Below are 72,089 nucleotides of genomic sequence, written 5' to 3' on the forward strand. Positions count from 1 at the left end.
CTTCACAAAATAGGTTTTTAAAACATAAAAATCATTAAAAAGGGTACTCAGGACTGTAAAAGTATATTTTCTTTAATCAAAAAAAATGTTAGGGTTGTCCAGAAGTGACAGCTGTCTAGCTTGTCACTTCTACTTTAAATCTCTGCACACAGAATTATATCTGTCAACATATGGCCTAGTAACTAGATCTTTTAAGGTCCTTTTGCCATTCTCCAGTCTCTTTAGTAACATGAAGGATTTAGTGCTATTAGTTAACTTTGTTATCTCGGGCACTTTCTTGCTACAGACTTGGGATAACTGGAGGTTCCTAGATCTCCTTTGAAAGCTTAATAAATATTTAAAAAAAAAAAAATCATCTTCTCTAGTACAGGTGAAGTATAAAGCGAGGATTAACATATTGAAATTACTAATGCAACTATAACGTCCTTGAGCTTCTTTCGGACTCTTGGCTGTATGTCATCTGCTCTTGGTGGTTTGCTAATTTTTGAGTTGTCCATTTGCTCCATACTTTTTTGCTAGCAGTGCTTTGCTGTGAAACATATCCTCTAACGCATCTTCCATAAAGAAGCCTTTTGCTGGGAGAATATCTTTAAATTCCTCCATAGTCAACATGAAGATGCAAAAAAATAAATCTGGTGTTTCTGCTGCGATCTCAGCTTGTTTGAGCATTTTTAATGCATCTATTTGTTTACTTTAGCCTTACTGATCCTGACAGGCTACTTGCCATTGCTCCTTATGTGCCTTGAAAAAGGATTTAGTTGTAGTTTTTATACTTTTTCCCCCCCCTCACTTTCTGAAATTATTTGTGAGACTGTCTCATTGTATTTTTTTCTCTCTCTCTGTTTTTAGCTTGCTGTTGTTTGAGCCCCATTTGGACAAGTTCTACAAGATTCTTCTAATGTTTACTCTAATATGCTATTTAGCCATCTCCTTCCCTTGCCTGTCATGTTGTTATTCACCCCCACTTAAGTACTACTTGTGATTTTTACATTTGCTCTAAGGCTCACATACAATGTCTTAAATCTCATTGCCTACAGACATTTAATTTTTGATGATTCTCTTTGTTTCTTCCTATTTGTCTAATTCCTTTCTTTAAATTCCTAGGTGTTTGTTCCTCCTGCGGAAATTTAGGTCACTACTAAATTCTGCAGGGTTTGCACTAATATTTTGAACCAAATTCTGCACGGTGCTTAGGATCAAGAGATACCTTTTCTTTTGTTAGTATCAGGGCGACTCGTTCCATGAAGCAGTCACTCCTGATGTTCAGTATTTTGTCTTGGCGTGCTGTGACATTTACAGAATCACAGAATCATTAAGGTTGGAAAAGACCTTTAAGGTCATCAAGTCCAACCATAAACCTAACACTAAGTCCACCACTAAACCATGTCCCTATTTAGTGGATAACAGAAACCTCCCACTGTTTTTGTCTTTGCTTTTGTAACATTTGTGACTGCCTTCAGCTTGGTCACTCAACATCTGCGTGTTTAAATGTGACAGCTCATGCATTTCTTGCTATCACTGTCTTGAATGTAAAGAAGGTAAATGTACTCCTTTAATGGATAGGTAATGTTTTTGGATAAACCTGTCTTTTTTGAATTTTCTCAAAAAAAAAAAAAATTTTTTTTTGAGCTGCAGGTACCAATTTCATTCTAAACTTACTGGTTTCTTTGTTCTTGAATGCATATGCATGCCAATAGCCAGTGGACCTCCAGTACTAGAGGATTTCTTTTGGTGAAGACGACTTTCCTTAAATCAAAAGACTTTTTCTTTTTTCCACTTTTCGGAAAGTTGCTGAATAAAAATAAGGAACTTGTTCCACATCAGCATGTATGTTCCCATGATTTTGGATCTGAGATGTCTGACTTGCATGTGAGGGTTTTTTTGTAAATGCCTACTCTTGAAAGTTAGCATAGGGTATGTAAGTGAAGCTGTGTGGTTTCTTACTTGTATCTTCTCTAGCAACGATTTGAAGATTGTGTTTTATCCTCTACTTTGCGTTTGAAAAAATCTGGCTGAAGACAACAGCTTTGCTATAATCTCACTGGCTCTGTAAACCGAGCAGTTGGTAATCCTGTGGATGTGTAAAACTGAAGGATGCTTCTTTGTACTGGAGGAGGCTCCAGCTTGAGTTCCTGGTTTGGTAGCAGGGTAGAAATACTTTCTGAACTATTTTAATGCCCCCCCCAAGATGTGGGGGTTCCTGTGTTAAACAGGCTGGGTTTTACTGCAGCCTTTAGAATAGTCTTAGAAATATTAATATCAGGCAATAATAGGTAGAAAACTGGAGAGCAAGAAGAGGTTAGCAAAAATATGTGAAAGGTGGAACAGAGGCATGAGGTAGATTATATCTGAAATTCAAGAGGTAAACCAGTGCTCAAGAAGAGGGAAAATAAAAGAATAAAATAATTGACTTGCTTTATATCCCTTCTCCCATTTTTCTTAAAATCAAATGTCTTTTCTTCAAGTCACTGTGATCTAGGGCTCTTCATTGTCACTGACTTGAATTTGTATGCTGTTTTTACTCTTGTTTTAGTGTCCTCAAATAATGCTGTATGAAAACACTCGGGGCTTGTGAAAGGCACTTCACTGATACCTAGTGTAGTCTCTGTAACACTTGTGGAGAAACAAGGTATAGAAGAGATCTCTGAGAGGTTTCCGTATGAATTATAACCTGGGGCAGGAGGAAGGCTTCTGCAGCAGAATAGCTGAATGCCATTTGGAGGCTTGCTGTGGAAGAGTCTTCCTTGGTTAACACTGCATATTTTTCTGAGCAGTATTGTATTCAACTTTCAAAAGGCAAGAACCGTTGGTTATTGTCTCAATTCACAATAGAAGTTCAAAAGCTAAATGCAAACAATCAAATACAGAAGGAAAAATGTCACTTTGCTTATGACTTTTCTTTTTTCCTGTATCAATTCTTTCACCTCAGAGTTGCATTGCTAATAAAACAGCTATAGTGAAAAAGTTTAAAATACATAAATTGTTAACTTTTGCATCTGTACAACTTTTATTACAAAAGAAAAGGGATTTTCCACCTTTACAGACAAACAATCCTTTAAGTTTCAAAAGCTGTTTTATCAGCCTTCAGATGCAGAGGAAGGGTTTGTTGTTGAATTTTCTAATGCTCTTTTTAGCATTAAACTCAACTATTGTAACCAATGTACTATTATTTTTTTCTAGGTTTCGCTAAATGGTACACAGTTTACAGATAGTTCTGTTGGATCAGAATTCACAGGTGTTTCTCAGGTATGTGCAGCCAAATTTTGTGGGTATGTGTGACAGCAGAATTATTTATTAAGCAGTATTAAATGTACAAGAGAAAACTCTTAAAAGATCTGCATCTCCGTTTGAGGTTGGCACTTGGCGAACTGAAGTCAGTTTCTGATGACTTCACTACTCAAGCTTTAAAAAGCAGTGAAAGCTACTATTTCTAAAGTAAAACTGTATTGTTACAATAAGCTTGAAATTGGACATAGATAGAAAAAAAAGCTATGCGGTTTTATGGTAATAAAGTTATTCTTGGAAATAAATCTAAATACATAGCAGAGATGCAGTTATTTCTGTTCTGGCTTGTCCTACTTCCAGCTTTCATTTATGAATGTTGTATCTGAACATGTTTTGGGGAGAAAGTGAGACTGGGTGTTTTCTTACAGAGATGCATCACACATTTTTTGAAGCTTGACTAGTGGAAAAATATCTTGCTTTTCTGAAAATGTACACTTTTCTCTGATTACACGGAAGACACATACAAATGTATACGTGACCTAATTCCAAATTCATCTAATCCAGGCAGTTTACTGCTGCTGTTGAAATGGTCACATGAACAGCCACTGTATTCATCATCTTCTAAATAAATAAGAAACTGCAATTCATAGCTTCATTTTAGTACGGCAGAGTCATAATGGGAATCTGAGATGCTTATGGTCTAGATTTTGTCAAGGTTCTATTCATTTTGTTAGAAATAAACTGCTTAGAAATTTCCATTCTTAGCAGTTGATTTGCATCATGCTCTAGGAACCAAGTGTTTTCATTTGATGAACTTCATATCTGTCATAAATACGGGCCCAGCTGGGAGATTGTTATGGTTTTATTGAGTCTGTGAAGTAGCCAGAATTAAGATTGTTGTTCCTACTGTATTTGCCATTGCTTTTTTAATGAACATGATGCAACTGTAAGCAGATTACACACACAAGTCTTAACTTCTAGAAGTCCTTGCAGCATGGCTGATATGTTTGCCATGACCCTTACCTTTGCAAAAGAGTAAGTGTCAGGTTGTCTTAAGTTCTGAACTTTTACATTTTTGTCCTCTGCTTTTTCTACTTGTTGGAAGATGTCCTGCAGAAGATGTCCATAAGAATTTTCCTGCAATAGCTGTAAAGGTGTCATTGTCATTCCAACAGAGACTTAATCTGGCTTAAAAAAATTTTATTTTAACAGGGAGACTTTCAGGGCTAAGGCACCCATGGCCTCCTGCATGCAGGGTTTTTAGGCATTAATAAGATCTGCAGTTGAGCACAGGTCAGCCAAGAGGAGTGTCTAACTTGAGAACTCTGTTCGTGCTTGTAGAGGCAATAAAGGAATGGTTCTAGCCTTTCAGGAGGCAGAGCAAGTCTTCCCTCATGAGAATGTTTTCTGAAAACCTGCAGTAGACACCTGGAGAAACTGTGTTCTTTTTCTTGCCTTAGTGCTTAGGTGTGAATTCTTGAAGTGGCATCAGTGGGTAAAGAGATTAGCTGTTCTTACTAAATCTATTAACTTAAATTTCTCATGAACTTCTGAAAGATAAGAAGATACTTGTGGAATTCAGTGTGTCTTTTTTGATGTCTAGAATTCTCAGTTTTTCTTTCCATATTGCTGAGTCTGTCAGTTTTATCAATGCAAAGAACACAAAAATCAGAGTTTGTAATGCTGTGCTGTTTTTCTTCAGATGTCAGCAATAAGGAATTGATTTGTTGTTGCTGTGAAGACAAGAAGAGACTTAGTGAATTGTGTTATAGCTTCAACTAGTCCTTTGCCCCAAAGAACTTTTCACCTGTGCATGTGTGGTTCAGCCCTACAGGATCTTTAAAGCAGTATTTTTGTTAGTTCTGAGGTTGGAGCAGTATCTAGAGGAATGCTTGAATGACTTACTTAAATTTTGCCTTTCCTTTGAGAAAGAATTTAACTATTTTGAGGTTTACATAGAAGATCTTGCGAATTAAGGCAGAGCTAGTAGACATAGTATAATCAGACGACAGTCTGCAGATGACACCAAGTTGGGCGGGAGTGTTGATCTGCTCGAGGGTAGGAAGGCTCTACAGAGGGATCTGGACAGGCTGGATGGATGGGCCAAGGCCAATTGTATGAGGTTCAACAAGGCCAAGTGCCGGGTCCTGCACTTGGGTCACAACAACCCCATGCAACGCTACAGGCCTGGGGACGAGTGGCTGGAAAGCTGCCCCACAGAAAAGGACCTGGGGGTGTTGGTCGACAACCGGCTGGATATGAGCCGGCAGTGTGCCCAGGTGGCCAAGAAGGCCAACGGCATCCTGGCCTGTATCAGAAATAGCGTGGCCAGCAGGAGTAGGGAGGTGATCGTGCCCCTGTACTCGGCACTGGTGAGGCCGCACCTCAAATACTGTGTTCAGTTTTGGGCCCCTCACTACAAGAAGGACATTGAGGTGCTGGAGCGTGTCCAGAGAAGGGTAATGAAGCTGGTGAGGGGTCTGGAGCACAAGTCTGATGAGGAGCGGCTGAGGGAACTGGGGTTGTTCAGTCTGGAGAAGAGGAGGCTGAGGGGAGACCTCATCGCTCTCTACAACTACCTGAAAGGGGGTTGCAGAGAGGTGGGAGTTGGTCTCTTCTCCCAAGTGACTAGTGACAGGACTAGAGGAAATGGCCTCAAGTTGTGCCAGGGGAGGTTTAGATTGGAGATTAGGAAAATTTCTTTATTGAGAGAGTGGTGAAGTATTGGAACAGGCTGCCCAGGGAGGTGGTAGAGTCACCCTCCCTGGAGGTGTTCAAGGAACGTGTGGATGTGGCATTGTGGGACATGGTTTAATGGGCATGGTGGTGTTGGGTTGATGGTTGGACTTGATCTTACAGGTCTTTTCCAACCTTAGTGATTCTGTGATCAGATAGATCTGTGATTCTGCTGTTACAAGATGTTTTGTTACATTCATTATAACTTCGCTTATGTCTTGTCAAGTTGTGTTTTGTTTGGCTTGTGCTGCTTGACATGTTTTTGAGTATCAGTCTTGGTGAATAATCACCATCTCATGGCTGAACCATAATTTCATGCACAGTAGCATCTTGGAAGAGAAAGTAAGTTTTGAACTGCCTCCGTCCTCATAAGTTACCATGTCTACTTTGTTCAATAGCTGATAATGGATTTTGAGACCCTACTGATTGGTTTTGTTAAAACTGAGTTAAACTTTTATTCTGTAACAAGCTTAGCCGAAGGTGTCTTTGTTTCAGTTAGTATTGAAAAAGGAGGTAACACAAAACTTAAAAGAGCAGTTATTTTCCTTTTTATCTCTAAGAATGACAACAGTAAAAGGAATTGTATCATCCCTTTTTTATTTTACTTGCTAGATTATTGCATCTGGGCAGAATTATTTTTGAGGAGAAGGCTGTAGTCCATGTTCCCTAAAAACACTGCTTTTTAAATGGGAGTGTATTCATCATCAGAATTGTTTGCGAAATGGATATTAACGCTGCTGTGTTTGATCTTGGGATGCCCCAAATATTCACCATTTAATGATGACTGTTAAAATATATATATAATTTTTTTATTCCCAGAATAAGTTTTTTTGGTAAGTATTCTGTGAATAACCAGTTATCTATTAAAACATTTATTTCTAGACACCGTTTACCTTTGGCTTGGGCCAAAGGGCACCATATACAACTGGCGAGCATTGTCTTCTTTGTAGAAGTGAACGAAAAGATACTTCGCTTTCAGAGAGCGGAATAAAAAATTCTAGCAAAACAGCACTTTCCACATCTCCAAAAGCAAACAATATGCTGCATCTTCCACTGTGGGTGTGTCCAGACTGTCGACGAACAGTCGAAAAGGAGGAAAGGCATGCTACAATAGAGCAATCTCTTGTGGTAAGTTGAAGTACTTCAATTCAGTAGACTAAAAAGATATGTTGTTATGGGCTGAATGCTACTTTGTGCTTTGGAACCACTTAAACTGTAAATGCTTAGAAAGTATTTTAGGAGATTTTGAGTTGGTTTTCCTATGAGCTAAACTGAACAGGCAAGTTGTTCCAAAAACAAAGAGTTCTGATTCTGAATTTTGGATTTTTGAGTAGAGCAAAGCTTGGATTTGTTTCTTGCTGTTTTTTTGCTCTTTCAGTTTGTTGGATCTCACACTTTGTCCTTTTGCTCTTTACTTAAATTCTGTTTCTTCTATTCTTACCAATGCAACTTTAATCATTGCACTTTTTTCTATTCTCTGTCTGCTCATGTGTACTTACCCCCTTTGTGAGATCAACTGTCTGAATTTTCCTTGTTCATTCAGCAGTGTTCTTGAGTCACTGCACTTGCACTGCCACCTTCCTGCATGTGTCTGAGTTTTGTTGTCTTTTTCTTTCCTGTATTTTTTTAATAAAGAAGCACCACTTTGCATAGTACGCACATGACGATTTCTTATTCATTGTTGTAGCACTAGAAACACTGATTTAATACATGGTGCTAATATTTCAAGTTGTGATTATTTTCTAAATTAAGTGTTAAAATATATTTTCTAATGAGAATTCAACCTCACCCAGTTCAACCTCACACTGTGCTCAGTGTAGCAGAAAGATACAAAGAGTTCATTGACAGGTCCAGCAAAACCCTATTAGAAGTAAACTATGATGCTATACTGCAGAACCAAATCTTCACAACTGATCTGGGAAGCCACACACTTGTGATAATTGGAAGCATTATAGATTCCAGCTGACATCTCCTTATAGAGAGCTAACAGACTGTGCACATGCCCATAGACACATACAGATTTCTATTTCAGTAAACAAATCAGTGTGAAGAAAGATTGTCTTTGTATAGCATGTGTTGTTAAACTCATGTTAAAAGCACAGTTAACATAGGGTTTTTTATAAGGAAAATTTAAGAGGATATCACATATACAACTAGTGTTTACTGATATTCTTGTTATGAACAAGGGTTAGTAAAATTAATCAAAAGAGATTACATCTAAGGGAATTATACTGGTGGTCTGGTAAACACGTCCTAGAGAGTTCAAAGCACAGCAAGACTAAAGCACATTATTGTTCAGTTGAGTCAAAATTTTTGACATATTTAAGCTCTGTTTAATGAACTAGTACAGAAAACAAGTTTCCTGCAAGTGCAAGGAAGGCAGAATTTGCTTTCTAAATGTTTTGTTAAGTTATAGATACTCCAGGTAAAATAAAAAAAATACAGTATATTTTTTAACTTGGGAACTGTTTTCTTATTTTAAGAGGAATTTATAAAAGCAAACAGCAAAAGGGATTTTCCAAGTTGGGAAGCTTGACTTAAAGCAACTAAATGGAATAGGTAGCTAGTCAAATTAGAGAAACCAGCTGGGGAAAAAACCAAAATGAGCTAAAAAAAAATAAATCTGTTATCAGTCACTGCAAGCCAGAGTATAAGTAGTTTGCTATACATGCTCCTGTGTTCAGGTTGCTGTTGCTCTCATTACCTAAACTTGGTTTCCCTCAGCACCATCCCCAGGTCTTGCTGTTGGCAGCAAATGCATGCAGGTTTGTTTTGACCTGTGTCTGCATCCTGCTCCAGGATCTGGGGTGAAGCACAAAAAACACCCCCTCGTGCTCCTAATGTGGGAGAGGTCTCTGCCTTGTGCCGCAGAAAGCTGCTGGCAACCTGGCGATGGTGCAGGGGGGAAGCATGGTATGTACTGGGGCTGGAGCACAAAGAAGGGAGAGAAACTGGAGACCAAAATACCATACTACAAAAGTCAAACATACTGTCAAATAGAGGCTGAAGAGATATTACTAGTTTATGATTAATCATGGATGATGCAAGCCTTCCTTTAGCTTAGTTCATTGTTTAAGCTGGAGTACATAAAGGTGATAATTATAACCAACATACTTTGGTTATTAGAAATTAAACTATATCATTGGTTTTCTCAGTCCATCTCTTGCATTTATTAGGCTTTTTGAAGGTAAATTCTTTGTACCTGGTTGAGTGTCCTCCCAAAATACATTCAGCACTAAGAATTGCCATGTTAATAATTTGCCTACCTATTAACATTTCAGACTTCTACCTTACAGACTGAAGGCTACCTGTGTTTTTTTCCTTTCAGAGCCAAGATTTCCTTTTGCACATGCCTCTTGGAAACAGTGGAGCACAGCAAGAATCTGTAGGAGGAGGAAGAATAACTGTTGGTGCACAGACGGTGCCTGCTGCAGATCTTAGCAATTCCTCTCCTTCAGACATAGCATGCAACTGTGAGGCCTGTAACGAGCGCAGGTAAGAACTGAATTCAAACTCAACAGCACGGTGCTGTAGTCAGACTGTTAGCAGTGTGGTAGCTTGTTGGTGTATGCCTCAACTCTTTAAATGGGCTACCTGACAATAACAGTAACTTATGGATGGCAGCTTTTACCCAATTTTTTACTTTACTTTAGGCAGGTACTTTGTTTTAGGCATTTTCAGTTGTATGTTGTTTTTCCTGAAGAGCATCTTCAGAATAGTAGGAATCAATACACCGAGGCGATGTATAAATAGAGAGTAATTATTTTTGTCATTATTTGCAGAGAAAATTCAGCAGAGCCTGAACGTGAACCTCAGCAGCTTCAAAATTACTGGTCAGAAGTAAGATACATGGTTCGGTGTATATATCGCCAAGCTGGGACCCCTTTGGCAGATGACCAAGACCAATCTTTGGTACCAGATAAAGAAGGAATGAAAGAGCTGGTGGATAGGTATAGCACTTTGAAAAATATCTATTAATTGCTAAGAGGATTTTCAAAATCAGTTTTTAAGTAGTTTGGAATATTGCTTTTTGATAGAACTTTATTTACCACCTGTTAAGTCTGGTTGCTTGGAATGATTGCCTCTCCACTAGAATGAAAAGTCAGAACAGTCAATTCTACTTCAGGCAGGATTTTTAAATGCTAGATTGAATGCATGGGAAGCTATTAACTTCATATGCTGTTTGCAATAGGAATATTAATGTATAATTATGGAAGGGTCCCGAAATCTTATTCTTCAAAAGAACTTGATATGATGATTATTAATAAGACACTGTTTAGTTTGAATTGCCCCACATGAAAATCTTAACTCAGGTTAGTTCAACAAGGTAAATAGTGCTTACATCTTACTGTAGTTGTAACAGCTAGAAGAGACTTTTTTAAAAAAAAAAGTAATATTGGCCACTGATCACTAGATGAAGCGGATTCCGAGAAATTCTTTCTTATTTCAGAAGCTGAAATTGTAGCTGTTCCAAGTGTGAAGTTGAAGATGTGCTTAATGAGATCCTCAGTTATGGGTTTTTTGCTTTTTAGAATAGCATGGCTGTCCTTAAAGTGCTCCAGGAGGTTTATCTCAGTTTCTGTCTAACTGAATGTGTGGTCAAGGAATAGTTGCTCTCCTTGGTTCTGTATGTAATTAATCTACTAAGGTCTGACTAGTCTGACAAACTGTAGTTCTTGTGTGGGGTTTCTAGCTGAAGCTAAATTCTGGCGAGGTAAAGAAACTGGCGAGGTAAAGAGACTAAATAAGTCTTTGTATGACTATACTCCTGAATTAGCCTTAATAGATAATTGAATAAGCTATTGCACTTCTGTTACATAAAAACTGAGTGTTTGGTTTTGAACATAAGTTGTGTAAATGTAGAGTAATATGGTATGCCTCCCTATTAGTCCCACTTATTTAAGTGATCAAAACATGCAGCATAGGTTTTTAAATCAAAGATGCTTAAATGTTACATAGTGTGTAGGTAATTAAAGCTGAATCACAGCTAAAATGGTTGTTGATTCTCTTTAATGGAAAAATTTTGGAAATTGGAACACATACTGTGTACCTTATGTGCTTAGGAGCTTTGATTTTTCTAGAACTGTTGTTTACTTTTCAGAGAGATTATTAAAATACAAAGGCAGAAACAGGATCTCAAAGAAGGAAACCTTAAAGGTCAATATGATTATTTTTCACTGGAGTTCCTTATGGTCTCCAAAGTATGAAATAAAATTAGGATACTGTGTCTGAGCAGACACCAGTGTGTCCAGTCGATGGTGCTAATATCATGCATATTTTTTTAACAAAGCTAGTCAATGTAGGTGTTGAAAATGTAAAAACAAACAAAACCAAACCAAAAAAAAAAAACCCAAAAAACCCCAAACCATGTAGGCAGCATGCCAAAGATCATGCTGTGGCCAAGTAAATCTATGTTTAAAAGGCAGAAACTTCTAATTCCATGCTCAGCTCTGCTATACATAGCTGCCAGGAAACAGACTGTCTGGTCGTCTTACTTGAAAATAAGTGGTGGTGCCAAGTACTGTCCCTGTTGTATGTTGGAGCACTTTATGGCAATATGATAGTACTCTTATTTTATGAGTGATGAGGGAAGAGCAGGCACTAAATAGCAGCAGACTTCTATTCATCGAACTCTTACTCTTAAGTACTTATCTAATCCCTTTCTTCTTCCCCACCTCCCTGCACTGTAAAAAACCTGAGGCAAGTGTTAAAGTCCCGTGCATGGAGTTTAAAATAGTACGATTGCACTCTAAAGTGCTTCAAAGCAGCTATCGTGTTCAGCTTTCTTCTGTGTGAGGTGGTTCAAATCCATGTCTCACTTACAGGAGAGTATCAGACCTAGCCAGGTGTACGCTGCCCTTAGCAGGAAGCCCTGACCCTCTTTGAAGTTGTATCTTACAGTGACAAGTCTTGCAGGTATTGAGTGGCTGAGTAGAGTGCATGGAGGGCAATATGGTTCTGGAGCTTCAATGTTAGTGTGCTTCCCTGGGACAAATGAGTCCCAAATTCTGGTCCTCATTATAGTTTTAAAAAAAAAAAAAATACACCAATCATTTGTAATGATTGCAGCTTAGGTGCTACCACAGTAGAGTGCCCTAAGTCATGTTCCTTGAAGGATGTTCTTTGTGGCCCTGTGAATCCCACACCTCTGCTATGCAGTGGCACAGCTTTAATAAAAGGTGCAAAAATGTCCTCGTACAGAAGATCTGCAACCTTGGGTAAGAAACTCTCAATGAAGGTGAGAAGGAGTTTCATGAGTAAGTGTCTTAAAAGTTTGGTAATTGTATGAAATGTCTTCTTTCAGTTCAGCTCAACAACAGAAGGGTCCCCCAAAGTAGTCACCGAGTCCAGTCTGGTTAATATGTGTTTAGACATGTTCTGGCTGCCTAACAGGTCAAGCTCCATCAAAGTAAAGGCCTGTCCTTCTACAGAATGTTAATTGGGCCTAGGTCTGGCTGTTCCAACTGGGACATTTTTTAGGGCTGTATATGAGAACATAGAGAAGTCGTAAAGAAGCTTGTCTGAAGAGTCTAGTGTCTGTAGGGTTGTATGCAAATTGAGTAAAGGTTTTTTAGCTCACAAGTTGAAGTGAAATACTGAGGTCCTAAATTAATTTGTTCCTCAAGCGTGCAAGCGTCCTAGTCCTAAAGCTATACAGGATCTCAGTTCGACAGTGTGAAAGTAGGAATCTGGACTGTGTTCTCCCAGATTTATGGTAGTTCTGTAAAACCTAGCCATTGTTTCTTTTTGATGATGATGGTAACTGATAAATATTTTTAGGAAAGTAAAAATTGTTGATTACATGCATTTATTTTTTTTGTCACGAATATTCTAAAAATACAGGCTTTGTGAAAGAGATCCATATCAGCTTTACCAACGGTTGGAACAGCAAGCTAGAGAATATGTGCTTGAAATGAAGGTTCGTCTGCTCAGACACTTGTCACTGGGATCTAAAGTTGCATCAACATTAGCAATACAAGGGCCGCCACAGGCACATCAGTTCATCTCACTCCTACTTGAAGAATACAGTGCACTCTGTCAGGCAGCATGTACAATCAGCGCCTTTCTAGTTACTCTGGTAAGACTGAAAAAATAACCTATACGCTTCTACTTGCTAGGGGTAATGCTAGCAGAGTTGTTCTGTGTTCTTTCAGGTGTCTTCTGTGGTTTGTAAAATGTAATGTTTTTTGTGTGTGCATGCTAGGAGACAGGGATATTCTGAAAATGCAAATTTAATTCTTTAGAAGTGTAGGTTAGGCATCTCTTACAGTGAACTGATGAAATTACCTTTTGTAAAAAAAAAAAAAAAAGGTGAGATGCTGTTTGTGGCACTTATTCTGAAACTAAGCAGATGTACAAGATTTTTGGAAAATGCCTTTGAAAAATGTGTGAAACGTTTCTCTGTTAATCTTTAATGGTCTCTTGACAACCATGTTTGAAGGACACAAACTTTTATATGTAGCAGTAACTTAAATTGTTTCAATGTTCAGGGTTTTTTTTCCCCTTATCAGCAAGAATGGCTACTTGAAAAGATAATCTCTTGTCTCAGAATTAATGTGCTATGTTGTTTACTATTTCTAAAGTTCTCCTTCTTTCTTAAATGCTTTTTTTTTTTGTCAACTGATTGTGATGTTAGACTTGGGATTGTATTGTCAGGTAGAAAGTAAGCAATAGCCTTAAAAAATCTCTTCTTGAGTAACTGTCCATCATGACTGACTAATACAGTAAACAAATTCTGTAATTCTATTTGTTTAGGGCTGAGAAAGCTATTAATCCTGTTTTGTTAATAATCCTTCCTGTACATCCTTTGTTAATGTCCTTATCCTGTACATCCCTTTTCTTGTGTAAACTTTACGCAAGCAAAAAAAAAAGTGGATAAACTGGTAAATATGGGGTGTATTGCCAATTAGCTGAAAGTGACTGTCTAGGTATATAAAGAAAGGAAAAGAATAGGCAGTAACCAGACTGTGATGGCCACAGGTGAGAAGGATTTAAATGGAGGGGAAGCAGAGTGTCATTACTGAGGTAGGTCTGTTAGTAAAACTGAATTGGCAAAGCAGGAAGATGTTTCTATTAAGAAACTTGAGCATATCTTATGCTTTTTTCTGTTGTCAATGCTCTGTATTTGCTGTTGTCTGTATTGTCTTCCCCAGCTTTATCACTTAAATACAGATGTGAGGTCGCTGCCATCTCCAGTTTATTGGCCGCATTTAATAGTCATCAAGTCTGTAACAAGGTGCTTGAGAGAAGATTGCTCTTCAGGTTGATTTGCATTGGAACTTAAAAATTTGTTCAGCTGAAAAGCGGATGGATGACAGTACAAAAGTTAGCTTTCTCAAAGAAGATCCACTGATAATGAACCCATTAGTGCCAGAATTACATAGCTGATCAGAAAATAATATTTTAATATTTTTCCCCTGGTTATTGTTGTGAACTAGTAGTCATGAAAACTTAGCAGGTATGAGAGACTGAGCTAATGGCCATAAAGAGACAGAAGATGCTTGAATTCCCTAGTCTACCCCTTTTCTGACAAAATTAAAAATTAAATAAATTTCCTATTCTTCTTTAAAAAAACAAAGCATAAGAAAACAGAAAATACCCCAGACTCTTCTTGTCCTTTTTCTGCAGCCCAGTGAGTACTGAAAACCACTTTCTACTAAGCTGTGACATTCCCAAACTGAAACGTGAGAATGTAGGATACTGTCTCTTGTCATACATTTCTTAGATTTATTAAATAACCTTTTTATTAAATGGAGTAGTATGTCACAGCTTTCAGTACAGGCAGTGGGGTCACTAGCCTTTCCAGTGTGCATGGTTGTTTTCTCTCAAGATACCAGTGCACTATGGAAGAAGGAATCTTTTCAGCTGAAATACATAAAAGGCAGTCAAGATCTCTAAACTTAGTGCAGCCTTCCTTTTAAAGGTAAAAGCTTCGCATGTAGCATGCTATACAAAGGCATATAATGCCTTGAACCTTCCACCTGTGAGGAACTAATTTCTCAATGAAATTATGAACAGTTGTCCTTCCTTTCAGTGAAATCCAGCTGACTAGCGAAGTTCAAGAGCGGCAACTAAAGCCTTGTGCCCCACCAGGAATGACACGTTATACTGAGAGCAAGCTGGAAAGACTGTGTACTCGAGGGCTCTTCTATAGTGACCACAGTATAGCAGACTAGAAGGGAAAACCTACCTGGTATTTCTTTGAGAAATATCATACTCTGCACAATCTGATATACAAGATGTTGTAGATAAGTGTTGACTCTTTCGTTCACAGCATAATATAGAAATTGCTTAGGAAATCAACCCTTCTCAGTGTTGACCCTTGAGAAAATACTAGCATTTTATAGAAATTTTAAATATTTTGAAGACATAATATTAAAAGTGCAAGGGTACATGTGTCTTGTGCAACTTGGGGAGAAAAAACCAACACCCACCCTTCTTAAATAATAATAAAACTCCAAACTTGATTTTTTTTTAATAGTGATAGTCTTGTGTTTAGGTCTGATATAAATATGTATTTGGTTTTTTACCCACTATGCTTAACAGAACTTTAAAATTCCAGAGTATTCTGGTATTTCTGGGTACTCAAGGTTATAATGCGCAGGGCTCACTTGCTGATCTGATAGCCAGAACGCTTGCATTTGATTTTGCTGTGTGGGAGAGTCCTGGTGTAGAAAACCTGCATACTGCTGGCTATACGTGGGAAAACTTACTGACTTGAAAAAAACATTATACCTGTCTTTGATTCTTATGCTTTTATAATAATAGATTTAAGTGTTAGGCCTTGAAATTATACACAATTATGTGTTAAATAACCTCAAATAGAAAAACATTATGCTTACTAGAGAAGTAAGCTGTTGGTCTCTTGTCTGTTTAGAAAGCTTTGGTTTTGAAGCTGTTCTTGGAGAGAACTGTTTACTTAATTTATGTCAGTTTTGAGTAAAGATTATAGCTTGCCATCATGTATGTGCCTGTTACTAGATAAGTTCAAAGAACTGAAAAAATAATCAGAGATAGACAATTGTTTGACAAGAAAACCTGAGAATAACTGGTTCATATCATAAAATACACCTTTCAGTGCAGAAAGGAATGGAATCTTTCAATAACATAGTCTGATTTTTCTTTTCTAATCATGATAATTTAGAAAAACAGAGAATGAAGCTATGTTTATTTAAGTTATTAAAGAATTACTTAAATTCTGAGTTTCTGGGTATTAAAACTGGGTAAAATCTGAGCTATATAATCCAGCTTGTAGATTGGAAACTAGATTTTTTTTAAAAAAAATTCTTTTTTTATTTTCTAACCCTGGCTTATTTCTGGTTGTTTTTTTGTTACAGGAAAATGAACATTTGAAGAAATTTCAGGTGACATGGGAATTGCACAATAAGCATCTGTTTGAAAATCTGGTATTTTCTGAGCCACTCTTGCAGAATAGCTTGCCAACGTTGGTGTCACAGCTAAGGTAGAGTTTAACTTTTTGTTTTGTAATTTAAAGGAGAAACAAAACCCTATGTTTGCAACTACAGCATTTAAAAAAAAAAAAAGGTAAAAATCCTTGTTCATCTGTCTTAAAAACAGTATTGTTAATTGAGCAGGCTGCTGTCATAACTTGCTTGTCAGAAGAATTACTACCCTAATCTGCTTACTTGTAGGTTACCTAGTAAAATGACCGCATCCTATGAAAATGCTGATGGTATGACTGAATAGTACTGTTTTCACTTCTCATCAGGCATTGCTACTGTCTTTACAGCTCTACAAGTGAATTAAAGCCTCAAAGCCTTCATGCTTCCCACAGTGCACAAATAACTTAATTTGGAGTTTTAAGTAAACTTTTCATTGGAGAAAGCAAAAGAAACAAAAACCCTTGCTATGTGCTTGCAGGTCTGATGGGATATCGTGTTTCCTGGGATTTCAGAATGTATATTTTGTTAGCAATGTTGCTGTGCTTGTAATTTGTGTACCTGCAAAGCGTTTGGGTTTTTTAGGGAAGAGGTATTCATAGAAATGTTATTCTTTATCCTAAGTCCAAACATGTTTAAAGTACAGTCATGGATGGTTTGTGTTGACCTCTTAATCTCGTTTCTGATGGAGAGACATCTATGCTCTGTGTACATGTGTTTTAGAAGTATTGTCTTGGGTATTTTTCTATGGTACAAGAGCTGTTTGATTAAGTCTGTCACAAGAGGTGTTGCTCACAGTGAATAAAGAATTTTCTGATGAGTTCTTCTTTTGCTAGTAGATACTAGAAAGGAAAGCAAGAAAAGGCAAGAAAGCTTAATTATCACCAGGCTCAGCAAGACGTCTAAGGTCCCTCAGAGTAACTTGTCTAATTGGTTTACGTAAAACTGGTTTGGTACTTGAAAGCCTTTTCCCACCCCCCTGCCTTTTTTTTTCGCTCTCCAGGCAGGTAATTCTATTGCTGTGTTTAATAGCATGTTTTTCAATCGGGTATTTTCCTAGTGATCTGTGTGTTTGACTTCCCCGTACCACTGGCAGTGTGTCTCTCGGTCATCTCTACGGTTTGTGACAAGGCTTCTCTGCATCTCTTACTCTAGCAATCCTGGCTATATCAAGACTGTTTAAATTACCTTCATCTGCAGAGCTGAGAATGGTCTTATTAAAGCTTACAGTCATTTCATAACAAAATCATTGGATTGTTTTCATTTAGCTGTTCTCAAGTGCTACTGCAATTAAAGTCTGAGCAACAGAAGGTGTTTCTCTGCAGAACGTCCTATTTAAGCCTTGAAGGTAGCTGTCACTACAATGAAATCAATCTCTTCCTGCAGGAATCTCTTTTCCAGTACATCTGTGTTTGCTAGATAGCTTTAAGGGTGTTTCACATGAACTATGGTTTTGTCTAGACTGATTCACATGACCGTTTTTAAAAGATGTTCAGCACAAGCTTCCTGTTCCATGGTTTCTAGTTTATATAGTGTATGTCTTTTTTTTCTTTGGTAAACATAGATTACATCTGTTTTCATGGACTCCCAGGATTTTACTGTTAAGTTCTCTGGATAGCCTTACCTGAGAAATTTTTCTGGAGGAAAATCTGCCTTCCATTGGGAATTGGTGGAGGAACATTCTATCAGAGAGGCCTCACATGGTGAAGCAGGGATCAGCCTAGTCTCCTGATCATTTGTTCAGTAGAGAATTATTTGCATGCAGTAGAGAAAGTTTTGCCAGAGTTTCTTTCTTTATAAAAGAGCATTGGCCTTGTTGTTTTCTCTTCCTGAAGAAGAAATGTGAAATGGCATTTTGGCATCTCAGCTTCACTTAGGTTTTTTGGTGCTCACCCTTTCTCTCATCCCTTTTTTAGATCACTAAATCTTTTGCGTATCTCTGGCTTTTTTAAAATATGTAGTTGGTGTGCTGTGATTAGTTCCAAGGATGCTTATCAGATGTCAGACTAGAAAATATGTTCACTTAGGGAGGTTTAAACATGGCAGTCTTGTGGGAGTGGAGATTACTAGCTTATATGGGATCAGCTGTGTCCGTGTTTCAGGGGACTGGTCATCTACTCAGGGTAAACTACCAGGGTCTTAATGTATTGTATCTTGTTCTGCTACCTAGTCAACACCTCTGGTTTGTTTAGGAGGCACACTCAGCTGTACAATCTGCAGACCAGCTGAAAGAGCTGTCCATATGCTTATCAAGAGTTAAGTGATCAGACACAGCATTTAATAAGGTTGTATTTTCATAATCGGTATTTAAGGAAATCCAGTCCTTTCATAGGTGAGTGACTAGTACTTCCTGATGAAGGTGTCTATGTGAGAGGTTTCTTAGAGGTTAAATATCTTTCTTGGGTTAAGATGCTTTTGATTACATGTAACCACTAACATGCCTCCTACATTCAGTGGGCTGCTATATTGGGGTTTGCTAATGAAGTAACTAACTGATACCTGGGGATTTTCTGTCCTCTTTGCTTCCCCTGTATGGGATGGGACAGTGTTCAAGGTATATGCCCAGCTTCAGTTAAATGCTGTTGGCCAAAAAATTCCGGATTCCTGATCAAGATATGCAGGCAGACAGTAGGATCTATGTCAACAGGTATGCCTTGGAAGATTCAGTTACTGTAAAGTAAGCAATTCTTGTTAAGTTTTATGTATGTGTGATGCTTTTTATTAGCTTTTTTACTGCAGTCAAGGAATATATTCCACCTCTGTTTACAGGACTGAAATATTACTTAGACTGTTACTTTATACTTGCCTTGGGGGGTGAAAATGTATTTACTAGTAGCATGTTAACCTTTACTCAAGAGTTACAATAATAATTGAAAGTGTAAATGCTGTTACATTGCCTATCTGAATTTTTAAAAATGAAGTTCTTTTTGCTTCTAACTGGAGAGCGTATTTAAAAAAGATTTTGTGCACAACTACTGTTTCAAAGACTAGTACTACTCAGCAGTAGTTACGAAGTGTTGTATCCTAAAGTCACTGTATCCCTTTAAACTGCTTTTTGTACTCTACCAAGCATGGACTTCCCAGGTTTTTAATGTGCAGAATTGCTTATGCACCCTTCTAAAGTGGTTGTGTTGCAGGTTCTGGGCAAAATCAATAAAATAAAACAAACTTGAATTTATTGGCAAAGTCATGCTAACAGCTGTAACTTAATGCTTAATGAGTTGTCTGTTTGCTCAGCTCTTCATTATACTTAATTGTCACGTTAAAATTAAGGGCTCAGTTCTTTGCCAGACGATAGGCAGGATTATGTAGTTCTTAGGTTGGGTTAGCATCCTGTTGCAATGGAAATCTGTAGGAAACCTCCCTGGTTTGTTATAATGCTGGAACTGGGCTTAAATATCAAGTTTTGAGAGGCTTGAATTTTTTTTTTTTTGGTACTGGCTTTGACACACCGCACAACCTCTGTGCCTAATTAACTACCAACCAGTTTCCTCTTAATTACTGAGTAGGAGAAATGTTGAAAAGCTTCAGTTCATTTGTGTCAATTTACAGGTCATTACAATTCAATGTGCTTTAAACACTCATTATTGAATAGAATTTTGTTTTTATTTATTTCTGAAGTCAAGGTATCCGGAGTTTACTTATTTACTTATGAATCATTGTGATGATGCGGTCTAAAATTTTTTAAAGGAATTTGATGTACAAAAATGTAATAGTAGAAAGGGAGGTAAATCTGTCTCCTATTTCTGGGACTCCTTACAGAGACAGTCATCAGGGAATGGCATAACCACATTTTGAACTTGATGCTGCTGAAGTGATAGTAGATAATTGCATGCAACCAAATTATCTCACTTGCCTCATTCTACAGCAGTTTTCCCAGCTAGAACTCCAACTTGTCTAGTAACCTTTTTAGCATTGATCATGAGAGTTGTGATTAACAAGCTTCTGGCTTTATTTTTACTGTAAATAGTTAGTAAATAGTCAACGTGTGTATTTAGCCCATAGAGTTTGGAAGTCTAAATATATCGAGCAACAAAATTTGAATAAATACGGCTCAGTAGATTTGACATCTGGTTGCTCGTGGGAAAGAGGCTCTAGAAATGTTGCACTTCCCACATTCTTGCTATTGTTGGTTACAGAACGTTGGAACAAGCATTTGTTGGATATTTTTGAAAAATGACTAAAAATACTCAAGTTTGGGATATAAGCAGCTATGTGGGCCTAGGTGTATCAATAACTGCACTTTAACAACATTTTTTTGGCTGGTAGAACTTAAAAGCGTGATTTATTTTTTTTCAGTGAAATGTCTTTTCTATAACAAGTGCTATTTGAACTTTTAGGCTTGGAACAACACACGATTCCTGTAGTGAAGATATGTATAGTACCTTGCTACAAAGGTATCATCAGCTGGAACAGGAAATGGGTCAAGTTGCTGAAGCATGGCTTGAATGCCAGAAAAGAATAGATGATTATGTTGATGAACAGGTAAGAATTGTGTAAACAGTCTCAAGACTGATTATGTAGGGAGCAGCCCATGCAAGGCTGTGCCTCCAGTGAAGAGTGTATTTGGTATTTCTGTCCAGAGCTTTGAAGCAACAAAATGTAACTTTTTTTCATTGATGTCAGTCTTTCAGAATAGAAAAAGAACACTAACATGCCAATAAATAATGGTGATTGAACAGAAACATCTTCAAATTGTTGAAGCAGATTGTTGTACCATTGTTTAGATGTGGTCTTTGAAAAATTTTTAATGACTTCTGTCTGTAAATTACCCATAGCACAGTAATCTGAAACTTTCTTTTATAGATGTCACTAAGAAAAGAAAAAAAAAAAAAACCACCCACCCCAAAAAACCCTGAGCTTCCAAAATAATAATTGCACTAAATGAGGAAGAGATTGCTTTTAAACTATTGCGTGTTGCACAGTGGGATGGCCTTTGTACCACTGTCAAAATCGGAACTCCAGAGTCTCACTATATAAATATTTGAGACCTCTGAAGTTATCCTTTTTTAGTTAAGTGTATGTTCTGACAGCTGATTTTTCTGAGTTTGTGCTACGTTTCAGAAAATAATCATGATGATGTGCCGACTCCTACGCCTTCAAGAGCTTTATTTTTTGGAAAAATAGCTGTTTATTTTGTAAGCGGTTGTTTATATTCCACCAAAATTGCTCATATGCTTTTTGTCTCATGTTCAAAGTACTTGAATTTTTTTAAAACACCGCAGGATAAGGCTTTGAATACTGTTTAATTCAATCTTAAGTATACTAGAAGAAAGAGTATGTCTTGAAATAATTGAAGATACAGAATTTTATAGAACTTTTCTTGTATTTTGAAGTTTTATGAGCATTAGGAATATGGAGATCCAATTTGAGATTTAGTAATGCTGTGTTACTCCTACAGGTAACAAACATTTTAAAGTCTTATAGCACACTGTAAATGTCCTTCAAAAGCTGTTCCCTGTGATGAAGATTTAAGTGAACTTTTACCATTAATTCTGTACCTTCAAGATGGAGACAGGATATAACTAATTTTATTTTTAGAGGTTGTTCTATATTTGGGGTCTGCATCTGTGAGCTATCAGTTACAAAGTTTTCTCTTGGTCTGGCTGCTTTTGTGCACCTAAATATTTGATGGCAGCTTGGTAAAATTTCATCATCTCACATTTTGTGCTACTAGAAGTCATTTTCCCATGGTGTCAGTGTTGTGTCTGTCTGATACTGCCTCTCCAGTAAGAAAGGGAGCCCAGTTCACTTCTCATCATTCACTTATTTTTCAAAAAAATGGAATTTCTGTAGAGTCACATTCATATCAGGCTTCTGACTGGTTGATCTGCACCGCTTCAAAATCAACTCTTAACTGATTTTTCTGTATTTCTCTGTATCAGGTGACCATGCAACTGCACAAGTGCTGTCTTACAGCATTTTTTTATCTGCTCAGTGACGGCTGTATCATGATGCAAACAGAAACCCTTCTCCCATTTGAGGAAACTTAATATGATGACTTCTTATTTCCTAACAACAAAAAAAACCTGCAAGGGGGGTGTGTGGAGGAAACAATTCTAAAATTTAACCATCAAATTTTAAAGGAGGTCTTGATATTTATATTGGTATTTATATGTAGAAAAAACATTTTCACAATTGCCATCTTAGAGCTTGTGTTGGTCATAAGCTGTGGTTATACTCTCTTGATCAAAAATACATCAATCAGTATGATCATCTTACCTGAATTTGCAGTGATATTTTTGTCAACAAGATAGAAATCAGAAGGCCCGGCTACTATGGAAACTGTGGATCTTAACAGTGAACACATGTTCATTACTTGCTGCCTCTTGGTTTAACAGAATTGTGTGATTTTACTGTTAGTGTATCAAAGGTTAGAACACATAGACCACCACAGAGGAGAACTTAAGAATGGTCCTCCTTTACCTGCTGTGGAACTATACACAAAATTTTAGACAGGGCATCAACAGAGATAATTAATGTACCTCCTCTACAGTATGCTACTTGTTCTTGGAAAAAAAGTGAATGGCTTTTGCAAGCAGTACAAATACTACTTTTTTTTTTAAAAGACTGTGTAAGACAGCTGTGTCATGCACAGTTGTGTAACTTAATACACTCATATACCATATGTGGTTGCTTTAATAAAATTTAGAATAAGTATTCATTCATATCAACACCTCTATTCATCACATGTTAAAATCCAAGGAAGATGTTTAGGGTATCTGGAATACAGGAGAGTTTAAATGTATGCAGCCCATACCTCCAGGTCCTGTTTTTCTTACCAAATTTAGACTACATTCAATTCAGGAGATCTTAAATATATCTGGATCATTCCCATAAGTAATGGCTAGATAGTCTTATGTACTTTGTGTGAAAGTGTTTCCCTTTTTTACTGCTGGCTCCCACAGAAGAAAGGAATATGGGAATGCCTTTGCCATGGCAAAGCTCCATGAGAGCACTTGGAGAGCTTTTTGCTTGTCTTTCCATATTTGAGTGTGATTTTTTTTTCTTTTTTTTTTTCTGACAGTCCTCGTCAACCTAATAATAATTAAAAAAATAGTATTATGTGGGCATAATTGTTTTTTGTCTTTATGGTGGTTGTATAAATGGTTGAAATACTCGCTATTTTTGGGTGCTGAGAGTTTGTGATAAGAGGAATTATTTTTATTATTTCTAGTGAAATATGCTAGCAAAATAGACTAGATTCACAGGTGGAATTTTGGATGCTCAAATGTGCTATGCACATTTGATAGAGAGTTTAAAATTTGGAAGCAACAAGCATCCTGTGATGTATGTATGAACATCAGAATTCTCCCAGATGATCTACTGGTATGTGTCAGTTCTGACCAAACTGCTGGTTTTGTTTTGTGATTAAATCTATTTTAGAATGGAAAAATACTTGTTCATCTGCCTGTCTCACTTTACCATGTCTTGTATGATAGATCTCTAATACTTTTTAGCCTCAAATAAACAGGGCGGAATGAAGAAGGTGGTAGTGGACCTCTCTTCTCCATCGGGCAGCAGTGGTAGCATATTCATTGCAGATGTGCAAGAGTGAAGTATAAATTTTTCCTTCTGATGGCATTTGAATTTATCTCCCACTCCCTAGCAGAATTCTTGGGCATGAATCATGTGGTTTGTGTTGCAGCTTCTTTGCTCTGCTGAAATAAATATTCCTTGCGGAAGAGGGGAGAGAAGTGATTTGCTATTATTTATGGAATTAATAACTTAAGATACTTGAACACATGGGGTATTGAAAAGGCTGCAAAGTTGGAAGTAGGAAAACTTCAGCTTCAGCCCCTGTTCCCATTAATACTCAAGAGTACCAAGACTTAAACCATGCTGTTTTCCTTGACAGTTTCTTGGCCCGCTTGAGCAGGCAGCTCCCAGTCAATGCACTGGCTGTTTTAAACTTCATTCTTTGGCATTAAAGTCTTCTCTTATAATGTATAGCGAATGCAGGTGCTTGTCTTTGAGGATTTATGTAGATGGCAGGGCACCTAAACCAGTGAGTGTTGCTGTGTTTAAATATAGCTCAAGGGTGCTCAGAAGCTGATAGTACAGCCAGGATGATGTTTTTGGCCACAAACTCTGCAGTACCTTTTAGTGTGTCTAAGAAATGGTACCAATGGTTCAAGAATATTTCATACATGCTATTTAAAAAAAAAACCCAAACCACACATGCACATGATAAACGTATTTCAGAAATTCATTAGGCAAAACTTTACCACTTAATACTGTTTCAAATCCTCAGCTTACAATTTCATTTTCCCAAGTTAAACAATGATAATAGCAATAATACGCTTAGGTTAACAGAAGGACTTTAAACTTTTGATCAAGTATGGATTTCTGGAGGCATGCTTTTGAAGGAAAAAAAGAAAGATTGCTAGTGGTATAACCTACTGGACTTTGGCTCACTAACATCTTTATGAAGCAGTTCGTTGTATTGTATAAGGTGGTAGATTTTTTTTTAATTAATTTTTAATTGGGTAAATGAAAAGAAGAACTGTAAAAGATAACCTAGATAGTTGTTTTTCCTCACTGATGAAATAGTGCTTTTAAAATGTTGTAGGAGAAAAGTTCATGGAACAGGAGAAAAGTTCATGGAAGCTTTTGCGTTCTGTCAGAATGAATTTATTTACTAAATCAGAAAAATACCATTTGCGTACAAAAAGTTATGGGCTCTATGTGCATTTATGGTGATGTGCTTCAGGGATGGGTAATTATAAAATATTTTTCCACCATTAGATAAATCATGGGCATGAAATACATTGAGGAATAAAAGTGGTAAATAGTGTTAGCCTAGGTCACTACTTAATTTTGTTTGCTCTACTCTTAATTTTTTTTTTAACTCCTTGGGTGGTTAGTTACACATACGGTACATCAGAGTTTGCACTTGCGCCTGAGTTGAGGCCATGCCGAAGGTCCTGTGTCTCTAGATTTTAGTGGATTTTAGTGAATCTAAGATGTTGAGGATTTAATGCCAATCACATATTATCGAAAATGCTATGAAAATATTTAATGAGAAGAAATACTAACATAAGGAATAACAGTGGAAAAATGAGACTGAAAAATAGTGTAAATGAATATTAAAATCTTATGTTTAAGTGGCTCAAATCAAATGATTAGCAAATAAAATACACTTCATATTGACTAAGTATGTAAGTACTTTCAAAATAGTATAGACAAGCTAGGTTTAATGAAACTGGTAGACCAATTGACCACAGTGTAGGATGTCTATGATTGAATCAATGAGTTTTCCTTAAATTCTGTTTTAGATGGCAATGAAAACAAAACAACGCATGCTAAAGGAAGACTGGGAATTTTTTAAGCAGAGGCGTTTTATTGAAGAGCAGGTAGGATTTTTTTATACCATACTAAGTTATACTAATGCTTCATGTGTATTTGTAAGATGCAAACGTTTGAGTGTAGTATATTGTACTAGTTCTATATGATCTAATTCTGCAACTAACTATGCCAGGCGTGAAGTTTGGTCAGCTAAAATACAGAAAAGCAAGATCCAGGAAGAGTATGTAATAGTCTGTAATCTCAGTTACTACAAGGTAAAAACATAAGTACCATAGTCTTAAGATAGAATAACAGGTGTTAAAATTCTTTATGCAATAAAAGGGGAATTTTTGATGCCTTAGAGTGGGATCCAAAACAGCCAATACATTGAGCATGGAGCTGCCTTGATGTGTGTGATGGAGAATATTGTGTTCAGAAGTTTAACAAATTCCCTTGTGTGTACAGAGCTGGGGAGGGTGAACCATGGTAGCAGAGCAGATGATTGCATCTGTTATGACTCTGGAGATGGTTCCTACATCTGTTTTGTGGGGAAAAGGCTGAGCAGAACTATCTGTCTTTTTTAAGCTGTAGCCAGAGAGGGACCAGTTCCTATCTTATTATAAAACTATCTACTGTTTAAGACACAGTATGCTCTTCTGTAGCCTAGAAGTGTTCAAGTATGTATCATGCTTTCCATGAGAGTACAGTGTGACTCAGCTAGAGTCAAGACTGGATGGGGAACATCCCCGTTCCTGTAGCAATGTGCAGAAAGAAATGCTAGTCATGAGCCAGGAAAGAGAGAGTATGACAGTACATTTTAATAAACTTATACTTAAGCTTAAATTGGCAATGTCTCAAAGCAGTCATCAGTAAGTACTTTTTCCTATAAGGAACATAAGCTTGTGTTAACCATGTCTTTAGAATATCTGGTATACAGGGCTCCTCAGAGGACTTGAGGAAGAATCCTCTTTTTCGTTGATCCTAATTGGGCTTAAGTGAGCTGTAAGCCCATGGCTGCTTAGGTAAGGATCAGGTCTGCGCGTCTATAGAAGTGGAATCTTAGGCACATCCTTGTTTAACCTGAGGTTTGTAGGTATCTAATGAAATTAGGGGCTTTCAGGATTAGGCCTCTGCCAGGTAGAGGTTATTTGGATTGTATTTTTTCACTAACGCAGTCAAGTCCTGTTTTGGGCAGCTACTTCATTTCTTGTATCTGTCCCATTGTGGCTATAGAATTAGTCCTAATTCTTTTTTGCAAGCTAAGGGTGAGTTTGCATTCTCTCTCCATTTGTCAGCAGTGTCCTTTTGTACATACCATAAAACAAGGCAAGAACTTCTCAAGTTCAGAGTGCATCAGCAGAAATAGCATGCAAGATGTACATACAAATGAGTCAGAGATGGACTTGGCCACTTTCCTATTGCATAGTAGAAACTTATTTTATTTGAAGAGCTTCAGTGCCAAATGTTTGTTTGTAACTTTGAACTTCCTTTTTTCACTCATGATCAAAATACCACCTTCATGAAATTATTCTGAATTATTCTGCTTTTAAAATATTTTGCCCAAAGAACCCTTTTTGATTATGTAATTTGTTAATCACCATGTGCCATTGAATTGTTAATGGAAAGACTTGCACTACTAAAACACTGCCTTTATAATTTACTTCAGCTTAATAACAAGAAAGCACTAGCTGGGGAGAACAACTTCACAGACACAATGAGACACATGCTGTCATCACGTTTGAGCATGCCTGACTGTCCCAACTGTAATTATAGAAGAAGGTGAGCTGATGTTTTTAATATGAACTCATAATAAATAATTAATTTCTTGTTGAAGGAAAAAGGAAATACATTATTGGAACAAAGGGTGTGTTTTCTTTAAATGAATGCTACTTAAACAAGGTCATAAAAATCTGTAATCTTAATTCTTGAACAGATGTACTTGTGATGACTGCAGCCTTTCACACATTTTAACGTGTGGCATCATGGATTCTCCAATAACGGATGATATCCACATCAACCAGTTACCACTACAAATTGATTCTGCTCCGGATTATCTATCTGAGATCCGCCCACCCAGTATGTCTTCAGCAAGTTCAGGATCAGGTTCCAGCTCACCTATTACAATTCAGCAACATCCCAGACTGATCCTCACAGATAATGGTTCTGCACCAACTTTGTAAGTTTTTTTTTTTCAATTTTAAAATTTTGTAGTTAATTGAACTTAAGCAGGCAAGTTGCATTGGCTGACTATCATTATGTAATGCTAGTTTTGCCTCAGAAAATTATTTGATAATGGTACTGTATTCAGCAGACCACAACTCCAGTGCTATATGTTGTGCAAACATTAAAAAAAAAAATATTCCTGTAAAGTTCTTAAAAAAAATTCTGAAGACATTGACTTAGCAGTATTGCTAGAAGTGTGTGTAGTATGTACTTTCCTGCTTTGAGATTACAAGGATATCAGATACTGATCTAGATTAGAACATCATTTTAAAATGTCCCATTTTTTCAGACTGAGCAGGGGAACTGCTGATCTTTTCTTTGAGGGATAGTCACTTCATATGAATCAGTTTAGTTCCAGAAAAGCCTTTTTTAGGAGGCTTTTAGTATTGTTGAGGTTGTGTCAACTCCAGTCTTGCATCAAAAACTATTGTCCCTGTCAGAAGTATCTGCCACCCTCTTTCTTTTATTCAGATCACAATGACCATCAGATTTGAGACATTAGTCTAATGGTAGGCTTCTGCCCCTTCCATAATTCTGAAGGGTTAAAACTGCTTGGTAGGCTGGATTCTGTACGTAGTTAGGGTACAGCTAACCAGCAGTCTCCTCTGTCTTGTGATATTCTAAAGGAATATTTAAAAAACCCCTACTTAAGTACTGGTGGGAACACTAATGAAATACCTATTGTCAGTACAGTCAAGGGAATTGGCACTAGCATTCTGTGTTAATATGGTGTGAACAAGGATAGTGCAGATGTATGGGATATTTCTGATGAATATAACTTCATTAAGTTCAATTTCCTTTAAATGTTTACCTTTGCATCTACTACCATCAATGTTTTAATCTTCCATAACAGGACTTTAGTTTCTGAACCCATTTGGGGAGCGCTTGAAAAAAGATTATGTGGCGGTATGTTTAGCTACATATTCTTAAATGTGTGGTTTGCAATTTCTGTAAACTCTCATTAGTTTTAGTGCTGAAATGTCCAAAACTGTTCAATTTGTCTCTTCAGAAGCTAGTTCAGTTGAATCCAAGTATTATTTACTGTAAGAAACCTATTTTTAGGGAAATACCACTGCTGCTTGGGGAAGGGCCATTTTATGTCTCATAGAATCTGCTGTGTTTTATTTCCTCATTGCACATTTGAAATATGCCTAATGGTGCCATCATGTAATTAAATTTTGGCGCAGTATCTCATGGAATGCAAAAAGATTAAGTGCACAGTTTAAGAGCTCTTTTAAGAGATCTGGATTGCTGTAGAAACATGAACTAACCAATCTTTGCAACACTTCCCTGGAGCGGGTAATTAAACATTCATGTTCTTTTACTAGCTGTCTGTACAGAAAAAATTTCCATTAAGTATTTTAGAGCAGATTCTGAAAGGCACGTAGATGTCAGGTTGTCTAGGAACTACTTGCTATTGAGAAATTTTGAGTTACTGTGATGTGTTCAGTGCTCCCTACTTACCATTATTGGTTTGACATTTAATGTATGGAAAAACTTGAATTTTATATTGCACTTTTTTCCACTTCACACTTTCTGTGAAGGAAATAATTAGCATAAGGCTTTTTTCAACAAATTAAACGTCATCCATATTCTGTTATTAATTTGATAGGTTCTTAGTCAGAAAATGGTGGTGGAAAAATTTTACACAGAAATAGCAGAGAATCATATTTTTGATTCAGTCTGTTGTTCAGGCGTGTAACTACTGTATTCAGTAGGATTATACAGCAAGTCGCTTGATTTTACTTGCTGGAAAAAATAAGTTCAATTCAACAACTTGGAAGACAATCCTTTGACTCCAAATTGGAACATTTCTACAAGTGATGCCCTCAACTTCTATTTCGTTTTGGTGTTCTACCTGCTTTTGCAATAACTGAGGTTACTGAGCACTGTGATTTATCTAAGCCTCTCTTCCCTTCAGTGGTAGCGATGATGAAGATGTTGCGCCATTATCAGCAAAATTTGCTGATATCTACCCACTAAATAATTATGACGATGCAGAGGTGGTAGCCAACATGAATGGAATTCACAGTGAGCTAAATGGCGGAGGTGAAAACATGGCATTGAAAGATGAGGTACGACATTTACAGCGTTGTATGTTTTTCTGCCAGTTGGATGTGCTTGCTGGAGAAAGGCCTGTCCTTCACCTTTATGTTAATGAGTTCATGTTGTCCAGTCTCCTCAGGTGAGCAGTACTAGCAGCAGTTCCTCAGAAGCAGATGATGAAGAAGCAGATGGGGAGAGCAGTGGTGAACCACCAGGGACTCAAAAGGAGGAAATGCCTTTAGGAAAAAGGGCATTAAGGAAAGATGAAGCAAAAATGGATAGTCCACCACCTTCTTACCCCAGTCAGCAGGTATAGTAATCTAAAAGAAACCCTTTTAACTTTTAAAATGTGGCTGCTTGAATAGCAATACATTTACATCTTCAATTAAATATTTAACTTCTAATGTATTAAGTTATCAGTAGGTAGGTATGATACCTAAAATATTTTTCAGCTGATTGTATATTGTCATGGCTAATATCTTACTGCTGTCAAAACCTGAAATATGTTAGTTATATTGAAGGTGGCTTCAGTAAAAGGGGAAAAAGTTTATTCCTGCCTGTATGAATGAGAAACAGAAACTAAGAAGCATTTCTGCTTGGAAGTTTGACCTTGGTCTTTGTTAAATGTTAATGTTAAGGCATTTGAAATTAATTCAGGGGAGGAGGGGGAAACGATGCAAGTACTTAGTTAATGGGCACTTCCTAATATTACATCTGAGGACTAACTTCCCCTGTTGAAACCCTGTGTAGTTGAATTCATCATATGCCTTAAGGCATGGGTCTTGGGTAGTTGATGATTATTTTTTCTTAATAGTTTAAGGTTAAGCTCTTTATTGTAAGGTCACCAAACCACCCAGAGGACGAAGCCTAGAGTATCTACTCAGCAGGTAGTGGTGTTTGGTTTAACAGCTGAGCACCAAAGCAAAGCATCCAATGGACTTGTCTTTGTGACTGTATGGCTTTTAATCTGAGTTACCCTGCAGCTACAACACGGGCTCCCTGCTTTGAGAGAGAACGTACCGCTTGCTTTTATTCCTTATTGTACAAAAGAATCCACATTGGATTCTCACCTTTGAGAGCTTAGACGACAGTCAGGTGGGAACTCCCATTAGATGTTCCCCTGTGGTTAGGATGTTTGTAAGGCCTTCCACTGGAAGTATTTTCGCATGTGTTAGTGTTAAGCTACTTTTCTTTCAGCAAGTATGTTGAGATTTTTTTCTATGTATGGCTGACCAATAGCATAACACTTATGAGCTGAGACATCTGTCAAACTAGTTTGAAACTGGTGAACAGATTCAGCATTTGTTGTGGAAAATCAAATGAGATTATGTAAGTCTACTTGCCTTAGGGGAGCAAACTAAAATGCAGGATAAAAAGGCAGATTTAACCTTTCTCTTTTTTGTTTTCTTTGAGGAAAAAGAATTTTCTCAGAATTAGTCTGAGGAACTCTTAATGACTTTTTTTTAGCCTAATTTTTTAATCAGAGCTGAGTATCTACCTTGTAATGCTGCATTCAAGTGATTGATTTCCCTGGTACATGTCATGTGCGTTTGAGATTTTTTTGGGGTTGCTCATTTACTCAGTATCTTTATTCCTCTTTGGATTCCTTTTTATGCTTAGTACCCAAAGGTTGGTCAGAATTGGATTTTGAATCTCACTATACTGTTTGACATCTTTTTTCCATTTTCATTTGTTAGTACATTAGTATTGGTTTCTTGATAATACTAATTTTTTTGAGAAAGCTATTTTTTCCTCTCTATACATCTAATTAATTCAATCATTGTATTTGGTTTATGAAATCTTTGGTTGTTAAAACATACCTTGTATCAAAACCTGTAATGCTTTTAAGTGATAATGAAGAGTTACTTGTTTCTGGGAGGAAGGCATACTGTTGCTTTTTGGAAAATTGTGTACTGCCACATTGCTGGGAAAAATAGCAATTGGAAAGTGTTCCTGGTACTGCTTCTGTTAAAATTATCTTCCAGTGATATGTCAGATGGCAGTGGCAGGAGAAAGTACTGAGCTGAGAGAGGGAAATGAAGCTGCTCTTCCCTGGCTGCATTTCTTCCAAAGTCTTGAATCCTTTTGAGACAACAGAGGCTAATGATTCCTTGAGATCCATAAAAGGTTCTAATTAGGCATGGATTTATTGTGGTTGATATGATTATGAAATTTTTTGTCGGAAATGTCTGCTTCACACAATCACAGAACAGTTGAGTTTGGGACATCTGCAGATACTCTAGTCCAGTCCCCTGTTCAAAGCAAGGTCATCTAGAGAAGGTTGCTCAGCACTGTGTCCAGTCAGGTTTTGAGTATCACCAAGGATGGAGGCTCCAGAACTGCTATGGGTAACATGTTCTAATGTTCAACCATTCTCACAAATAAATAAACGCTTTAAGCTTGAGTGGAATTTCTGTATTTCAGTCTGTGCCTGTTTCCTCTTGTCCTTTCATGGGATACCACTGAGAGGAGTTTGGCTTGTCCTCTTTACTCTCCTCTTCCCCACCCATTCAGGGCACACACACTGATAAGATCCCTCTGAGTCTTCTTTCTTGAGCCTGAACAGTCCCAGCTCTCTCAGCCTCTCCTTGTATGACAGATGCTCCAAGGCCTAAATCATCTTTGTGGTCCTTCACTGGACTCACTGCAGTATGTCCATGTCTCTCTTGTACTTGCAGCCTAGAACTGAACCCAGTGCTCCAGATGTGTCTCACTAGTGCTGAGCAGAGTAGAAAGATCACTTCCCTTGACACGCTGGCAGTGCTCTGCCTCGTGCAGCTCAGGACTACTTCCAACTTTATCAGCTAATCAACCCTTATTACTACTTTCTGCACATGTTTTTCCATATGCTTGAAAATTATGGAAAATAATCATCCAATTTGATTTTTTTATAGTGGGATAATTAAATGCCTAGCAATGATCAAATTCTATCAAGGTTCCTATTCCTGTCTGTTCTCGATTATTTGTATCAGTATCTCACTTGTTGTCACTGATAGTGGACATTACATATCTGTATAGTATGAAATGCTGTCAATTTTTAGTGCATTCTTTTCTTAACTAAGATAAAGATCCCCCACTAGTGCTTTTACTTCACTACGAGGTTTTTCCATTGGTATTAGATGAAAGAATTCTGTGGATGCTCTGAAAATATTAATTGATGTATGCAAAATGAAATAATGATCACTAAGAAAAAAGGATGGGGGAAATAGCTGATTTTATTGTCTGTCAAGTAGATTGAAAAATTATTTTTTTTTTCTTTTCTTACAGGCTGACCAAGCTCCAAATGCTTGTGAATGTCACGTTTGCAAACAAGAAGCCTCAGGTCTAACAGCCTCTGCACTTGCAACTGGACGCCTGCCTGCTGGCCACCAGTTTATGAATCCTGAAAAACCTGCACATCCTGCACTTCATCTTTATCCTCACATCCATGGACATATACCATTGCATACAATTCCTCATCTGCCTCGTCCACTTATCCATCCCACCTTGTATACAGCTTCTCCCTTTACACACAATAAGGTAAGCCTGACGAAGGAGATGGATGCATCCTGGTCCCAGGAAAAATACTGTACACCTGTATAAACCAGCATGACTGAGTACAATGAAACCATGAAAGTTGCTTTGAATTGTGGTCTGTTTGTAGTAGACCTTTTGGAGGCAATAGTGAGGGGTAGGGAATAGGACAGATTCAGAGCTGGTGGAAGGTTCATACAGCAGGGCTAAGGGTAGCTTTTGTCAGGAAGACTGATAATTTCCTTACTGTGATTAGAAAGAATGTGGAGTCAAATGAGTCTTCAACAGTGGAAACAGTAATGGGGCTTTAGTCAGTGTGATAGGAGTAATTAAATCTTCATTTCCTATATATTGAAGGTCAAAATTTAATATTCTATTTTAACAATAATATCCTGAGGTTTCTAGTTCAAAATATTAGTGATTTAAATTTTTTTGAGACAATTGAGGCATGGGAGTCTATTTTTAAGTGGTTTTGTACTTTGAGAGAACTTGCTTTTTTGCAGGTTCTGCAAAATTCTTTTGACCCAAAACTTGTAAGTACGAAACAAGAGAAAGATGTGAAACAAGGATTGGGATCAGGTGACTGCTTTTCAGAAGTATGAGTCAAAAGCAAGAATTACTATTAATGTGGTGATGTTTCACATAGTATTTAAATCAGTCGAACTATGGGTGCTGCTGAAAGAGGCAAAGCCTTTGTCATTAGGTACATATTCCTGTCATCTCCCTTTCATCTGGTCCCAAGATCCTGCGGTTGCAAGGAGAATAGATTAGTCCTCTAAGATGACTATTGCTTACTCTTACAATCCTTCTTAACATCCACTTTGTTTTTTCCTGTCTTACCAGTGTCCCTTCCTTATCTTGTTGCAGTGCACTAGTTCCTTAACTGCAGTGTGCCAGCCTGCCATTTCTCAACAGCTCACTGCCCTTCTTCTGAAACCCCTAATTGTTGTACCCCACCTTCTGCATCCTTCCAGAGCTCTTTTTACATTCCTTATAGCAGTCTATTCAAGCTCCCATCCCTGATCTCTGCTGTCTTTCCTTTCAGAAGACCTTTGTGTAGTGGAACATCTGCAGCGCATTGTCAAGGCTGCACCAGGAGCCCCATGCAGAGTAGCAGACTGCTAGCACTGAGTGGCTTTGTAATGCAGGCCAGATCTGTTAGCTCTGGCACAGCACCTGAACCAGCTGGGCTTCATGTATTTATGTTGTGCTGGAGCTAGAAAGACATATGTGGAAGCTGAAACTTTAGGGAGCTTTTGCCTTTGAAGAGCTGACTGAATTCAGCAGAGCTGGTAGGGAATGAGCTAATAAGCCCTGCTGGATCAGGCTTGGTTCATCATGGATAGGCTGTTCTGCCCTGTGAAGCGTTTCTTTGTACCCATGTATATGAGTTTTCTTTTACGCAGGATATTCCAGCCTCTCACACCTTCACCATTAGTCAGATAATGAAAATCCTTCTATATAGAAGAGGGAGGCTGGGTATATAAGTGTATATATAAGTAGTTTGCTTGGTCGTGAATGTTTAGACTTTAATGTCATAAATGTTACTGGACTCAGCTGGTATTTTTAATACCTACATCTACTTCTGTGTAGCTTTTTGTTGCATCAAATCTCACGCAAAAGTAGAAAAAACCCACTTACCTTGGCTTTTTTTAAAGGTGACAGTAATTGAACATATGCTTGCATTGCACAAGGTCTTGGGAAGAAAGTTACATTTTAGAAAGTGAATAAACATTTTCAGCTAGAAGAAATGGGGTGAGCCAGAACAACTTACCTCTATAAAACAAGAAAAAGTGTGTGTTCCCTTTTTTCCCCAGTTACTTCTTAGAATAAAAGGGTGTATTCCTTGCCAGTTAAATTTTAAGTCAGGAACCTGTTAATACTTGGAGATGAAAAAAGCAGAAGAATATAATAAACTTTAAAATTATGTTTTCAAATAGTAACTTCTTTATTTTTCTACTGCACTTATTTTCAATCCTGAAGTGTTTGTAATCCCTTTATCACAGTTGTCTTATGTGGTAATGATTATCATGTCACAGAGGATTGGTTTTGGCAGCTTGGGGTTTGAAAGGTAATAATTCCTAACAAATTCTATATTCATGCAAATACTGTTTTTAATTAAAAATGAGGGCCTACCAATATATATTAACCCAAGTATTTTTGGAGAACACTATTTGGTATTCATCGGTTAGCTGAATCTAAAAGCAATGTTTGTGATTATAAAATATATACATACAATCTGTGTAATACATTATCTGCATTAAAAATCAACAAACCAGTCTTTTTATCATTCTGGGAAATATTGTTTATTATGCTTTTTATAATGCCTTTCAGAATTGAAACACTGTGATTTGAATATTGCTGTTGGAGTGACTGTGTAAGCAAACAGAATATTAATGAGGAAAATACTCTTTATTTTTGTAGGCATTACCGCCAGCTCCAGTTCAGAATCATACAAACAAGCATCAAGTATTCAATGCATCTCTCCAAGATCATATTTATCCAAGCTGTTTTGGGAGCACTCCAGATTGGAATAGCTCTAAATTTATAAGTCTTTGGGGATCAGAGATGATGAATGACAAGAACTGGAATCCTGCTTCATTTTTGCCTGATACAATTCCTGGTGAGGATTTGTTGCTACTTCACACTGACTAGTTAAAAGCCTTATGTTCTGAAATGGAGTGTGGCACTTTTTTCCAGGAATGGTAGGTTTCATCATCATGGTTTTACAAGACAGGATTCTGGCAGAGATTTGCTGCCACTTCTACTCCAGTGGGGCTGAAAATTGAAAAATAAATTCTTATGTACTGGGGAGAGGATGCTAAAGGCAAAAGAATAGCACACCATTTTTCACCTATGGTCATTGTAGAGGTATTTTGGCCTTCAGAAGTTTAGGGTTGCAAAGAAATGGGAATTAAGGGGAAACTTAAATAACTGGTATACTGCCACAAAGGCCTGCTTTTTCTACAAGGTCGTAAGAGCACTGATAACGTGATACTACATCCTACTTCTTATAATGCGCGGAGATAACTGCATTGTCATTTAAAAAGACAGAGGCATAAATCAAGCAAAAGATTAATTTAAGCCAGGAAGCCTTTGGAAATACTAATGATTAAAGTGAAAGAGAATAGAAGAGAAATAACAACATATATAGATATATATCTTCCCATTTACATCATAGCAAATATTAAAATGCTTTTTTTATTTTATTTGACTTGTATGAAAAAGGAAGCTTGGTTTTGTGTGTTGGCTTTTTTCACATTGATCTGCTGCTAACTTGTGTCACACTACTACAGTGATATTTAAAAGGAAAGGCATTAAAAACCTCCAGAAAACTTCCCTAGTAGCATAGCCTATGTAGTTATGGGTAGCTGTTCCAACAGATGGTTAGCGGCAAGCTTCTGTGGAAGGTCTATTACAAAGGTGTTACTGTAGTTAGCTGGAATTACCAATAAGTAGAGATAACATTTATGATGTTACATTGATAGAAGGATATGTTGTTCCTGCTCATTACAATTCTGTAATTCTTTGATTCTTAAATACTCACTATGTGTGTTTCAATTCTAGGGAGTGATATATTAGCACCAGCACTCTCAGAAATAAGACCCGAAGCACTTCCTACCACATCCAGTAATGAAGCAACAGCAGTTACTGACAGCAAAGAGAAAAAAAATGCTGCAAAGAAGAAATGTCTGTACAATTTCCAGGATGCCTTTATGGAAGCTAATAAAGTTGTCATGGCAACCTCTTCTGCCACTTCTTCTGTGTCCTGCACAGCTACTACAGTGCAGTCAAGCAGCAACCAATTCAAAGTATCATCCAAGAGACCTTCATCGATAGGTAAGGATTTGTACTTGAGTCAGTTGCTATGTTCTGTGTGAATTACATTTAGCTAACCGTAAAGATTTATATGTGTTTGTCTTAGTAATATTATGTATCTTGATGATTATTATTAATTGCTATTCTTACTGCTCTTGAGTTGCAGTCTCTGTACTCCTGCATTAAAGAACTTTGTAAAAGACCTTGATGTTAGAGTTTGGGACTGAGTAGAAAGGTGTTGAAATACTACCCCATTTTTACAGAAGCTGAGGACATCCAGCACTTTGCATGATTATTTCAGTAGTTAATGGTGACTTATTAATTATTTTTAATTGCAAGTGGTTTCTTTTTTTCCGCAATTTAGGTGAAGTGTTCCACAATATTAATAAAGAGGACCATAGACATTCTGCACCAGTTGCACCACGAAATAGTCCTACCAGTTTAGCATCCCTTCCTTCACTGTCTCCTGCTGCATTGTCTCCAGCCTCTACACCACATCTTCCAAATCTTGCTGCTCCTTCCTTCCCCAAAACTGCTGCAACAGCCCCTGGATTTGTGGATCCTCATTCAGGTCTTTGTCCTACTACAGTTGCACCTCCTACTTCAACCACAGACAGCTCTGTAAGTGCCCCACCAAGTGTCTGCAGGTAAGTTTGTTGTGACTGTTGTTGTTCTTTTTTACAATAGAAGGGGAATTAAAATACAGATACCTTTTCTCCTGCTTCCTAGCGTGAAAGAAGAGCTGTCTGTGTGTTCAGCAAACAAGACTGAGTTCTGATACTTAGTATGTAACTTGGTGTGAGACTTTACAGATAAAATTTCCGTTGCCCAATCTACTTACTGAGTTTCAAGGCTTAAAAACAAATGTTTGCTCACTTTTAGAGATGTGACCTGGGCCAAATAAGTCAAGCTCTATTCTTCCTTACTCTGTCATTGCCAGTAGCGATTGCTGCTGCTGAGACACAAACCTGTTGTATAATGTATCTGTTTTCTGTCATTTTGGCATTACATGGCAAGCAGGAATGAAAATCTGTGAAAACTTAAGGAGTCTGTAGACAGATTTAGCTCAAACTATAAAAAGGTCATATGTGGTCTTGAAACCTGCCACGTAGTGACACGTTTTCCTGATTGCACTTAACACTACTTAGATGTCAGTCCCACCAGTTATACAGTGGTTGTAGTGTGGAAGAGTGTTCTGATTTCTGAAGGTTTTCAAAGGTCTTGGAGGTTGGGAGGAGTTTGGAGCTGTCTTCTGGTAGTGTTACGTATTGTGGCAGACTGCCAATGGTACCAACTCTTTGGTATGTCTGAAGAGTGCAGGCATAACAGAAAAGGAGTTGAGTCATTACTTTAAGTATTCTGTGACCTGTAGTACTGTGGTCATGGTTGCTATGAATGTAGTCTCCTGGCTGCTGCAGTAGTTCTCAGAAGATGGTGTGAGATTTAGGCAGAGTTAGATAACTGCATACTTGAAGTGCTTCTAAAAATGCCCTTATTTCTGTTATCAACTGGATTTATTGATGATATCACAAAGTAGGTAACTGTTCCTTCATGCTTGAGAAATTATTGCAATTTTGTAAAGAAACTTTCTTACCTAGTGCAGGGAGAGAATTGAATATAGGCTATTTAATGCGATAGAAATCCAACTTTTATCATCATCTCCAGATGCTAATATGATAAAGTAATTTTAGTTTGTAAGGAATGAACTGGGAGAGAACCCAGAAACAATTATTGCAGTATATATGAATCAGTGATGTGCTATAATGGGAAAAACTGCTTTATGCTCTATTCTTTCAATCTAGTGACTGAGTGACAGAGCTAATGAATCTCCTGTTATGTGCAACGGTTTTGCATGCCTTCTCCCTAACTAGGATATTGAAGTTGAACAATTTTTCCATTCTGTTCTGGTCACTAATTCTTGAAAAACTTTGGGAGAGGGGAAAATGAGGTTAGAAAGAAGATTCTAACGTTTCTAACATAAGAACAAAGACATACTAATGCTAGATGAGTGGATTTTTTTTAAAATACTTTTTACTTTTGAAGCAAGATCACATCAGTTTTGGAAGAACTGGACAGTAGAGTTGGGTGCACAGTTGCATGCAGTTCTCTGGAGGGAATAAACTGCTATGTGCCTTCTTATTTAAGAGACATGCTATTATTTCTCCTTGAAAATGTGCAAACAGGGTAATGGGAACACTTTGGTTTTAGCTGACCTTTAATTTTTTATTTAAGTCAAGAGCTTGAAAAATATATCTAAAACCAGTGCATTTTAGAAATTAGTACTTTGCAACTGCATACCTCTCTTCAGTCTACAAGTAATGAGATGGGCAGCAGTTTCAAAACCATTCCATTTAAAAAAGCTAAAATCACTACTTCTGAAACTATTTTAGCTATTTAAAACAAGGAAGAACAGTTCCAAAACTCATTCTCTAGGCTCCTCATTCAGTGAGTCACTAAATGAGTTTTTATAAATCACTTTCCCATGTATCATCTTATCTTGCTGCTTGGTTTTGGGCATCTCATTTGCAAGCTACTGGATGAAGGCTTTAGGATTTGATGCATCACTGGTGGCTGATATCCCAGTTTGAGAGTCATTGTTCCTGATAGATGTACTATAACTGTTTGGTTTTTTTTTTCAAATACCTTCTTTATTATAGTCTAGAGTTTTTATAAGCTTTTTCTTAATTTAACATAGTGATCCTGATTGTGAGGGCCACCGCTGTGAGAACAATAACACGTATGATCATCAACAGTATGATGGAGAGGAGAGCCAAGATGAAGACAGCTGTTCAGAGCATAGCTCCAGTACCTCAACATCCACAAATCAGAAGGAAGGAAAATACTGTGACTGCTGTTACTGTGAGTTCTTCGGCCATGGAGGAGTAAGTTGTTGGATTTAAAATTTTTTTTATTTGCTTTTTTGTCACTTACTCATCATTGACTGCATGTGATTTATCAGACTGCAGCTAAGGGGGTGGCATTGGAGCTCATTCAAGAGAAGTAGTAAAAGGAGCGTGGTTAGAAAGCAATTTTCCTCTTTGAAACGAAGAATTGAAACAATAAATGACTAAAAGATTTAGGAAGCAACTGACTTGGATAATAGAATCATTAAGGTTGGAAAAGACCTATAAGATCATTAAGTCCAACCATCAACCCCAACACCACCATGCCCACTAAACGATGTCCCAAAGTGCCACATCTACACATTTTTTGAACACAAATAGATACCATGTTTGACTGAAACTGCAAACAGGGGCATTGAGCCATTTAAATAATTTTACAAAAGTCATGCACTCATCTGTAGTAGTGTAATTATAAATGATGTGATGAGTTGGGGTAAAAGTACACTTAATATAGGATATCTTTTAAAATGTTTGTGGCAATCTATGAGCCATTCTCCCATCTGTAAAAATAGCAATCCTCAAAGTATTCACTTTAACTTGATTTAAAAAAAAAAAAAGAAACTTTTCTTACCTAGATCTTAAGCAGTGTAAGTTTAAATTACACTTTTATATAGTTGGGAAAACCAAACTGCATTTTCCTTGTTTTCAGTATTACAAACAATTTTATTTACTGGTGCATTTTAATAGGCACTGACTTCTATATGTGTTTAAAGGGTGTTTTGAAGAAATTATGACGTTCTAAAGCATGCAGGTTATACAAAATCTTTTCCCATATGTTCTTTATTTTAATACTTAACACTTTGAAGCATCTTTAAGTTAACTTCATACCAGTAACATGTCTAGTGAATTCTTGTAATCATATCTTTTCATTTGCACAAGTGAAATGCTAAAAGCTGTTAAGTTGCCACATTAAATTTTTTCTTAACTTAAATTGTCATTTTTCTGCTGGCCTCATTTGTAAATCTGTGTATAGTCTGTTTTAATAATCAGGTAACAAGTAGAATTTGAGTCTCTGGCTTTTTTCTCCTGTTTTGAAGTAAAAGCTCAGTTTATTGGCCATGTATTTGATCAGATGCAGTTTCATCTTAGGGCTTGAAGTGAATTAAAAGCCCCTGGCCTGTGGCTGAAAGGGGCAGGGAGGAGATCCTGTTTCTCATTGCATGTTCCCACCATGTCCATGATGGATCTGTCTTTGATAGCTTACTGTGCAATCAGATGACTATTCATTTTGCTGAAACGGCAGAACGCTACAGGATTTTTAAGTTAATAGGCTTTGTTTTGCTGGTTTAATGAGTTGAACTGGTGTAGCTCCAAACAGATGGGCACCAGATCTGGTGCAGGAGGGGAGAGGGTAAGGCAGCAGGAGGAGAGGGGGAATGAGGAGTTGAGAGGCAGGAGCAGCGGATGGAAATAGAGATATGAAATATGACACAAGGAGTCAACTTGCAGCAGTGTGAACAAGTTAATGATGCAACTCTGCTGGAGGTATGCTGGCAAACTTCAGTGCAGGGTAATCAAGCCTTCACAGTTACAGCCCAGAGGCCCGTGTAGCCCGAACTCTGAAACAGACTTCATAGAAAATGGAAACAGCAGCAAATGCCTGCTCCTTTCAAATTTTCAAACGTGGTGTACTGATCATAAGAGAATATGGAAATCTCCTTTCTTGCTTTTAAAAGCATTTCTTTGTCTTCTCACTTGTGCATTCCTCCACGAGATCAGTCATTCTTTCAGTTGGAAAATACAGTTCACAAGCTAGCACCAAGTCTGACAGGTCTGTTCGCCTGTTAAAATACACCTTTAGGTACACATACAAACAATAAGGAGTTTGATATTCAGGTTTGGACCTTCTAAGTTATTTGAAGATCTCTAAAATTTCAAAATCTCAAAAGTATTAGGTCAGTGAAATATTTACATTTAGTCACTAAATTTGCCTTGTGTCCTTCAGCCTCCAGCTGCACCAACCAGTAGAAATTACGCAGAGATGCGAGAAAAGCTTCGTTTACGTCTCACAAAAAGGAAAGAGGAACAGCCGAAGAAACCAGATCAAATCTCTGAAAGGGAAAGTGTTGTTGACCACCGAAAGGTGGAAGACTTGCTGCAGTTTATAAACAGCTCTGAAACCAAACCAGTAAGCAGTTCTCGGGCAGCCAAGCGAGCCAGACATAAGCAAAGAAAGGTAAGACTTAAAAGTATGTTGATCCTAGACCTCATGTTTTTGAATCTGTGTGCTCTCTGTAAGTATACCACTGTATACTGACTTTATAATAATGTCATTGTTTTCTGTGTGGTTTGTGGTACACTGCCTGTTTGTGTAGACACAGCTACCTTACCTGATCTGATACTGCCTGAGGAGTTACGTAGTAGACTGGGAAGATTTCTCACAATGTCATTGTCATGTGTCTTGTTGCAAGTCAGCTTTATATTGGAATTTCCCACGCTTTAGAAAGCTATTTCTAAGTGTCAGAAATACTAAGAATTTGATTGTTTTATAGAATTGACATTTAAAAGTGGAGGAAGTTAGAAAACTAATGGTTTTTTTATTGGGATAGTGGTTATGATAAAGGATCTCTGTAGGAAGCCAGAAAACTTAAGGTCAGTGTTTTTATGAGAGAAGAAGAGTCAAGATTTTATATTTTCAGAATGGTTGCACTGGGCACCTTGCTGTCCTGATTGAAACAGGTTAAGCACTGTGCCACATGATGACATGATGGGCTATCCCAAGCCGGAGTGAAGTGGCAAGCTGCAGAGAGGGGACAGGGAAGAAAAAATTGCAGGTTGCTTTCAAATGGAAATAGGCAAAAACATTTCTAAAAAACTCTAAAGTGCAACAGTGAAATTCTTTTTTGAAAACAATATTTGCTGACTTAATAGAGGACATATATATTTTTCTTTAAGTTGAACAAGCAGGAAATTGTCTTTTCTTACTGCAATTCAAGTATCAGTCTTGGGTATAAAGTTCAAGGTGCAATGAGATTTGATTGCTGAATGTTTTTGAATTCTGGTAAGCACATTGTGTGACCACAGTGTAAATATTTCTTGTTTGTGGATTTGCTTGCTGGCACTAATTCTGCATTCTTTAAATGCTTCCATGGGTTTGGAAGACGTGATGTTCATAAGTCATATTCTTTATGTTCATGTCATAGCACTATTCAGCAACTTGAGGGCTTATTTATTTATTTATTGCAAAATTCAGTTTGCTCTTGCAATGCAGTTTGAGCGTAAGAAGTGAAAGGTTCTCACAGGGTATTTTGCATGACTTCTATAACTGTGAAAAAGTAATCCCATACCGACACTTCTAAATGTGGAAGAAAATAAATGGACGTGATTGTTCTCAGTGTACGACTTCCTTTCATTTTACTAATGATGCAGCATTAATGCTGCACAGCAAAGTTTTAGGCATTTGCAATAGTGGCTGGAAAAAAATCCCTTGCGTCTTTGTTCCATGTGGTTAATGAACTTATGGCTGACAACAGAAAACTTTACTATCCTTATTATTTTTGACAACTTTTAATGTAGCTTTAACGTGTTTAGTGTTTTGCTGTAAAATGTTTTCAATGATTGCTCTTCCTAGTGTTCATGAACACTGAAGCAGAGCAACTCTGCTACCATAGCAAGAGAATGGGTAAATGGTGCAACGTGATGCAAACCTGAGTTACGTTAGTAATACATGCAGTTGTTGAGAATGAAGGTGAATGTTTTGTTTTCAGCAGGTTTTTGTGGTTGTAGAAAACTTTGATATGGAGTTAGATTTAGCAGTAGCAAAGAGAAGATCAACAGTTGGTATTAACAACAGTCAAATACATTACAGAAACATAGAAAATACAAATATGTAAAGGATTTTAATGTGCTTTAAAGGGCAGCTTTTGTATAAATAGTTATTTCCTTGCTGCGCAGGCTTCTGGATTAAGTATGTTCGTATGTTAACATTGTAGGATTTACAATGTTCATAGACAAAAGTAATAATAATCCCTAAAACTGATTTCCAAAATATTTGTCACTTTCAATAAACCTATTGTTAATTTGTAGCTTGAAGAAAAAGCTCGACTTGAAGCAGAAGCCAGGGAGAGGGAGCATCACCAGTTGCTTGAGGAACAGAGGCGGCGCGAGGAAGAAGAAGAAGAGAGGCTGAAACAAGAATTACAACGGCTTCAAGAACTTCAGCAGTTGCGGGCTGTAAAGAAAAAGAAGAAAGAACGAACAAGTAAAGACTGTCAGAAGATGGACGTGCTTACTCAAAATTGCCAGGCAGTGAAGGAATCTGTCCCAAATGCACCTGAAGACATTCAGAATGGTACGCTTGAGCAATCAGAAAAGATAGAAACCTCCTCCGGTTCACTGTCAAGACACGTGAATCATACAGAACAGAGGCTGGTTTCGGAGACACGCTGTGAACTTTCCAATCCTGTAAACACTAGAGACTCAAAGCTGCTTTATCAGAAAGAGGGGAGTGTAAAGCAGCATGAGCCCCTCTCTTTTCTGCTTGATATTATGCATCAACATAAAGAAGGAAACAGCAAACAGAAACTAAAGCAGATAAACAAACCATGTGCTGAACAAGTGAAAAAGCCTGTTGAATCCCCCAAAGTGGCTGAGACTCAGTCTAAAACCAGAAACCAAATAGAATCCAAAGCAAAAGCAGCAGAGCTCCCAACACTTGCAGAACCTAAAAAAGAGGAGAAGAAATTAAACAGTAACAACAAAAAACAGTTGAACCACGTAAAGGAAGAGAAAGTACCTGTAACAAGTGAATCCCCTTCACCAAGCGAACAGCAACAAAATAATAAGCTAATACTTGCAGATTCTCCTCAACCAAAAGGCAAGAACAAGAAAAACAAGAAGAAAAAAGGGGACAAAGTCAATAATTCCATTGGTAAGTGTATAAGAAAGTTGAAGAACTTGGGTTGTTTTTTTATTGTTACCATTTAAGTCCAGAAGTTTGAAATCTTTATCTTCAGTCATTCCTGCCAATGTAAATTAGAGAAACTGAAAAACTGGTATCAGGAAAACTGAAGTCATTGTAATTATAACAATTAGGAGATGCATATAGTTTTAGTAAAGAAATGTAGGCTACTTCAAAGAATGACTAAACCTGCATGTGCTCCTGGTTTTATATGGGGTTTTTGGCAATTAAGAAAGCCAGTCTCTTCTGTAAAGCCTATCTTGGTTAAAATAAATATTAAAAATAATTCAATAGTATGTGAAATCCATTTTGAACTTCTTTTAAAAGCAAGGTTGTTTCTCATACAGCATTAAGAGTGTAGTCTAAAGTTGGCCTTACTCTTTGAGCAAGGAAAATAAGGGGTTTCTGCAGCTAAAGAATGATCATTCATGCAAAAATACGTATTTTCTCAGTGGAAATAATTTCTTTCGTATATTACATTAACAGGTGAAGTAAATACAAAAACTAATTTACTATTTTTTATTTGCCAGAGTGAAAACTTACAGTGGGATGTTAATTAGTTGATAATATTGAGTGTTTTCTCCATGTGAATATTAGCTGTGCTAGCAAACAGATTTTTTTATTTATCTGATAGAAATAATCAAACCATAAAAGATTGAGTTGACTCAAACAAGTTGCACTTGCATAATTTTCTTCCCAGCGTATTTTTCTGTTTTCCTGAAAACATCTAACAGCTAATACCAGAGCTGCGAAGAACATGCGGTGCTAGCTGGTTGGCTTTGTCAGCGCGCTAATCTAATTGCGATTCTTGGGCACCAGTTTATTCCTGCACATGCTTGGTCCCTACTGGGACTGCCAGTTGGGATGGCAGTTTTGTGGTATGGACATCTGTCTACTTGGAGCATCCGGTCATTCCCCTGGGATCACCCAGTAGCTGAGTGGTAATGATGCATAAATTAAATGTCCGATCACCAGAATGACTTAATTATTGCAGCTCTCACTGCCATTCTGTCTGGTAAGCACATCAAGATACAAGACCTTAATCCTTTGTCAGTCTCAGCCAGTGTTTCAGAATACTTATGTTTAACTTTGTTATATAGATGTAAACCAAATTCCTGGTGGTTGCAAGTGCTAGGTGTAGAGCCCAACTTTGTTTTTGTGGTTTCATGGTTTGATTGAGTCAGCTCACCGGTCTTTCTTTTTAACTCTTATGTTCGATGTTCCCATTCTGCATCAATCAAGCAATGATACAGCATTGAACCCTTTTCTCTGATACCTTAGTTCTTGTGCATGCTGTGTTGTGGTGTGTTTGGGTTTTGGTTTGTGTTGGTTTTTTTTTTTAATTTACTGAGAAGAATGTGTTCCAGTCATTGGAGTAAAACAAAACTCTAGAATTAGGAGCAGAAAGAGAAGACTGGAGACATTTGAAGGAAAAACTATTGGGGGGGGCGGGGGGGGGGGGGGAAAGGTGGTGGAGGGTGTTCACTTTAGGAGAATTTGGATAACTTCCTGCATCTTTTCCTTCTCCCTGCCCCTCACCGGTGTTTTCTGCTGCTTAAATCAAATATAGTTACAATTTCTGAAAACTAATGTTTAAGTGAGAAAAAACATAGGGACATGTTTCTGAATTTATAAAGAGATAATTGTGCTTCTCTCCGAAGAGTCGGGACTAGATCGCCACTTTGAGTAGTTCTGACTTTAGAACTACAAGAAAGATACTGTAGTATACAACTTTTCATTTAGCTGTAATTTCTTAAAGACATAGGGTTGATGTACCAAATTAGCAAAGGTGCAAAAAAATGAACTAAGAAAAAAAACTAGAACTAGGGTAATTGAAAGAACATGAAAAGAGAGTAACAAAGTTTGGGGTTTTTTAACTGAGTTTTAAAATGAAGTATTAAGGTAGTGAGCATTATTGCTTTTGGTGTGTTGTCTGTTTCTTAAAGAAATTTATTCTGGCAGGGTATTTTAACTCCTTTTTGTGAAGAGGCTGAAGAAAACTAGCGATACAGGGAAGCCGTGTGTTTACAGGGCTTTCTGGTTCTTCAGAAGTAAGTTGCAGGGGAAAGACATGCAACTTTTGAACCACCAGGAATGCCTTTAGAAGAGTTATTTGTTCTCACAAACTCAAGGATTCTAGACAGTCCTGATGTGTACTGGGTGTTTTAGGTTAGTTTCTTTGTCTCACCCTTTATGGAATGGGTTCTGAAGCTGCTTCAGAAATGAGATTGAAGTATATACGTAGTAAGAAAAGATACTTTAAGAGGAAAATGCTAAAATTGGTTTCTACAAAAATTTATACTTTCTGAAGCATTTACTTTTCTTTAAAGTACAAAAGAGAACCATACACTGAGACAGTACAGTATACCAACAGACTTTAAAGAGACTTTGTTGCTATAGCTGAGGCCTAAATTCAGGATGTATTAAAATATGTTAAAAAATGTTTTAAAAAATTCCTAATTGTAGGTAGCATGACTCAGACTCTTGCAGACACAGCCTGATGATCATGTCCCAGGTAGAGTACAGCAGCTCTACAAATCCAGGATTCTTGAAATATTTTTCTTTATAAATACCATTTTGAAAATATTTCTAAAGCTGCCTTTTTAGTAGTAAAGCCAACAAATTTCAGGCAGTTGAACGCTATTCGTTAGCTATCTGATTCATCAAGCCCTTTGTATAATTTGACCATTCTCATGTGTATTCCAGGTTTATGGCATCTTTTGCAACCCATGCGATCAGTAAATTTACTGTTGATTCATCTCTTCCTTGTTCCCAGGGTAACTCCTTAAAGGCTGAGCAGAGGTACCAGTACAGGGTTTTTAAGAAGTGTCTTTCTAATTATAAGTTTGTATTAATTCAGCCTAAACGGGAATAATCAATAGGCTACAAAGTTCAAGCAGTTCTCCGAAAACATGTTTAATGCAGCTTCTTCAAGCTTCTTCCTCTCTCCTTCCCCCCTCCCCATGGAATCTAACATAGTATCATCCTTTTTCCTTTGCAGATGATGTATTTCTACCCAAAGACATCGATCTAGATAGCGTGGAAATGGATGAAACAGAGCGAGAAGTGGAGTATTTTAAAAGGTAAAGTGCTGTAATTGCTGTGCATAAAGCTGTTGTACTTTTTCCCATATGCCATGGTTTAAAAAAAAAAAAAACCAAAACAAAACCCAAACCACCCAACCCCCCCAACTTAATAACTAACTCCTAGCAGAAAAGCCTGTGTTGTACTGAGTTGTAACATAGCAAATCCTGTTACGGCTGACATTCTGAATACTGTAAAAATCTCCAAACCTGTAGATTTGTGGGCACAGATCATAGCTGAGTAGCACAAATACAGAAATGAGTACCAGAATCATCTATGTGTCCCCCAGGTTCTCATCAAGGTTGAGCAAAGCAGCTTAAAAGGGATCAAGAGGGACTTTAAAGCACTGGGGAGACTGGTTGAGGGATCGGGAGCACAGGTGGTGTTTTCTTCAATCCCTTCAGTGGCGGGGAGGAAAGCTGAAAGGAACAGGAAAGCGAACGTAGTCAACATGTGGCTCAGAGACTGGTGCCGTCAGAGGAATTTTGGTTTTTTTGACCATGGGGCGGTCTACATGGCACCAAGCCTGCTGGGTGCAAATGGTGTTCAACTATCCTCAAGAGGGAAAAGGATCCTCGCTCATCAGTTGGCAAGCCTCATTGAGAGGGCTTTAAACTAGATTTGAAGGGGGAAGGGGATGAAACCAGGCTACCTAGAGATGAGCCCAGGGGTGGCGTGCTGATGTTGGGGGCAAAATCGATAGCCCAGCTCAAGTGCATCTATTCCAACGCACACAGCATGGGCAGCAAACAGGAGGAGCTGGAAGCCGTTGTGCAGCAGGACAGCTATGACGTAGTCGCCATCACAGAAACATGGTGGGACGACTTGCATGACTGGAGTGTTGCGATGGAGGGCTATAAACTCTTCAGGAGGGATAGGCAAGGAAGGAGAGGCGGTGGGGTGGCTCTGTACGTCAAGGAGTGTTTTGATTGTATAGAGCTTGATGATTGTGATGACAGGGTTGAATGCTTATGAGTAAGGATGAGAGAGAAGGCTAACAAGTCGGATATCCTGCTGGGGGTCTATTATAGACCACCCAACCAGGACGAAGAAGCCGATGAAGCATTCTACAAACAACTGGCAGAAGTCTCATAGTCGCAAGCCCTTGTTCTTGTGGGGGACTTCAACTTACCAGATGTCTGCTGGAAGTATAACAGATCCACGAGGAAACAGTCCCGGAGGTTCCTGGAGTGTGTGGAAGATAACTTCCTCACGCAGCTGGTAAGCGAGCCTACCAGGGGAGGTGCCCTGCTTGACCTGCTGTTTACGAACAGAGAGGGTCTGGTGGCAGAAGTGAAGGTCAGAGGCCGTCTTGGGCTTAGCGACCATGAAATGATTGAATTCTCAATTTTTAGCCAAGTAAAGAGGGGGGTCAGTAGTACCGCTATGACGGACTTCCGGAGGGCAGTTAGGCCTGTTCAGGACACTGGTTGAGAGGGTCCCTTGGGAGACGGTCCTGCAGGGCAAAGGGGCCCAGGAAGGCTGGACGTTCTTCAAGAAGGAAATCTTGAAGGCGCAGGAGCAGGCAGTCCCCATGTGCCATAAGAAGAGCCGTCGGGGAAGATGACCGGCCTGGCTGAACAAGGAGCTTTTGCTGAGACTCAGGGGAAAAAAAGAGAATTTATCACCTTTGGAAGAAGGGGCAGGCAGCTGAAGAAGAGTACAAGGACCTCGTTAGGTCATACAGAGAGGGAATTAGGAAGGCGAAAGCCCAGCTAGAGCTCAACCTGGCCACGGTTGTGAGGGACAACAAAAAATGCTTCTATAAATACATTAACAACAAAAAGAAAGCCAAGGAGAATCTCCATCTGTTATTGGATGCGGCGGGGAACATTGTCATGAAGGATGAGGAAAAGGCTGAGGTACTTAATGCCTTCTTTGCCTCAGTCTTTAGTAGCCAGACCAGGTATCCTCAGGGTATTCAGCTCCCTGAGCTGGAAGACAAGGATGGAGAGCAAAATAAACTCCCCATGATCCAGGAGGAAGCGGTTAACGACCTGCGATGCCACCTGGACACCCACAAGTCTATGGGGCCTGATGGCATCCACCCAAGGGTGCTGAGGGAGCTGGCAGAGGAGCTTGCCAAGCCGCTCTCCATCATTTATCAAGAGTCCTGGTTAGCAGGGGAGGTCCCAGACGACTGGAGGATTGCCAATGTGACACTCATCTACAAGAAGGGCCGGAAGGAGGATCCGGGGAACTACAGGCCTATCAGCCTGACCTCGGTGCCGGGGAAGATTATGGAGAGGTTCATCTTGAGGGCGTTCATGGGGCACATGCAGGACAACCAAGGGATCAGGCCAAGCCAGCACGGGTTCATGAAAGGCAGGTCCTGCTTGACCAACCTGATCTCCTTCTATGACCAGGTGACCCGCGTAGTGGGTGAGGGGAAGGCTGTTGACGTTGTCTACCTGGACTTCAGTAAAGCCTTTGACACTGTCTCCCACAGTATTCTCCTGGAGAAGCTGGCGACTCATGGCTTAGACAGGTGCACTCTTCGCTGGGTTAAAAACTGTCTGGATGGCCGAGCCCAGAGAGTTGTGGTGAATGGAGCGAAATCCAGTTGGTGGCCGGTCACAAGCAGAGTCCCCCAGGGCTCAGTTTTGGGGCTGTTCTTGTTTAATGTATTTATCGATGATCTAGATGAGGGGGTTGAGTGCTCCCTCAGCAAGTTTGCAGATGACACCAAGTTGGATGGCAGTGTTGATCTGCTCGAGGGTAGGAAGGCTCTACAGAGGGATCTGGACAGGCTGGATGGATGGGCCGAGGCCAGTTGTGTGAGGTTCAACAAGGCCAAGTTCTGGGTCCTGCACTTGGGTCACAACAACCCCAGGCAACGCTACAGGCTTGGAGACGAGTGGCTGGAAAGCTCCGCTGCAGAAAAGGACCTGGGGGTGTTGGTCGACAGCCGGCTGGATATGAGCCGGCAGTGTGCCCAGGTGGCCAAGAAGGCCAACGGCATCCTGGCCTGTATCAGAAACAGTGTGGCCAGCAGGAGTAGGGAGGGGATCGTGCCCCTGTACTTGGTGCTGGTGAGGCCGCACCTCGAATACTGTGTTCAGTTTTGGGCCCCTCACTACAAGAAGGACATTGAGGTGCTGGAGCGTATCCAGAGAAGGGCGACGAAGCTGGTGAGGGGTCTGGAGCACAAGTCTGATGAGGAGTCGCTGAGGGAACTGAGGTTGTTCAGTCTGGAGAAGAGGAGGCTCAGGGGAGACCTCATCGCTCTCTACAATTACCTGAAAGGGGGTTGCAGAGAGGTGGGTGTTGGTCTCTTCTCCCAAGTGACTAGCAACAGGACAAGAGGAAATGGCCTCAAGTTGCACCAGGGGAGATTCAGACTGGATATTAGGAAAAATTTCTTTACTGAGAGAGTGGTAACACACTGGAATAGACTGCCCAGGGAGGTGGTGGAGTCACCATCTCTGGAGGTATTCAAGGAACGTGTGGACGTGGCATTGTGGGACGTGGCTTGATGGGCATGGTGGTGTGTGGTGTGTTTTTTTGTTTGTGGGGTTTTTTGTTTGTTTGTTTTTTGTTTGTTTGTTTTTTTGTTAATGGTTGGACTTGATCTTACAGGTCTTTTCCAACCTTAGTGATTCTGTGATTCAGAATGTCCTCAGTTAGCATCTTTTTCTATAAGCCAAGTTTGCATGAATATTTATTTTATTATCCACACAGACCAAATACTGATTAGTGTTTAAAAAAAAAAGAAAAATGCTATGTTACGTATTAAGTGTTGAACAAATAAAACTTTACATTTTAAGTTTCAAAGAGGTTTGTTCATGATCTTTTCTTCCTTGTTTATAAGCACTATTAATTTGGAATTTTATACTGTACATGAAGTAGAGGTGGTAAACTGTGGGATATTAGCTTATGCCAATCATAAAGAGGGGTGGTTTATGCTAGTGCAGTGACAGTAAAAGAATAATATGAACCTGTGCCTGTGAAACTTCTTTCTTCTGTGCATTTCACTTGCTTTTGGGATTTACACAACACATTAGTTACCTTTTAAATTCCTCAAATATGAGCATACAGCTCATGTTTAAATAACATAGCACATGTTCTTCCATAATACTGAAATCTACTCAAATTTGTGTTCTTTAATGGTGGCTGGGTGTGCTCGTTTTTCCCATTAATACATCTAGTAAGCCTTTCATCATGATAGCCAAATATGAAATGTTACAAATAAATCAGTTTCCTGCAATTGAATAATTTAGGAATCAACAGTAGTATTTCACAAAACAACTAAAGCCATTTATTTAAAGGGTGGGGTTTTTTAAGAAAGGGCTTTCAGTATGTATTTCAAGTTCTTTTCTAAATTTATATAGTTTTGATAGTCTATGTGCCTGGGATGTAATGTATGCCTGGGTCTTGCAAAGGACAAGTACAACTGCTTCTCTGTGCTGCTTATTATTACTATACAAATTGCATATGTCTGTGGTTATTTATGGAGTTACAATGTACTAGAAAATGAAATTTTCAAAATTATGTACTCTCTATTCTTCAAAATTATTTTTGAGTGGTGCCAATTAAAGGATTTATTTTAAATTGAAATGTAGGAATAGGTGAAATGTGGCATATGTTAGATAGTGGTATATATGTTAGATATTGGTATAGCATAAGCCTTTGTCATGGGTTTCTTGGAATATTCTTAGCTTCATTCAAGTTTGCAGTATCTGTAACAAGAAAATAGAAAAGTTCCTTTCACCAATTCTCTACTCTCAATAGGACGAATGAAGCAGCATCTTTTATTTGTGGAAGTGCAGCTAAAGTTTGGAGATAAACTTGTCAAACATGGTTCCAAATGAAGAGTTAAAATTTTTAGCTGTACTATTTTACAATCAATTCGGTAATTGGTGTAATCTACTCCTTTACTGTCATCTGTTAGGAAGTGTGTGTAACAGTCCAATTTTTTTATGTATACCTGTTTAGAAAAGGTGTCTGAAATGCCCTGATAGGTGGAGAAAAACAGTTACTTAATGCCATGAAGACACCTTTAATGCAGATGTTTTCTATAATTCAATAATTTCCAACATAATACTTAGAAGGCTAGCAACATTGCTTGTTTTAATAACCCTCCATGGCAATGAGCTGCTCAGGCCTACTGAATTCATACTTTTTACTGATAGTTTGTTAATTTATCATTTTTTCTTCTTGCTTTGTAGTGGCATAACAGATGGATACATTAATTCTAAAGTCACGGTGTAATTAATTTTGCAAGCTACTTCTAACTTTAACATAGAAAGAAGGAAATAAGTTTAGTTCTTCTAACCTTCCACTGTACCTTTCTATTTTGCTCCTTCTGTCTGCTCCCCTTTTTTGGCTTTCAGTTGTTAGAGAAGCTGCATAGCCTTCCAGAGAGGGGTCTGCACTACCTTGATGCTGTCATGCAGCCTTTAGCCTAAACAGGCTACACCTTGCCACAGTAAAGGACTTCAGCATGAACTGTCACTGAAATACCTGCACATGCCAACCTTTTTCAAAAGTTCTTCCATAAATTGTGTTCAGTGAAAGTGAATAAGTGGATTTTTGTTCTAAAGGTGGTTGTGGGCTATTTATCTGCTGTATTATAAACAAACCTTTCCCTAGGTCTTTGTCTCAAACAAAACTTTGCTGTGTTCAGAAGAGAAGCAGCAGTGTCCCATGCCATTGGTGCTGCTGCTTTACTCATTACCTACTGCTCATTCTTCCTGTTACAAGGTTTTTGGTAAATACAGCAATGTCAGCTCTGTTTCTAATTAACATTCAGCTAGCTTCTGTGCTGCTAAATATGCAGTGTTCTTTCCTACTTTGTTCACTTACTCTTGATAATGCAGTGGTGTTTAAAATAACTCGGTTTGATGTGTTTGAGTGATGGACAAGTGATGAATTTTTTTTTAAATATGACTTTTTTAAGGGGTTTTGTCTTTCTGAATGAGAGTTGCCCTTCAAAAAAGGGTAACACCTGTGGTTTGATTTTAACTATATTGATTTCACTTTATCGCGTTTTTCTTTTCAGATTCTGCTTGGATTCTGCCAGACAGACAAGGCAGAGACTTTCCATCAACTGGTCCAATTTTAGCTTGAAAAAAACCACCTTTGCTGCACATTGAAATGACACAATATGGGGAGGGAACCCTGCAGGAATCAATGAACGACAACTCCACTTATCTGTCCTGCTGTGCTGAGAGCTTATCTGGTCTTGAGCCAGTGCTGCCTTGCCTTGTCCCCAGTGCTGTGTGGATCTGCACTGAACCCTTTGGCCTGATAATTCTTGCGGACTGAAAAATTGCCACTTTCTACCTGAATTTGTTAGCTTGTGTGCTTGTAGTCTGTGAGTGAGACTTACTTGATTGTAGCTGTATGCCGTTGGAGTTGGAACAATAGCTCTTTTCCATCTCCTTCTGAATGCCTTGGCCTCAAAGACTTTAAATTGCTTAGGCCTGGGTGGAGGCCAAAATACTAGTTTGCATCATCTGCAGTGGCTCCTGTCACTTCTGCATCTAGCTATGTTTTGTCATTCTGACTCCTGACAAGGGAATGGACCTAGTCAGTTGTGCTTTCATCTGCTCCAGAATTCTCCTGACATGACTTCATGAAAAAGAGGCTCTTATGGGACAAGTATTTCCTCAGTTCTTTCACAATCTACTGTTTAAGAGTGTACAAGTTACGCTATTTGTGTTTTGATTTTTTTTTTCCCTGACTTGTAGCCAGCTTGTGTAAGAATACTTGCAGAATGAGAAAATTTAAAAAAGAACAGTACTCACACTATCAAATCTGTTATAGAGTGTATAATTGTATTAACACTGAAGCCTAACTGGCTACTTTTTTAACATATTGTTAAGTAATATTAAAATCATGTCTTTCTTTTTGAAAGATGGAATACATTAGTATGGCAGAAGACTTGTGTCTTGCTTTTTTCTGTTTGGGTGGGGGAAGGGAAGAAAGAAACATACCAAAAAAATAATGGTCTTTGAAACTAAATTTCATCTTGTGTCAGAATTGCTCAGTGAATGCTACTTAACTTTAACATATTCCTATATGAACACTTGTTTGCCAGCTCACCAGATGGGGAAAAACTGCTATCTGCTAGAGCAAGAAAGACTCCTGCTGAATGATAGAATTAAGTTTGTGAATTCTGTGAATTACTGTAATGCTTCTATTTCAATAGATAATTTGTGAGAAACAAGGCAATAGAAAAATGTCCAATTTAATATCTGTGCGGAAATTAAGTAGGTAGGCTCAATGCAACTATCATGTAAATAGTTAACAATATAGTCATGTTTTACAGGTTGCATAGTATTGCCCAGCATGGAAGAAAACTGGTAATTTGGGATTTTGATCTGTGTAAAGATACTGCACTTGTAAAAGTTTCTCTGGTACTGCACTATTTATTCAGAATAGAGATAACAGAAGCTTTCTTTTTACCTCTAGATGACCATACTTACCCAAATTATAAGGCAGTCTTACTTTTTTTTTTTTAAGAAAATAGGATTTCCACTCAGCATGTATTTAAAAGGACAATACAGCATCAAAGCCCACTAATGTCCTTTTCTGGAACCATTCCACATTTTTCTTTCTTGTTAACACTTTTTTCTGTGATACACCCGCTGGACTTGGGACTGCTTTGCAAGGCGCAGTGTAACTACACTCAGCTTTGGACTTGAGAAGCTTTGACGGATGATTACTTCCTACTTCCACGTCCCCTGTGACACCCAGATGTAGCAGGAGCATTGGGTTGGCTACAGACCACTGAGATATCTACAACTTCTTGTTGGTCCCGGAGCTCCTATCCCAGTGTGTGCTGCTGGGTACAGAATATAGTTGCTCTGCTTGTACCCAGCCATTTTAGGTAAATGAGCCCTTAGTCTCCTCTTGTAGAGGAGGGAATGACACACTACCTGTTCTCAAAATGTAGTCCAGGGATGTAAAGGGGACAACTCCTATTATTCTTCTTCAGATTCAGGTTGAGGAAGGGATTAATAGTTTTGCCTCACTTTTTTTGTCAATGCAGTATTGTAACATATGTATTTATTTGCTTCTGCTGGAGGAATAGCATCTCAAAGCTAAAACGTAATATCTGTGCCAGTTCATTTTGCAGAGACAGTTGGTGCTATGTACTGTTGAAAGTACCTGCATCAGTTAGTGGAGAAGAATGAACTTTGTTTCTTGATCATGGAGGCTTACATCTGTTGCAGCCTGAGTTAGATCTCAGTTATGTAAAAGTGGAGAGGCTGCTCATTTGGGACAGTGGCTGTAGAAAAAAGAAAATGCTGTTAAAACAGCTGAAGCTGGATGTTTGTGGTGGGGCTTGTTTTTCAGGCTTTTTCAGTTCTAAACTGTAACACAAGGTGGCAGTGTATGTCATCACTAGTAATTTCTATGTCAGTGATCTCAACAAATTGAGGCATGGGGTGGAAAAACTTGTTGATGTCACATTGACAAACATTGGTGCAGATCCCAGCTTCTCTAGGGTAGGAACGCTTTGAAAGTACTGAGAATTTTAACGGTGCTAGAAAACACATTTCATTGCGTTTGTTTTCACTAGTAAATGAGGAAGAAAGTCTGCTTTATTCTCTACTAACAAAGCTGTTCAAAGAGTGATACATGAATATGACATGCTTCTCTTCATTTTGAAATTCTGGGTTAAGACAAAAGAAGTCCTTTTGCATTTGAGGAATATATGTATATATTTATAATATCCTTCAAAGATACTTGTCTTATGCTCCATCATGGTATATCAATACAACTGACATGATTCCATGCACTACACAGAAAACATGAAGAATGGGTCTCCACGGATCTGCTGTTGTTGCATCTTGATGAAAACCTAAAGGCAAGTCATATTTTTCTAAATTTATAATTAAGTGAAGGTAAGCTTGGACCAGTCTGGGAGCCAGGCGATCTGAAAGTACTGGCTTCAGTACTACCACTTCTGTGGGCTTGGGCAAATGAGTTAGTTACTGTTACTCCATTCATTAAATGGTTTTATTAAGGCTTTGCTGAATAAGTAGCGATGTGAAGTCTGTTTAGGTGCAGCACTATAATCTCCTATTGGAAGCACAAATGTTCTGTGCTGTTATTTGTGTAGTTCAGATGTGTTCAATCCAGGTAAGATATGTTCAAAGGTGACTTCAAGTACAGGAGACCTCCATCATGACTGAGTAAATTTGAGTTCTTCAGGAGAGTTGGAGGGAGGAAAAATTCCACCTTTGAGAGTGGGCTACTTCGATAACTGTAGTGTAACTTCTCCCCCTATTCCTTGCTCTTCTTAACCTGTATGGAAGATGAATATCTAAGCTCTGGAGATGACTGGTGGCATATCTGTTTTAGGCCTGTTTGCTGATATCAGTGCTGCTGAATCTGAGGGTGTGGTACTTTTTCAGGCATTTCCTTAATGGAAGAGGGCATCATTGCACAAAATGTATCTTGAACAGTGTTGATATTGGATACTCTAAGACAGCACTTACATAGGGGTGTCTCATCTCAGCTTGGCATTCTCTATTGCTGCTTTCTGAGGTAATGTAACTGAGAGTTCAGAAGTCTTCAGCACACTTTTTTGGTGTGGCATCACTGGTACTTAAAACTGTAGCTGAGGTTCAGAATGCTGGCAATGCAGGTCTCACTATAGCCTAAGAAGATTGATGTGTTAAAAATTAATTAACATAGTGATTGTTGAGTGCGGAGGCATTCGAAGTGCTCACTGCTGCTCAAAAAGGCTTTGCAAGTTGCTTTCTGTTTCGGTGAAAGGTTAGCTTACCTTTACTTTAGTATGGATCCTGTTGTATCATGATGGAGAAATTAATGCTTAATGTTTATTGGGGTAAACGTTTACACTAATATTCACACTTTGAAACATCTCCCAGTACAAATGAAGGTGTGCGACTTGTAATTGAAGAAGCTATTCTTAAAAAAAAAAAAAAAAAAAAAATCTCTGCTTGCTATGTTGTAACATACATCTAAGCAAGATTAGGTATGTAGTATCTTTGTTCTCTTTGGCTCTTTCTCTGTGTTTAAACCTCCAGGAAATCTGAAGACTAAAACTTTTGGTAGGGGAATTCTCTGAAGTGAAGTCACGAAGTATTGATTCGGGATGTCTCCCTTCCTCTTCCTGTCCATCAGAAAGAACTTTTAAAAAAAAATCCAGTTTTCCAAATTTTAAATGCCTTCCTAATCACCAACAACTTGTCTGTCCTCTGTTACCACATTTGTCCTTAACTGAAAATATTAAATAATCATAAAAATGTTGTATCTTGCACTGCTGCTATGGGCAGCTGATATAAGTGAACTGTCGTTGAAAGGAAGATGTTTTTCTCATCTCTTCTGTTTTCCCCACTGAACAAAGAAGTAACAATACCAAACCTTTGGGCCTCATTTCTATTCTTCACAGGTCTGTGTGTTTAGTTCCAGCTTTGCTGCTTTTAGCTGTACAGTTGGGCCTCTCTCCCAGCTCAGTGCTTAAAGAGGTGGAAGAAGCTACCTATTGATGCGCTCTGGATCTACATAAACTGTTGAAAAACATGGCAGGTAAACCTATGTTTTCCTGTAACTGTACTCTTGGGTTTTTACTGGTTTGCCTATAAAGATTATAGGTACAAATGGGGTTTTATAGTGGATAGTGTCCAATTCTATCTCTGTGGAAGATATAAAACAAAAGGGGAGAAGGTATGTATTGATTGTGTCTTTTCTGGTACGTTTTTCTCAGCTTTTTTTTAAACCTCTAGTAGGTTGAATGTCTTGTTTTAGGAGGGCTCGAAGCATGTTTTCATACTTCAGTCGCAGGTCCACAGCCTTTAACATTGCTGTTTCAGCAGGCATTATTTGATCAGAAATACATAGTTTTATTGTGTCGTTAGTGGCTCTTTGGGTGAAGTTGCCAGGAGGGGGGATTGTATGTAGTCTGGATGTTTGTTTAACCTAAATTTTCTTTCCGGTCTGTGTTGCAGAAAGACAGCAATCCACAGATCTGCATAGACATAATGTGTCAAGAGGAACCTACTGGACAGTTCTTTTCTAGAAATTGCCCAAAGGCAAACCTCTGCCAGTGATGAGCATTCGGGAATCTTACGTCACCTCTTAACCTCCATTTTCTTCACCAGTTTTTCTGGAAGCTGAACAGAAAAGTAAACCAAACATCTCGTTGACAAGGCTGTAATAACTGTAAGCTGACAATTTCAGATTTGTTAACTGGCAAGGAATGTATGAGAAGGTAATCTTTTTGCTGCAAATAATACTTACGTCCAGCTTGTCGTCTATGAAGAAAGGAGGCAGTGGGCAGATGTAATATCTGTGAAGAAAAAGTGGTGCCTAGTATTAAATGGAAGGATAAATAAAAATCTATACTGATGTACTCGCAAATAATTATGTCACTTATGTTGCATAAACTAGCATGCATTCCGCACCAAATATGTCACTTAACCAGCTTATACAAGTTTGATTTTTCTCAGGGGAAGACACTGAGACTTGCTTTCCCATTCTGGTTTCCTTTAAACAGGCTATTGACTCAAATCAAGTTAAGTACAATGGTTTGCGCTGGTTTGGGCGGGGGGGGGGGGGGGGGGGGGGCGGGGGGGGCGTGTTGCATGCAAGCAGCATGATGTTGTCTAAGGTTGTTTTGCTTGTGACTGAAATACAAGATTTGAATCCAGGGTCTGGAGTGGAAAACCTGTAATGACAAACTCATCAGGCCAAATGAGTGTATTGCTGTCACTTCAGCAGACTTCATGCTGCAAACCACTCATCTGCATCAGCTCATGGGACAGTGGTTCTATATTAACTGGAAATATATAATCGGCAAAGTCCTCTTCTTCCAAAAGGGGAAAAAAGCGTGAATCAAGTCACTTGAAGTCAGATATTTGAACATATACACCTTGTCTCATGCACTCTGTCTTCAAGACCTTGTACAAACTTTTGTCCATCTATTGCTTGATCACTAAATGGATTCTACAGTTTTACTAAGGGCAGTTAAGTTGAGGTTTTCAGGTTTTTTGTTTAGTTTGTTTTCTATTAAGTTGAAGGCAAATTAGAAATAGCCAGTTTGTGAGAGGTCCTCTTGGGACAATTTTAAGGCTGACAGGGAAAGACAAGTTTTAATTAACATTATATCAGCCTCTTCACTTACGTATGTTGATTATATCAGGGCATGACCTCTTTGCTCTAGTGAGTGAATTCTCGAGGCTGGAAGCAGGACCATAGTTGTTTAGTCTTGCTGACTGTGAAAGATGTGATTGCTAGAACTGTTTCTTGAAACTGGGGGAGGGGAAGAGAGAGTGCCCTAGTACACTAGTATCTAATGTAGCAATAATACAGTTGCCTTTATCCTTTCATCCAAGGTCACCTCTTAGGTTTCTTAATTGGGTATACTCTTACTTTCTGTAAGAGTCTGCAGATAAAGTCTTTGTCTTCTAGTTAACAAGCAAAAAAACTTTTCCATTTGAAAAGAGTAATGAAAATGCAGTTTGCTACCATTTATTTTATATGGGGCTTCTAGTTATTCCTTTCTGTGCCATCAGTCTATCTTATGAGCTTTAAAAGGTAATGTCTCTTTCCTTCCTAGACTCAGAATGCATGTCTGAAAAGTCTTTAAAGAATTAATGAACCTTTTCAGTAATGTAACTGTGGTGCATGTCACTTGCCCAAGCCATTTTGTGGTTTCTAGTGAAATTGTTTCAGTCATTCATTCTCCCCAGCTGCCTCTGAGCCTTTGTGTCATTTACATTGGTCGTACTTTATATATTTCACCAGGTGGGGAAACTTTCTGAAGGCTGTCTTGCAGAAAATCCTATCCTTTCTGTATCATGAGTTATGCTCTTTTGAGTCAAGAGGCATGAAATTGTGTATTGACTGTTCTTTTTTTATTAAAAAGAATAATAATAATAAATTCTGGGACTGCCTGTGGTCTTAAAGTGTAATTCTGGGAGGAGCTGGCATACTGTTGGCAAAGATAAACTGAGTGGGTAAGAACAGAATTGTAAGGCAAAAGGCTTAAGTCTGTTATGTGATGTGTTACTCCTTATTCATACTACAGGGCTTTTGTTTAACACCTAGCAAAGCAGTTCATCGAGCAACCTGCCAGAGAAAATTGTAAGTACATCACTCAACTTCTCCATACTGTGTTTTGCTGCTTTGTAAAGTGGTACAAAAAACATCATTAGTAGTTGAGCACTGGTGAAAGAGTTATGTAAATGCACATGTAAAATCATAAGAGGTTTCAGATGGTTCTGAAATTCTCTGCTGAGCTACAGCTGGGGATGTAATGCTAGATAGTGAGGTGAACAAGTGGAAATACAAGAATTAAGCAGGTCAATGTACTGATTATGTGGTGTGAGAAATAATCATCTTGCCACGTCAGAACTGGTTACTCTCTTAGAAAATATTTTTTCAGTTCGTTCAGTGACCACCAGTTGCGATCATTATAGTAACTGCTCTTCTGAAATCCATTTTTAACCCATCTTAATAATTGGGCAATCCAAACTGGTCACAGCTGAGTTACTGAAGAGAGCTGGCATGTTCTCATGTGGTCTGAACTTTCAGTCTCTTGCTTTTGTCAGTGTTAGCCAGTATAGCCTGATTGTTTTTCTCTTTCTTCATGCAGATGCCTTTTTCAGACACTAATCTATGCTTGTGCAATAGGAGCGTCATCTCTACATGCCTTGGAACATCTTAGGCATAGGAGTCAGGGACCTGAATGGATTAAGCATTGGCAGAGATGTAGATTTTGGCAATGCCTTGAAGTAGGACATGGTAATCTGTGTGATGCATGCAAGTAGACTAAACATGGGAGAGAAGTCTTAAAATGTTGAAGTCATTACCCATACAAAGGTATGTTTGTCCTTGGGTTGGAATCCTTTAAATGATGTGATGTAGGGACAGATAAGGTCTGGCATGACCTGCTGCCATTTCCCTTTTCTCATACCAGCAATATGTCAGTATGACATGGTATAATGTTATGGGAGAAGCATTTCTTAAAAAGAGTTGGAACCCAAATACAGTTTTAAATCACAGTTTCCAGGCTGGCTGGCTAATTTTGCTTATTGCCCAGTTTCCTAAAAAAACCCTAAAACCAAAAACCAAAACAACAACAACAAACAAACAAAAAAAAAAACCAAAAAAAAAACCCCACCAAAAAACCCAAACCAACACTTACATATTTAAACTAGAAGATTATAATCTATACTCTGGATTTGGTTTTGATGGCATTTGACACTTCGTAATGTTTAGCCGTTGGCAACTTAAGCAATCTTGAATGTTGCTGTAATACAGAATCACCCAAACAAAAGTAGCCCAATGAGGAAACAGCACAGCTGGTTGAGAAATTGTGGAAGTGATAGTGTTTTGAAATGACTGGGAGGAAAAAAAAAAAACCAACACAAAACCTAATCCTTTTTGAGTATAGCCTGGAATGCATTCTGTGTGTTAGATTGCAGGAGATAATGCAGCATAAGTATGAAAAACAAGCATGTTAGTTATGTGTGTAAATATGGATGCCCTGTTATAGTGTGTAATGGTCTAGAATGGTATTGGTCTTAAAGGTAACGTTGTTTTAAATGTGTAAGGCTTAAACGTTGCACAGAGATGACTTCTTAAAATCCTACTTCCTCTTAAATTTTTTTTTGGTTGTGGTAACATCTTTATAGGCCTAAACTTTATAAGATGTGTAATTTCATGGCCATGCTGAGCAAGTGTGGTGCTCTGCACAACTTCAGTCGTCGTATCTTGTATGATAACCAAAATTAGGCCGCTGTGGGTAAATGAAAAAGGGGAAAATAGGTATTTTTAAGTACTTTTAAAAAAAAAAAAACAAACAAAAAAGGTGTGTGGTTTTTTTTCTTCATCCTAAGGTCTTTAGCAATTCCTCTTTGTGTTTTAACTTGATTTGTAAAGCCTGTGAAAGAAGACTGTTGTAAATCTTTAGTGCAGGCTTTTGTGTCCTACAACCTTCTGGAAATGTGCTACTTTCTTTTGGTAAAGGACTTTGATTTAATCCACTTTCTTAAATAGCTTTTGCCTTAACCAGCTGACAGTATTTCTGGTCTATTGTTACCCATGCAATTTGGTAGCTCATCACTGCACTGAGAATTGGTCTTTCCTTAGGAGGATTATTAATGAATATCTGAACTGTGGTAAAGATGTCTCCAAGCTGACACTGGTGTCCCCCACTTGTGTGCAACTGGAATAGATGAGTCTGGAAAGATGTGAGGCAGTTACGACTTTACTCCATTTTACAAAAGAAGCATCAGCACAGAGTTGAAGCAGCTTTGCTTCAGCTACAATGCAAGCCTGAAACGGAGTTGGAAACTGAACCCAGTTATCCAGAGACCTGAGTCTGTGGCTGAATTACAAGCCTGTCTTATGTCATGAGGATTTAAACAAGAACTATCACTGGATAAAATAGAGGAGAAGCACTGTGAAGCATTACTCTCTTGCTTTGTGGTGATTTTTGCATTAAATGTTCTCTTCCTCATCTGTTTACTCACACCACCTCCCTGACCATCTCATTGATGCTTCTTGCTCCTACAGACCTTGTGGCTGAGGTTCCCTGGAAATACCTAAGGAGTGATTGGGTTGTGTAAGTGGTAATGTGCTCCTGAGGCTTTTTGACAGCAGAACTTAGGAATTAATACTATGGGTTTTAATTTGTTCAGTTAAACTGTTGTCTCAAGCATGCCTGAAATGCCACGATCATGCTGTAGTGTTTCTTATCATGCATGGACAGCTGTGTGGCTAAAAACACATGGAGTGCCCTGTGCCGTAGTCAGACCATGTTGCAAGTAAGCTTGGTGGGGTCAGAATAAAGTAAAACACCTAGTTGTTCTCTAAACAGCATTGGATGAGGGAAAGAGGGGTCTGGTGTTTGTTTCTTAGCTCATTCATTCCTGGCACAGTAACGGCATGTCCTGTGCTGGAGGAGGCAGTCGCTGGGATGGATAGGAGCGGTGGATTTCCTGGTCTGTTGTGATCTCTCTTGGTAGATTCTCATAAATCAGGAAGCATGTACCTCGCAGCTGTGGCCAGATTGCAATCCAGACCCTTAGTGCTCAGTTTTCTATGGGTGGGTTTCATCTCTTGCTCCTGGCTTTAGTAAATTTGTCTTTTCTGTTACTGTGTCAGAGTATCAGGTTAATCTGGTGGCTGTTTTCCCTCACATGTGACCACATTTCCTTGTTGGGAATAGGAACTGTGAAGTGACCCTAAAACCAAGTAATGCTCTTGTACTTCTGAAAGATGGCTCAGTCATTATGAAATACACCTCTGAAGGGTGCTTGGTCTTTAGAGCACGGGACAGGCATATGGGGGGAATTTTCATCTGAAAGGTGCTGTGCAGATGTTTAGCAGCAACTATTAAGTGAGGTGATGGGAACATCAGTATTGCATGGACTGGCTACGTGGTACAGTATCACCATCCTATGTATGAGGAAGTGAATCAACTGGCTTACATGTTTAATGCTTAAGAAACTCTAAAGCTACAGGACTTCATGTAGTTCAGCTATGGTATAAATGTGGTCTCCAGCAGTGATTATCTACTGTGTAGAATGGCAATGGTTTCTACCCGCTAGAAATTAATTTCCAGGAAAGCACATGACTTCTTTTGTTCACCTTTTGCTAATAGAAAGAAACTGAGAGCTTCATCAGTGGCAGCAAGTTTTGCATTGAGTGAGGATCCTTGTCTCATAGCAGATGTACTCATTTGCATGGGAGTGAGCTACTTTCCAATGATCAGCTCAGAATGCGTTCGCCTAATTCAGCTACTCAATCTGCCATTTCCCGCCAAGAAGTGTAGAGAGAGTTGAAATCATTTTCTGCTGTGCAAACACAGGGGAAAGAGACCAGGTATATGCGAAGAGCTTGGCTAAGTGTGTATAAGCATCTTGGTCTGGTGGGATAGCTTTATTCCAATAGAATGAAAAGTTGCCTCTTTAAGCTTGTTATTGAGAATTCACTATGAAATTTGACACTTTGTTTAAAAAAAAAAAAATTATTTTTCCAGTGTCTTGGTCTTCAGGTGGGAAAATAATCTTCTCTTTAACCAGCAAGACAGGATACTGGATGCTAGATTTCTGTAAGGAGTGTGTGATGCTTTTAGATCACTTAAGAGTAGCCATAATCTGTGCAGAAGATGAAAATATATCAGCTGCTGTGTTTGAGCCAAAGTGGACTTGCCAGGGCTGCAAAAGCTGTAACTTTTTTAGTAGTGATGAGACCCAAAGGTTAACCTGAAAGGTTAAAGTGCCTTTTCAGGGTAATGTTCACTTAAGTGCAGTTTGGTTTGCCTTTTGTCTGTGTAACCAAGGCAGAAGCTTGGTTACATTGGAAACCTGGGTTTCAAAGCATAGTAGATCTGAATTTTACCTTTTGGAAACACAAAAATAATTTGTGTGGATCCTGTCCTTTCGGAGTGCGGAGGTTATGTCATGCTTTTCCTCTAGGACAAGTTGCTGAATTACTTCTGCTCCCTTTTATAGTGGCATTCTGGAAGTCCCTTGTTGGAGAGGCCACCCAGGAAAGGAAATGCTCTGGCCATAGTGAGAGTGGTGTGGCCAGTACAGAAGTTTGTGCTTTGTGGCCACGTGAGCTTCCTTTTTATGTGCACTATCATTTTCCCCTGCTGTTTTCTCATTGACAATGCTAGATGCTTTTTCATTTTTAGGGATCAGCATCAGGAATGTCTTAAATTTTATCCAAATTTTAAATAATTTCCAGTTCTTTGTCCTTGTTACCCCATGTGTGGTGTCTCAGTGGACATACCTCAAAGGACAAATGAGTTCTTTGAGCAGAACTTAGCAGCTGCACTCTCCAGGGTGAAAAAAATGGTGACTTTTCAGTTAACAATAACGCTGCAAATGCAGTTTGATGCTATTCCTGTCAAAATAAATGGGACAACCAACAGGGCATCAAAAAGAATGCTATAAATTCTATCTGATTCCTTAAGGCAATTAGCCAGGGGTGCTGCTAGCCAGGAACAGACGAGAAAAACAGATGACAGAAACAGAGAGTCATTTTACGAGTTTGGCTGGAAATTTAATTGCACTTCTCCCTGTGTTAATTAAGAAAAAGAACATTTAGCACAGACCAGTGAAGACTGGTAGTGTGCTCTGGAGAGGACTCCCGGTGCAGCATCCTGCCCTGCTGGCAGTGCATTTGGGAGACAAGAGGTGGCAGTCAGGGAAAGTCTGTACCCAGCGGAGGGCTGGCCACCAAAATGGGCATTTTGCAGGGATTTTGGCTTCCCTTTCAAATTTTGAACTTGACTCAATTCTGTATGACTCAGTCTGGTTTGACGCTTCAAGGAGACAGGCTCGGGCCATACCTGTTGCAAGATGCCACCTCCCTGCCACCCTGCCTGCTGCGCTCGTATGCCAGCCCTATTACAGACATGAAGTGTGGGCTGTGATTTTCAAGGTGATTGTGGCTTCTAGTGAGCCCTGAATCTGGCAGGGTAGTGAAGTCCAACACATGTTACAGCCTGGGCATCCTTTTAGATGCTCTCTAGCACTCTCCCTGTGCTGCATCAAGAGTTGTTGCCCAGCTCTCTGGTGCTCTCTTAAAGCTGCTGCACTACCTGGCAGTAGATGATCATGGAGTTGATGGTTACGTTTTATTGGACAGGAGGGTTAATAACCTCCTCACTTTAATAGTGTAAGGCTGGGAAGCCTGCAAGGGGAATTTTAGTTCTGAAGGCTGCACATGAACATATCTGTATTGCCAGGCTTGAAGAGTTTGATAGTCTCTTTAGTCAGAGGCTGAACCGAGGAAGGCTGCAGGACAGGATAGTTCAGGTCAGAAAGGACTTAAAGTCTCCAGTCCAACCTTCTGGTCTAAGCAGGGTCAGCTTTGAGATCACATCAGGTTACTTGGGTCTTTATCCAGGTTGGCCTTGAAAACCTTTTAGGACAGAGTGTGCAACCTCTCTGGGCAATCTGTTCATTGATTTATTGGTTGTAATAAATTGGCAATTTATTTATTTTTATTATTGTTCATTTCCTTTCTAGCCTTTAGGCTCATCTCTCATGTCTCTAAGCTTTCTGTCTGTATTGGTAAAAGCAATCTTATGGCTTCTAAACAAGATTTGGGGGAAGAGCGGGGATTAACCCATGCATTTCAAGAATTTGCAAGTGAAACAGTATTACCATTCCCAGTTTTCCATTTTCTTTACGCATGTTCCCTCCCTTTGTTTAAAACCCCCACTGTCTTTTCCTGCTTCTTTCTCCTTACGTGGTTCCCCACCCACACCTATGATAGTGGTAGAGGAGGAAGGACTCTGTTTTCCATGTATCTTGGGCTGCTGCTAGGACCTTTGTAGTACCTTTAGATGTCTCAAACCATTTGATGCTGCTTCTAGTAAGCTAGGTATTGCCTCAGTTCCTGAGGAACTGAAGGGTAGGGGGAATGAGGTGAGAACAGGATCCAGATCTCCTGTTTCTAGGTACTGCAGTAAGAAGCTCTTCATGACAATTTGTATTCATTTCGTGTATTTCAAATGTTGAACATTGGGTGGTGGAGCGCCTGGTTTACATCAGCCCTGAGGCAGAGATCATGTTCTTGGGACACTTTGTTCCACTATGTGACAATAATGGTGCGAGCATTGCAATGGTAGCATTTGTTCGTGGTGGCATAGTGTATTAAACCTCGCACGCGGTGTGATATATTTGTTAATATTGTCTCAGGCTGGTTTTGTTGATGAGGAGCCTTGTTTCATTTTGGCTGCATCATGGTTGTCTCAGGCCTTTCCCTTTTTAACCTTCTCATTCTGTGTAAGTTACATTAAGGAAATAATAAACAAATGGCAATGGGCTTTCCCTGACTGAAATTAGCTGTTGACCTTATACTACCATAAGCTACATCTACAGAAAGCCCCCGCTGATTTTCCTGGTGGGCTTAAGGAAGCCTCTGAGTGGCTTTTTGTGAGTTCATATTTGGAGGAGGAGTGGCGGGGATGGTGTGAATGTTATGTGTTTTTGCTACAGGAGCTGATGATTGCTTGAATGAGTGGACTTCCTGATTCAGAGGTAAAGAATGAATGGTCTCTCCTCATAGTTTCAATTTTATTATAAAAGGTACTTTAGCAGCTCAGTGGTGTCTGCAGCCCCACGCAAGTGCTGCCTAGACAATTGTTTCCACTGTTTGAGAAAAAAGTCCATCTGACGCACCAATGGGAAGTCGACACTTTCAGTTCATTAAAGCGAGCGCATCTATGAGTGTATGTACTCAGCTGAAAATGTTTCGGCCTCTAAGAAGGCTCTGAAAAAGGCTTGAACTTTAAAACTGTCCATTGTCTGAAGGCACAGGCTGTTCTAGCTCAGCTCCTTCCTGCTGTACCACTGGGACTACGTGTGTAGTTGCTATTTGATTGGTGCAGCAGCCTTGCTTTATTGCTTGATCTTGCTTTATTTAAAAATAATAATAAAAACTTGCTTTCTGTGTTTGCAAGATAACGGTGAATTTGGAACACGTAGAAGTTATCTGGCTGATGGTTCAGTGAAAGGGCCTTTAGAGAGAGCTGATTATACACTCATGTTTTACTCATTTTACTAATACTTGTCTGGTTTGTTCTCTTCACAGAGCTAATAACCCTGTCTCTATTTGCAGACTAGCTCCTTCAAATTGGTTATTACCATGATCCAAGTGGTTCTGGAAGGTGGCCCTGTAGGGGCTGCTTTTTCCCTATTTTGCTCTAATGGTTGCTTTGACATTACATCAATATAATGCCATTTGACAATGCAGCAGGATACTGATGACCTCTGGGAAAAGTTTCTTAATACATTAGCAATTGCATCTTACAGACCAGACTTAAAGGGAGCTCAGATACTCTTGGAGAAGTTAACAAACACAAACAGCAGGATAGGGTGTCTTCCACATGGAAGTTGTTATTGCCTTTTCCATCCTAAATGAGTTTACTGCTGAAGCAGTGGACATGCTTGCTGTAAGGGCTTGGGGGCTTTTCAATATTAGAGTATTACAGGATTAAACATTCAGCCACCAAATCTCTGACGTCAACCCCTTGGTAGCAGGGGGAAGCAATGATGTTAACAGCTTTTCTGATATGGTTTAGAGGGTAGTGCTATGTTTGGCCCCATCTTGTTGTCATCTGAGATACTGGTGTCTGAAAACATAACTCTAGGGATGTCAGCATCTGACAATGTAGTGTATATGGATAAGAACTGTTATTGAACTTAAAATGACCATTTCTAGTATGCATTGTTATATTATGTTTTCTTTCTTAAAATATAGCAGTTTTTCAGCTTTGTCACAGCTGTGGTTAAGATGATAGGCTGAGATGACACTTCGACCTTGATTTTTCTTTAGATTGCGACAGAGTTTATGGTGATCCCTGGGAATTTATAATCAAGATTAGTTCAGGTTAGAAGGGACCTTTGCAGGTCATCTAGTCCAGCCGCTTTCTGTCTTTGATGTCTAATTTGCTGAAGTGGTCCATAATCCACTCTTTCTCTACTCTGGGTCATGCTTCACTTGCACAGACTCTGCCACTACCTCAAGGAGGTCTGAGAACAGACCTTCCCAGTCAAATAGATGTTTTATACCTTGGGCTTTTTTTGTGCCCTTTGTCCATGGACCAACGTTTTCCTTGCTGCTGAGATACTTCTTGTTGCCTTCTGCACCCCTTCCATGTTTCAACTCCAGCCAAGCTTTTACTTTCCTGTCCTCCTGTGTGTTCAGGCATTGTCTCCATGTTCCTCCTAAATAGCCTGTCCCCACTTCCACCTCCTGTACACTTCCTTTTAGTATTTGAGCTCAGTCTGGAGTTCCCCCTTGGGCAGAGCTGGCCTCCTGCCATGTTTGCTTGACTTCCTGCACATCAGAATGGGCTGTTCTGCTTTGAGTGGTTGTTCTTGGAGAACAACCGTCCCTCCTAGGTCCCTTTGCTTCAGGCTCCGATGAGATCCTGCCTACCAGTTCCCTGAACAAGCCTAGATCTGCTCTTCCAAAGTCCAAAATCTCTATTCTGCTACCTGCCTTACCTCACTTCTTTCAGGATTTTTGTATCACCATCTTATGATTGCTGCAGCCAAGGCTGTGATCAGTCTTCACAGCTTTAACTAGTTCATCTTGATTAATGGGTAGCAGATTGAGCAGAGTGCCTCTCCTAATTGACTTGTCTATCAGGTTTTTTTCAAAAAGTTGTCCTGCAGCATTGCTCACTTGGATTGCTTGCACTCTTCCTTGTTGCCCTCCCAGCAGATACTGGGGTGGTAAAAACCCTGAGGGAGGAACAGGGCCTGCATCAAAAGGCTTCTCCCAGCTGATTACGGCTGATTTCATCCACTTTCTCTCGATTTTGGTGGTCTGTAGCAGACACCTATCACACTAATATGCTCATTGGTCTTCTCTCTTGTCCTGACCCATAAGCTTTTGACCAGTTTGTCACCTATTGCTTTGCAGAGCTCTGCATGTCACTTCTTTGCATAGAGCACAGTCCCAAGCTCTCTGCTTTTTCTCTTTCTATCTTCCTGAAGAGCCATCATCCATCCATCCATCACAGCAGTCATGTAAACCATCCCAGCGCATCTCTAGTCCTTGAGATATTATAGCTTCGTGTATGCACATGGACTTCCAATTTCCTATGTTTTGCAGCATTCATTTGTGTACAGGCATTTCTAATCTGGCTCTTTCATATGCAACTTCTATGACATAGGGTGGGTTTGTGTACCTGTAGAATGATGCTGGTCTATCTTTTATGGTTCGTCATTGTTTAGGACAGTTTGCAGATATGCTAAATCCCAGATGTTTTACTTTTTAATACTTTCTTTCATCTACTTAACACACTTGCACAAACACGCGCATGTATTCTGTTCCTAATAACTTCTGTTCAGCTGCCTTCAAGTAGATTTTGCTTTTCTTCAGTGTTTTTCCATATGGTGGACTCTGACCATCCCACAGTGGATTTGAGAATTAGTCCCCAATGAGGAAGAATGGAGGAAAACTTTTTCTTCCCCTCTCCAGTGTAAGGGAGCAGAATCAGCTGGTGTCAGTCCTGTACTTCCTCCTCTTCTGAGAAGCTGGAAGACTGCAGTTCCCTCCTCCCACATCCTCATCTCTACTCAGATGTGTGCAACTATTGATGATTAGAAGTCATCTTTTGTCCTGTCCAGGGTTCTTCAGGTGAATTCCACACAGGCTGTGATAGCTCCTAAACTGTGCCCTGACTATCTGAAGAGGAACCATCCTAGAACAATTGCTAGGAGCTCAGTGTACACTTCCCCTGAACACTTCTCTATAGCTGTGGAAGTTATGATGTGCTCAATGGCTGTAGTATCTTAGTAACTTCTCTTTGGCCTTTCTCTTTGAGGGGGTTCTGCTGTACATGGTTTGAGAGACTCTTTCAAAAGAGAAACTAGCCAGTCATTGTGGCATCATGTGTCCATCCATCCCCCTGCCAAAAAAATTTTGTCCACTGTCAAATGGATTTCTTTTATGCTGGTTAAAACTCAAAAGATGTCTCCATGTTCTGTAACATATTTTGAAGTCTGTGCTTCTATAGCACAGTAATTGTCTACTTTGTCACACCTATAGCTGCGCTGTGTTCCCTGCACTATACAGCTGCTGCGACCAGATTGCTCAGTTTTATGCTCTCCTTTACTGTACCTTCCTGTAGCCAGGGGAGTATGTCTTGCAAGGCTTGTTTGAGGTGACAACACTGCAAGAAAGTAGACCGGAGACTGATGGCAGCTGTAAAACCTTGGGATGGAGTGCCTTGCTGTGTCATTTTATTGCATGCAGCCTGTCACTAGACATATTTGAAGATGGAAACAGGCTGTTACTAGTGGATTCCTTTTCAAGAAAGAGTAGACCTTCTCACATGCTTTGACAGTACAAGAACATTTTACTGTGACTCCCTCAGCTTACCACTTACCTGAGGGCATGTATGTTTTGATGAAATCATAGTAATGTGTTTTTCTTCTTTCTGTTGTTAAAGATTACCAGAGTAGTGTTTTGGGTAACTTTTTCTGATCT

The 72,089-nt window shown here is 38.8% G+C and overlaps 1 protein-coding gene across 1 annotated transcript; it reads left to right on the plus strand.

Annotated features, from left to right (window-relative positions):
• The first annotated feature begins 12,816 nt into the window (after positions 1-12,816).
• Positions 12,817-54,944, plus strand: FAM193A (family with sequence similarity 193 member A). The gene is made up of 17 exons (XM_059817480.1): positions 12,817-13,039; positions 16,299-16,423; positions 20,702-20,846; positions 25,640-25,717; positions 27,316-27,428; positions 27,583-27,825; positions 29,794-29,947; positions 30,049-30,228; positions 33,186-33,437; positions 35,856-36,054; positions 36,999-37,271; positions 37,615-37,897; positions 39,946-40,132; positions 42,099-42,329; positions 44,180-45,023; positions 48,055-48,136; positions 54,139-54,944. Exons 1-17 carry the CDS (start codon positions 12,875-12,877, stop codon positions 54,230-54,232), a joined length of 3,648 nt encoding a protein of 1,215 aa, XP_059673463.1. The 5' UTR covers positions 12,817-12,874; the 3' UTR covers positions 54,233-54,944.
• The last annotated feature ends 17,145 nt before the right edge of the window (positions 54,945-72,089 follow it).

The sequence above is a fragment of the Gavia stellata genome, chromosome 5, assembly GCF_030936135.1.
Source record: "Gavia stellata isolate bGavSte3 chromosome 5, bGavSte3.hap2, whole genome shotgun sequence".
Taxonomy (NCBI): domain Eukaryota; kingdom Metazoa; phylum Chordata; class Aves; order Gaviiformes; family Gaviidae; genus Gavia; species Gavia stellata.

Excerpts from the sequence above, each read along its gene's own strand:
- FAM193A (XM_059817480.1), top strand. The coding sequence starts at position 12,875 with ATGAAGGTTCGTCTGCTCAGACACTTGTCACTGGGATCTAAAGTTGCA. Across the intron at positions 33,438-35,855 it reads CTCCCTTTACACACAATAAG|GCATTACCGCCAGCTCCAGT; the intron begins GTAAGCCTGACG and ends TTATTTTTGTAG. Across the intron at positions 48,137-54,138 it reads GAAGTGGAGTATTTTAAAAG|ATTCTGCTTGGATTCTGCCA; the intron begins GTAAAGTGCTGT and ends TTTTCTTTTCAG.